Source organism: Colius striatus, chromosome 5, assembly GCF_028858725.1.
Source record: "Colius striatus isolate bColStr4 chromosome 5, bColStr4.1.hap1, whole genome shotgun sequence".
NCBI classification, from domain to species: Eukaryota; Metazoa; Chordata; class Aves; order Coliiformes; family Coliidae; genus Colius; species Colius striatus.
The window spans coordinates 38669526-38724735 of NC_084763.1; the positions used below are offsets into that span (position 1 = coordinate 38669526).

The window sequence follows — 55210 nt, forward strand, 5'->3', positions numbered from 1 at the left end:
CTAAATTACTTTAAGCATCAACAAAACAAATACCACTTTGGCTAGCTGAAGACTTGAAAACTTGGGAGTGGATATTAAAATATTCATCTTTGCTGTAATACTATGCACAGCTTCCAGACTGTTGGCTTGGTCTTGAAAAGCATAAAATAATGAGTATTCTTGCCTGAATGTCCTGTTTCTCCTCAAGGAATGTTGCTCTTTTTCTGCTGGAAGTAAGGGTTACTTTTCATATTTATAATTTTGTGTGCTTACTCAATGGGAGAGGCAGGTAGACTAAAAATGTCGTGATTTTACTGCAGCTGGTTTATCACTGGTCTCCAGCTGTTCTCACAGCAATAGTTTCCTACAGTTCAGTAATGTGAGGATAACTGAATTCACGTTGTATCCGTGGAGAAATGAAGTGGCTTTGCGTGTCAGGGGAAGATACAGGCAGTCAGCACACAAGTGGTAAAAATATTTTTTAGTAAAACAAAGGCTCTTTATTCAAACTATACTTTCCTGGGGTGTTGCATGTAGTGCCTGAAAAGGAAAAATGCAAGAGCAGGTCATCAGGCAGTTGTCCTGCAAGGACAGCTTCAACTTTTCAAGATTAAGTCTGGCTACTAGTATTGGAGTCAGAATTGAAGTGCTGGTGGCAGCTTCTGGCTCTGTGTTTCTAGCATGATCCTCTTCCATGCAGATTATGCAGTGATCCACCCTGGATAAACACCAGATGTGATCGTTTCACAGGCTGCAGGTGGGATTGCACAGGCTCAGAAGCTCAGTGGTTCTGTACTGGATCAACACTGTTTTCCAGAGGTCATAATCAAGGAAAATATTTTAGAAAATTCCCCTCATAGACCTTTTGAGTGAGTTTAGCACAACGATGCAAGTCTGAATTATTTTACTTTGTGGAAATTTCTCAGGTTTTCCACTGTCAGTATATGTGCCCTTCACTGGGCTTGCTTTGAAGCTCTTCATAGTGTCAAGGTAAAAGTTTGGATTTACTATACTGCCCAAGTGTGAACTCAGGTAGCATTTAGTTAAATGGATCCTGTCCAATACCTGACCAAAATTCTCCATCAAATAATGCAAGGGATTTTTGTTCTAGTGTAATCTCATTTTTGTTACTCTGAGAAGTGGGCATAAAATATAAACTTTGTGCTTACTATTTGTCAGATCAAGCACTTCTGATCATCATATCAGTCAGTACTGACGCAATGGGTCACACATTATTAAATCATCTGGTGTTTGGACACTGCTTGTTCCTGTGCTGACACCACCAGGATGGGTTATTCTTCCAAGTGTTTATATCTGCACCACTTAATGAAGTACTTGATCCCTCAGCTGCAGACACAGCTTACACGTATTTGATGTTGTTGCAATTTGATGTGTTTTACTGTTCTGTTTCCAAATGCTGGGTGAAACCAGAGCCTTAGTTATCTTCTGAAAAACAGCTCAAGAGTATTTAGAAAAACAAGTATCTTATAAGAGGTACGTTAAGTGCACACTGAAGTTTATAGAGTTCTGCCCACATGCTGTCAGATAAACAGAGTTAAAAAATATACTGAACAGGTATCTCACTTACTGTAAAGAATGTTGATAATATTTTTTTTTCTTTCTTTCTTTTTAGGAACTAGTGGCTCAGAAAGTTTGTTATTAGCCATGCATAGGAAAACAGTTGTTTATTTTTCATAACTTACCTCTTTTGTAGATACTTCCTTTCTGTTTGATTCTATTATTTGGACAGAATTAGCATCGGGAAGAAAAGAATGAAAAATGGCTGAGTTGTTACTGCCTGGTACCAACAACTTCCGTAAGTTCACCCATGAATCCTTGGCTTCTATTGAAAAGAGAATTGCTGCCAAGAGGAATTGTCGAAGAAATACTGTAGACCAGAAACCTGAGGAGAAACCACGACCTCAACTTGACCTAAAAGCTTTCCAGAAATTACCAGCTCTCTATGGGAATCCTCCTCCGGAGCTTATTGGGGAACCACTGGAGGATCTCGACCCATACTACGAAGATCATAAGGTTAGAGCTAACCAAGATGTTTGGATTTTGATTTGTTTTATTGTGTTGCGAAGAAGTATTTATGTGAATGATCTATCAAACAGTTTTGCTTACATCCCTTTGAAGAAGCAGTCATCCATTTCTAGGTTATAACAATGCAAGAAGTTGGCACAGCTGGATGATGTGCTGTAATCTTCAAAAAAGATGAGTTCTGAATTACAGCAGTTAAATAATATGAACTTGATTAACATTGGAATGAGAACAGAAACAGTAAGAAAATTGATAAAGGAAGAAAAGGGAGATTTGAGTAAGATCTACAAGAAATTATAATAATTTTATAAATTTTCTTAAATTCTGTAGTTTGAAACATGGTTCTCTTGATCTCCATACTTATGCTTCACTTAAATATACAATAAAACAGTTTAATATAAAAAATATTTTAAAATATTTGCTGGTAAATCCTTAAAATCTACTTGTTCAAGCTCCATGTTCTAGTCATGAAGTATTGAAAAATACGATTTACAACAAAGAACAGAGAAATGGGAACCCATCCATTGGAAATTATGCTTTTTATTTAAGGAATGGTTAATGCTTTGAACTAGTTTTTACTGTCTTAGACCAAGGGGGTCACTACCAGAAATGGCAAATAATGATAAAAGCTACAATTCTTCCTCGCAAATCTGTATATTATGGCTCAACGAGAGGTTCAGTTTATTTTAAGAGAATAGTCAGAACAAGATTAGTTCAGTGCACAACTCTTTGCAAGTCCTAAAGTTAAAAAAGAAGTTTATGCTAAGGATATTTTTGCAGCTTGTCAGTTAATAGGTATTAATTCTTTCCTCAGTTTATGATGAAATGACAGCAAAGGATTACAAAGAGTCTTCTCATTTAAGCAAAGAGACTAAAGTTAAAATCAAGTTCTTGCTCATCACTGGTACAACAGGGCAAAAATATGTTCTGTCCAGTTTCCTGAGAACTTTACTTCAAATTTCTTTTTTTATTATTTAAGATTTTCATTGTGCTAAACAAACAGAAAACAATCTTCAGATTTACCGCTACACGTGCCTTATGGATCCTCAGTCCTTTCCATCCAATCCGAAGAACAGCAATTAAAATTTTAGTACATTCATATCCTTTTGTTGGCTTCATTTGTTCTTTTTGGTTATGAAACCCTACCTAATCCTATGCTTTTCTATTTAAAGAGCAGTGAATGTATCCAGTCTTTTCCTCACTCCAGATTAATTCTAATTTTGAATTAATTTATAAATTCTTGTCTTTGTACTCTTGTGCTACTTAGAAATAAATGGTGAGTGCTGGGGCTAATGAAGCCTGATGTTCTACAGATTTGTGTTTTGAGAATGCTCTTTGATGTTGTTTTCCTGATGTCTCATAAACAAATATCTCATGCTGAAGCCTTTCTCAATGAGACTAATAACATCTGTCCTCTTTCTCATCTTCCATTTACTCAAACTGCAGGAATTAAATTCAACTCATGTGCCAAAACTGATCAATCATTGGCCAATTTTAAGAAAAAAAGGCTGAGATGGTCAGACACACACATAAAAGGAAAAATGTGAAAAAGTAGTTTCTTAGGAAATCAGATTAAAAAAATATGTATTTTGTATGTGAAAGTAAAAACTTCTAGGGCTGCTGTTGCAGGGAGTGCCTTTAGAATATAAAATTAATACAGGTTCCACCTAATGCATCAAATGTAGCAGACTTGAATCTCTGGTGTGTTGCTCCAGTTTGGCACTGGGGAATGAGACCAGAGCAATTATGCTGTAGCTTGGGGCTGAATGAAGCCTGATGTGCAGTATTTGGAAGCTATCCTGTCATTCAGCGAATGGCTTAAGTGTTGGGCATAGAGGAACCTCATGAGGTTCAACAAGGACAAGTGTAGAGTCCTGCAGCTGGGAAGGAACAACCCCATGCACCAGTACAGGCTGGAGATTGACCTGCTGCAGAGTAGCTCTGCAGAGAGATACTTGGAAGGCCTGGTTGGTAATAAACTAACCATGAGCCAACAATATGCCCTCGTGGCCAAGAAGGCCAATGGCATCCTGGGATGCATCAAGAAGAGTGTGGGCAGTAGGTCAAGGGAGGTTCTCCTCCTCCTCTACTCTGCCCTGGTGAGGCCTCATCTGGAGTCCTGTGTCCAGTTCTGGGCTCCTCAGTTCAAGAGGGACAGGGAACTTCTGGAGAGAGTCCAGCACAGGGCCACCAAGATGATCAGGGGACTGGAGCAACTTCCTTCTCACGAAGGGCTGTGGGAACTGGGGCTGTTTAGTCTGGAGAAAAGAAGACTGAGGGGCATCTCAATATTTACAAATATTTAAAAGGTGGATGTCAAGAGAATAGGGCAGCACATTTTCTGTAGTGTTCAGTGACAGAACAAGAGGTAATAGACAACAGCTGGGGCACAAAAAGTGCCACTTAAACATAAGGCTTCACCTGTGTGACCTTGGGTAAGTTTTAACCTTTTGTGCTATTTAAAACGAACAAAAAAAAATGCATCCTTCCTCCTATATTTTGAATGGTTGAGTATCCTTTTACCAAATTTGTCATGTTTAGAGCAGCAGATCTCTAACCCATACAGAAGTCCAGATGTCATGAGTAATAGTGGTAGAGTGATGTCCTCTAACACAACTCAGACGCAGCAAATACGTTGCATGCTGTTCAAACGTATGCTTTAATCTGAAAACCAGATACAATATATATGAGTGGTAGAATATCTATTTGCGTTTCTGAATCAATGTCTTAAGTATTTGCCTTCACTCCTGTGACTCACATTGTTCACTTTTGTCATCATGTGCACTATTATAACTAATTGTGTGTTCATGGCTCTGACTGAGTCATCCAAGGCTTCTCCATCTGCCTCGTGGAACAAGTATGTTGAGTAAGTATCTGTGGGTAAGTATGTTTTTTAATTCTTCAGTTATATTAACTTGCTGAGACTTACCTTTCTGCCTTCACTGAAGACACTTTTCATACAAGGAAAGGCTGTGGGAACTGGGACTGTTTAGTCTAGAAAAGAGGAGACTGAGAGGGGATCTTATTGACATTTACAAATATCTAAATGGTGGATGTCAGGAAGTTGGGACATCCCTTTATTTTTTTATAGTATCTAGCAACAGGACAAGGGGTAATGGGATGAAGCTGGAACACAAAAAGTTCCATTTAAATATAACAAAAAACTATTTTAGTGTGAGAGTGATGGAGCAGTGGCAACAGGCTGCCCAGAGGGGTTGTGGAGTCTCCTTCCTTGGAGGTCTTCAAGATATGCCTGGACATGTTCCTATGTGACCTGATCTAGGTGGACCTGCTTCTGCAGGAGGATTGGTCTAGATGATCTCTAAAGGTCTCTTCCAACCCCTACCGTTCTATAATTCTGTGATTCTATAATTTAGAAGGGAAGTTGCTTATGTTAGGACTTTATATATTTTTTTAAATGTGATTTGTAGGAGTATTTTTGGCTTTAAACTCAGTACCTACAATAACTGATGTTACAGGGTAGAATAAGTATAGATTAAGTTCAGCTGTTGAACTAGCTTCATATCTATCCTGCTGCTTCACTTTGTTATCCCATTTTCTAAAGTTATTATAATAGAAGTTGCTCAATATTTATTTGTTCTTTGTCCAGACACATTTCCCATTGTTGCTGATGCTGATAAAGCTCAGAAAGAACTGCTACCTTTTAAAATTCTTTTTTAATAATATTGAAATGCTGAGTTTACCCTAATAAAGTGTTCTGTCAGAAGCTCCTGGCCTGCACGACACTGTTAGAAAGTAAATCTCTTATCTCAAGGCTGCCAAAGCTTGGAATGTTAAATCACAATAGATCCATGCCTTTTTTGTCAAACAATGGACAATGTTTTTATCTCTTTTGAAAGAATATTTCAGCTCTCACTTTTTCAGTTTGGCATAAAAATATTAGAATACAAACCCTGATAATTCTAATTTTGGAAAAGATTCCAAAATACTTAGTTTTAAAAACAGGTCTAAACTTGCTCCTGACTAACTCTTGTTACATGACACTGAAACAGTTGGGAATGGCATATCTTCATGCAAGCAGGAACAAGACTCTGTATGGCATTAATATACAATATCTCCAGAAGATGCTGAAGTACTTCTCTGCCTATGAGAGCATTAAAGGTTAGATAAGAGTTGTATCTACTTTTGGCATCAAGACTACTGTTCAAATGCATTTCAACAATAATTTCAGAATACTTCTTTCCAAATGAAAAGGAAAGAAATACATCCATATAATTTCTTAGTGCATTTGCTCACTACCAGATGAATGCCTTTTGAATTCTGTAGGGAGATCACTGCCTTGTTGAAATAAGTGCACTCAGTAAGTCCAGAAGAGCTTTTACTAATAATTTTCCATTAATAATTGCTATCTTAAATTGAGGCTATTGTACTCTTTTGTTTCGCTAAGTGTTTTAAACATTCTACACAGAAATGGATGTTGTGTGCATATCACACGTTCACTTGGCCACGTGAAACTAGATCAAGATAGAACTTTTAGTCTTTAATTTAGCAAGTAGCTAGGAATTTTGTGTTTCTTAAGTTCTGAGGACTCACATGAAAGAGTTTGAAGAAAATTGTTGAATGCCAAAAAACCCTGTCACAGGTGTGAATGTTAATGACCATGTCCACATTGCAGTCAGCTACTGTCTCAAGCTCCATGTGAGATATCGATAGAATACACTGAAATCAGCAGCAGCCTTTCCATTACTTCTCTGCATTATCAGTTTGGTTTGCTGGCCTAGACAGTGGAAAGTCTGTGTCTCCCCTGTTAATTGCTAATATTACTGGTTTTCTTTGGCACTTTTCTCCCTTCCTTAGGTTTACTTTCACTGGCATTTACACTTTTGAATCATTGATAAAAATATTGGCAAGAGGATTCTGTCTAAATGAATTCACTTTCCTTCGAGATCCCTGGAACTGGTTGGATTTCAGTGTTATTGTTATGGCGTAAGTGGGAACACGTGAAACATGGATTACCTGTGTTTGTGCTCCGTATTTGAGCTTCTTGTTGCTATGGTATTGCCTGCAGTAAAAATCCCCAACACTGTTGGTCCTAATTGAATCTGAAACTATCTAGGACTTTGACTCTTCCTCTTGTTTTATCACTCACTATGTAACAGTAGTATATTAGTTTTTTAACAAGGGAATAGATCTGTGCATAGCAAGATATACTCTGCAGTGAGTGTATGTGAATGGATGCAATTCAATCAGAGAAAAGGTAGTAGCTGGGCTGTTAAGTACAGACATGTTGATCCTGTGAATGAGAGTGTAAAACACCAAGACAGAGGATTAAATTTAGGCTCATAATCTCAAAAAGAACCCACCCAAACAAAAAACAAACCCAAAACAAAACCCCACAGTTTGAGCTTCAGTTTGCAGTAATTAGCTTTTATATTGGTTAGGTGCAGCTACAGAAGGGAAACTAAATCAGTTGAAGAGTTGAAGACTGAAATGAGCAATTTTGAGTGTTTCTTTTGCTTATATATTAAATGTATGGTATTTTAAGATGCTAACATAAAAGCAGCTGTGCACATGCCAAGAGCTACCTCATAAGGAAACTAATAATGAAGAAATGGGTTTCTAATTCATAAGTCTTTAGACAAATCCTTGATCTCAAAAGGTCCCTTCCAACTCCTACCATTCTATGATTCTATGATAAGTAATTTATTAATACTTAAAATACACCTGGAAAGACTGAATGACTGCTGTAAAATAGTTGCCCTATTTGCTCCATTCAACTACTTGACATTTCACGTCCTGACTTTACAGGTATGTGGGAGCATTTAGTAACTTGGGGAGTGTGTCAGTCCTTCGGACTTTCAGGGTGCTGAGAGCTTTAAAAACCATTTCAGTAGTCCCAGGTAAGAAACCCTATTTGCTCAATACTTTCTACTACTTACAGCTGATTCGTTGCTTCAATCAAAATGTTGACTTTTACCTTTCCTTTTTCCATTTTCTTTTTTCTTTCATTGATTGCAGATACAGTTGAATTTGTGGATACAAACAGTGTTCACCTGTCCCAGCCAGAATGAATCAAGCAATAGAAACAATCTTGTATTTTGTTTATTTTCATTATGCTTGTAAAGTTTTTGTTAAGACTCATACAATGTGAGTTTCACAGAATGTTCTTCTATCTGGTCTATGGTGTTATGGTTCAATAGAAACACCTCTGATGATTGAATGGACTTTATTATTAATCATCTTACATCACCTGTGGGAAAACTGTTTCCTTTATTCTGTTAGTTATAAAGCCAGTGGACTCTTTCTTATGATGAAATAAAAATTAAGAACTGGTGGGTTATTCTGTTCTCTTCATATTCCTTACTGTCTCCAATTTCTTCACAGATTACCAGTGCTGGAAATTCCATTTGAATTATGCATATTACTCTTTCTGGATAAGAAAAGCTAGACTATCTTGGTTTCCTCATCTGTGCTTAAATAGGGATTAAAGGGACATCTGCAAATTGTAGGAGCAATAAAGCAAGGAAAAAAAATATTGTCATATTAATTACTCTCTCATCCAAATGTACTTGCCACATATTATTCAGTGATTTTGGTACTTCAGTTGTTATACGTTGTTTTAACTATAATCAAGTATGACATATGAATCAGATTTTCATGTTGTTTTTCCTTTGTTTATTATGTTCCTAGGACTGAAGATCATTGTAGGGGCACTTATCCAGTCTGTTAAGAAGCTTGCCAATGTGATGATCCTGACTGTTTTCTGCTTAAGTGTCTTTGCCCTCATAGGTCTTCAGCTTTTTAAGGGCAACTTGCGACAAAAGTGTATCAAGAACTCTACGGAGACCAGTAAAATGAATTATTTCCATAACAAAACTTGGGAATCCTATGAAATGTCTGCTAATGATACAAGTAATTTTTCTCCTTCATTATTTTTAGTTGGTAATATAGACACCTATGCACGTGTGTATAACCACTACTGTAAATGATATTGATGTTTTGATGATATTTTGATGCGTTAACTACTTGATAATGGTGTTCAGATTGCCAGAGCAGCTTGTGGGAATCCAGGAATGCCTCCCTTCCCTTAATTACAAGAAATAGCACTTCCAAATTTTACATTAACATCCTGCTTTGTTTCCCAGAATGACATGACAATAACTGAAATACTCATTAGCTCATTCTCTGCTGTAATTCCCCAAAGTTCACCTTTTACTACATGCCGAAGAGTCTATACACCTTCATTGTGGTGTCCAGTAAATTACTCTTCAGCTTGAAACAGAGGAATACGTTTAAAAGTCAAATTACTTTTTTCTTCACCTCATATGTATCTTGTGTCTTATACAAGATGTACACAGTATCCATCTTTCATGTGCAAATCTTAATTGAGACTGAAAACACACCAGAGCATTCCCAGAGGAGCAGGAAGATGCAATTTGGAAAAGAAAAGCCTTGTGCTAAAGGAAAAGCCTTAATAAACACAAAAAAAATACAGTGAAAGTAAACAATGTCTATGCCAGAAATATGAAGAAAGCTTCGTCACTGAAAATCTCTGCCAACAAGTTCAGACATAGCAACAGTTACATAGGGAGAAAAGCATTCTCCCAGGGGAAATGTTGAAATACATTAAAAATCCACATGAGACTGTCATTTGTATATACTCTGTGTGGAAGATTTTTTCAGACACATTTTTTTTAATACCTTCATAGTTCAGGGGGAGAAAGTCTTTCTATAAAAGGATTTTTGGGGAAAAAGCTCTTGTACTTACCAAAACCCCACACATATAAACAAAGTCATGTACAGACTGTTGCTAAAAAAAACCATAAATGAAAGCAAACTTCAAAATCAACCAGGTACTGACTAGAACACCACATGAGAGACCACTTATGTGACAAACTTTGACTAAAGTAACTTTGTACTGAAGAGACAGGAAACAAAACCAGATACATTTGTTTGTTTTTTTGTTGGGTTTGGGGCAGGGATGGATTTTGGCTGTTGTTTAATCCAGACCATTGCATAAAAGAATGGCATCTATATAAAAGAACATAGGGCTCGAGAAATTAAGAACCTGTGTTGTTTTGCAAGCTTTATCTTGTTCATTTCCTATATCATACATCTGTGTGCAGGGTGATTTGCAACGAAGGTAAAAACAATTGGAGGGTCCAGGCAGGTTTAATGAAAATTAGATGTCCTTCCTACAGGATTTAGGACTTACTCATTACTTACTCATTATAAGCCCTGTGTTTTTAAAGTGATATTTTTTTATGGGCTGATTTGGACCTGATTTTAGGGAAGTTCTCATCTGCAATAGAGAGAACTATGTGTTAGGATTCTCTGAAGCTCAATCACTGAATCTTCTTAAAGAAACCATTTTACCAGTTGTTAGAAGCAGAATTAAACAAAAATCAGGTGGAAAGTAGCCCAGATAGCTACTCTTTCCTTTATGCTGTATTTACATGTATGCTACAGCTGATACTAAAGATTCCTGCTGACTCTGAATCATGATGACTTACCTGACTAGCACAGCTGAAGTTTGAGAAGCAGAAGAAAGACATTACGTTTCCCTTGCAACTTGGACAATAAGCCCAAATCTTTGTGAAGCTAATTAGTCATTATCACTAAAGCTATTATTTTCATTCTGCTGCTAGCTGAAGAACCAGAGTAACTCGTGGTAAAACCAATAAGGGAAGAGGTCGAAAAGGGCCCAACTCCAGTTGGAGAATGGAGAAATCTGTATTTCTCAACCAAGTAACCTTGAGAAACCTGGGACCTGCTGTTTGGCTCAGCAGAGCAGTGATATATATCCACACAGCCAAATAATGTTTCTTCATCCTCAAAACAAGGCTTTGCTTTCTATTGGTCTTTGGATATCATCTCCTTCATGACAAAGGCTGAGGGATCTAGGACTTTTTAGCTTGGAGGAGACTGAAGGGTGACTCCATTAATGTTTACAAATATGTAAAGGGTGGGTGTCAGGAGGATGGAGTCAGACTCTTCTCAGTGATGTCCAATGATAAGACAAGAGGCAATGGGTACAAGCTGGAACATAAGAGGTTGCAAAGAAACACAAGGGAAAACTTGTTCACTATGAGGGTGAGGGAGCACTGGAATGAGCTACCCAGGGAGGGTTGTGGAGTCTCCTTCTCTAGAGGCGTTAAAAACCCACCTGGACGAGTTCCTGTGTGACCTACTCTAGGTGGTCCTGCTCTGGTAGGGGGGTTGAACTGGATGATCTTTCGAGGTTCCTTCCAACCCTTAAGATTCTATAATTCTGTGAAATAGAACTGCTTTATGCTACCCTAAATGATGTTTGTGTGCTATCCTGAATAGGATTAATTGCTACAGAACAAAGCTGTGCCAGTTTGTGCTAATGATTACCAAACCAGGGACTGCCTAAGTCTGTCCCTTCCAGTTTTTCAGTTCCTTAATGAAGATGTGGCCAAGTGATAATATTTTTTAAAAATTCAGTTTTAAGGATTGCCTTCAGTCTGAAGTTCATGCAGACATATATGCATGCTTATAAATGAGGATAGTACATCTTGCAGTCTTGTGCAGTTATTGTGAGTATGGGAAACCTATCTATGTGCGTGCACCTATGCGTACAGGTCACTAATTACTCATCACTACTTGTATTCAAGGATACAGAATTCAGGCTAGGAACTGCTTTGATATATTTTTTTCCCCCTTTTTTACAGCATACTTTGCTAAGAAAGAGGGCACCTCAGATATTTTGCTATGCGGTCCTGGTGCTGGGTAAGTACACTCAAGAATGTTTCTTTGGAAGTTTTCTCTGCATCAGTGCTTGTATATTTGCTCAGTTCTATGAGACAAAAGCAGAAATTCAAAGCTTTCCCTGAATATAGAAACAGGAATGCAGACAACAAAATACAGTTAACAGACAAGTAATTTAGTATATGTAGGGAATGAAGCATGAACCTGCAATTGACTTATTCGGGTCTATATTTCTTGGAGCCTTCCCAGAAATTCTGTCTATCTCCCATGATTGTATGAGAGAACTGAAAATATGAAAGAACTCAGATACAGCACATGAAAAAAGTGCTCCTCTCTATGTAGACTCCTTAGTGTTAAACTATAACAACAAAACATGGATTTTGGAGGGCAGTTTTGGGCAGGGAGGGAGACGTGACTGCTTTGCACTGAGGGTCGATGGATGAAGATTGGTGATGGAGGAGTTGTCCTGGGTTGATGATCTAATCCGGCCAGTCATCTTCCTTTGTGACTGGGTTGTGAGTGCCATTTTTTTCATCCCACTTTCCAGCCAATGCTACTTGGAGTAGAAAATTGGCAATTTAATGAAATACAGAGCTGCAAATAATCACAACTTTCACATAAGGTGATGTTTTCCTTGAAAGCAACATAGCTATAAAACCTCCACTTTTTATTATTGCTTCTAGGACCTGTCCTCCAGACTATGTATGCATGAGGATTGGACCCAATCCTGATTATGGTTTCACTAGTTTTGATACCTTTGGTTGGGCCTTTCTTTCCTTATTCCGCCTGATGACCCAAGACTACTGGGAGCGTCTGTACCAGCAGGTACCAGCTTTGTCCATAATTCAGAACTGATCTTACAGGAAGAGCAATAGCCAGAGCAAAAAATGTGTAGCAAGGAGAAGAAACCTCAAATAAAACAATAGCTGCAAGTTGCTGAGCCTATATCCTCCCTTCTCCTTTCTTACAGTCTGTGACTCCTAGAAAGGGGATGTTGAAGTGCTTCCCAGTAATAACCCTATCACCCTGCTGGTTTAAAGACATTAAAAAAAGTGCTAAAAGGATCCTATATTGTCTTTAAAAGTGCAACACATTGCCTCCTCAGTCATCCTCATGCGGTGTACTAATCAGTGATTCACAGACAGTGGTATAGGAAGAGGGAGGAAGAAAGGTTAAAGAAGGTATATTTCTATTTAAGCTTCCTGAAACATTATGTCTAGTGCTTCTAAAGAATTTCAGAAGCTTCTAAAGAGTGTTTCTGAAGAAATTCAGAGGCATATTGAAAGTCTTTTTGCTATTATTTATGGTAATTTTTATCTCTGGGGTGTGTTGCTTACAGACCCTCAGAGCTTCTGGGAAGGTATATATACTCTTCTTTATGCTGGTCATCTTTCTGGGCTCATTTTATCTAGTCAACTTGATTCTGGCTGTAGTAACCATGGCATACGAAGACCAGAACAAGGCTACCATTGCTGAAACAGAGGCAAAGGAAAGGAAATTTCGAGAAGCCATGGAATTATTACAAAAGGAACAGGAGGTATGTAAATTATTCCCTCGTAAGAATTAGTCTTAGTGCTCTGTTGTCAGTCTATTGTAGTGGAACAAATCTCTTGTTAACTTAAATAACTTAAAAGCTTCTGGAATAAAATCCTCCCGTGTTTGAAAACATTGTGCTAAATTCAATATGGGAAGGAAATTCAGCCACAGTGTGAATACAGTCCCAAGGATTCCCAATAAAAAGACAGAATTTTAATATTCTTTCAGCTTTTATTTGGGGGGGAAAAAAAAAATTGCCAGCATTATTTTTCAAACTGAGTATTTTTATTGTAGACAAATCCACCATATGGAGGAATAGGAGCTATAATGTGATCATTTTGCTCCTAGTAGGCCCAATACATGCGACCATGCAACATGCTGCAAATAGCAAATTTTTCAGTGCTCCATATGTTTGGGATATTCTCTCGTCTTTCTTTTAGTGTTATCACATATTGGAAGATTTTTAATGAGTTTTGTGAATGACAAATTACTGAGGAAATAATACAGAACACAGAAGTGTTTTCTCTCTGATTTTGTTCAAAGTACTCAGCAAAAATATTATCCATATTTTTGTCTTCATTTTAGTCATTGGCTATTAAAGGAATTGATCTCCTGTCAATTAGCTCGCTTGAAGCATCTTCTCTGTCTACCAAAGAAATAAAAGAAAGAAACAATAGGATAAAGAGAAAAAAGTCCTTGGGGATAGAAGATAATGAAGATGAACAGCAATTCTCCAAGTTGCAGTCCACAGACGGTCAACGAAAGTTGGTAATTTACTGTCTGAGCCTGACATCCTTACAGTTTTTCCAGTTTTAGTATTAAAATAGATTGCTTGAAAGCAGAAACCAAGTCCCATTACAAACTCCTAAGTCTTTAAAATAAACAACCTTTGGTGATAAGGAAGAATTATATTTTAAAATGATTTTGATAAGGAAATATTATAAATGAAGGATGGGAGGAAGTTTACAATAACAGCTACATTTTCTATGAGAAATAGAAAAAAAGAGAGTGACTATTAGAATTTAACTTTTGTGCCATCATTCTCAGTTCAAATATTATTTCTTAAAATATGAAGTTTATCACAAAACTAACTGCCATTGCTGACAGGATTTTATATATCTACCTTTTAAAATTTAAATATAATCCTTCCCAGTACATCTATATCAAATAAGAGTTTTTGGACTTGATAGGAAATTATATGAAACTCTAAACATTTATTGATCCCCCAAATTCTCTCTTTATTCCTTTTCCTGGCCTTTTAGTCTTTCCTTGGCCTGGTGTACAGTCCCAACACAATTCAGGCAAAACGCAGACTTAGCCACGGGAGTGTATTCAATTTCCAAATACCTGCTTTAGAAGTTGATTCCAGAACACACTGTGATGATGAGGAAACCTACAGTACTGGGGAACACGAAATCCAGTGTCGGTCACTTTCAGGCATGCAGATGGGAAGATGCTCCAGGGGGCAAAGTCAAACAAGCCACAGCTCTCATCCCACTACCCCAAACTGTGTGCAGAACAGCAAGTGGGCAAATGAGGATGACTGCCATGGCATGATTTCGGAGATGGGAGGAGGAAGTAGCAGGGTGCATAGCCTAGATCCGATGTCTTCTGAAAGAGTAATGCTTCCGCCAGAAACAGAAGACCCAGGAAAGGGGAATCTGGTAAGAAAAATATATTATTATTTTCAATATATTTCTACCATTATGGCTTCTCTATAAGTGGTAGGGCTTTTTTGTCTTAAGAGTTTCAGTATAATGGCAGAGACGTGAAACTATGGTACTCACATGAGGAGTTTATAGATTATCAGTAGAAAGTGGCTTTCAATACTCTGATGAGTTCCTGAAAACTAGATTGCAGCATTCCCATGATAAAAACTATTTTGCTGATATTCACAATTTGTACTAACAGAGTTTTGAAGGTTCCTAGTGCTGAAATTACAAGTCACTAAAGATTTTTTTTATCCCGTACTCTGTCCAGGAGGAGGGGCGCTGGGGGAGGTCACTTTGAGCTGTACCTGTAATTACTTTCTCCTTCATAGAACCTTTAGCATCAGGCAGAATTTTTCTTTGTAATTTCTTCAAGTGGGTAGAGATACTTTTCTACCAGTTTGTCCCTCATCTCCCCTTTTGCATTAGTTTGGAATATTTCTTAGAGCTATTTCTTCACATAGACTTGTTTGCAAGGTTTGTGCTTGCCATGTTGCTATTATGTGCTTGCAGGAGCCATTTACTGCAGCATTATTACCAAAGATCAGGGCCTTTGTTCTCAACACTTATTACATTTTGTAAAAAGGTACATTTATTTGGCTGCGTGTCACTGTTCCTGTTAACTTTCATAGTTACCCATCTTCACATTCTACTTCATTTTATTCCTGTGGTATCACCTTCATCATGTTTACTTCTTTAAGCAGCCAGCTGTAAATGATGAGAGCAGCATGATGCATTTGCCTCCTCGTCTGTCAGTGGAGTACTTTAATGAGGCACTTCAGAGACAAAGGGCAGCAAGTGCAGTCAGCATAATTACCAGTGTCTTGGAGGGTAAGTGATTCCTCATTATGCTTGTTTCAATCCTACGGTAATGTTAGCATGAAAGACCAAAATGTCAACACATTTCTTAAAGGTTAACAGACATTTGTAGATGTGTAGTTAGGAATTTCATTGTTAATTTGGCTCTTTTTTTTAAAAAAAAAAGAAAAAAGTATTATCACACAGTCTGTATGTACTGGAACATTCCTTTGCTTTTTGTAAGATCTTAGTTTGTAGGACAGACAGTGAATGGCACTGGGGTGAGAGTGGATGGAAGGAGTTTTCCTAAATGCAGGACTGGGATACTGTTTTCTCCATCTGACCCTGAAACCTGTGATGTGACACTGGCAGGGACATAAACCTGCAGTTGTATCTTTCCATGTGAGCTTGGGGTGGGGGGAAGGGAGCAGCATTACTCATGATTATTTTGGTGACAGTTTTTTCCACGTTACTGGAAAATTTCAGCCCAAGTTGTTCAGGATGAGGAAGTCCTGTTTTGTTTTGTCTCACCAGCTCTTGGACCACGAGTATGGGATTTAGTAGCACTGTTGTGACGAGACCCTTTTCTAAATTTTTTAAAGTTTTTCTTGGGAGAAGCAGAGTTGCAATGCATCCAGTAGACAGACTTGTTTTGCAGCATGATTTACCAAAGGTCTGGGTTCTGTTGCACTGGGATGGAACCGGGCTTGTAGCTCTAAATGACAATGAATTGATTTGAGAACAGACATCAGAATGGGGAGCAGAAAAGAACATTTCTGTGAGCTAAACACCAGTTCTGTATGATCTACACTGTATGCATAAAGAAGACATTTGATCTAGAAGAACAGAAGAGAAGAGCTGGACCTGGAGTGGGTTGAGTCAAGGTGATCACACTGGAATAAGCAATGTAGGGTGGAATCTGAGACTTGAGTCTGGAGGAGAGGAAATGAAAATGAAACAGTGGGAAGAAATGACAGATCCAACTAAGAAAAGGATATGAGTTGGATCCAGTACGTCTGATCTGTGAAAAGTTCGCAGGTCCCTGAAAAACAGATTACTAATAATTCTTACTGTGCTTGTATTTAGCTTTAAATAAGTTCCAGTTTGTCAACAAATTTGAATAGGACTTCAGCAGTCAAAAGCATTTTGGAGGACTCATTAATATTGAGGGTGAAGAAAGGCTATGAGGTTTATATTTGACCAAAAGAATGTAAATGACAAAGCCAATACATCTTCTATCCCATGTTTTACTGATAGAATATGAAGAGGTGTGGCAGCTTGCATCAGCTGGGAAATGCTAGGCACAACCTTTCCAGTAGAATTAGGCTAAGGCCAAAATTAAGGCACTGTAGTTTAGATTTGCCTTACCTACAACAAGAATTCCTTTGTTTACTGATGACTCTCTAGATTCCCTTGACAGACAAAGGAGACAAAAAGATGTTGCCGGTGATAAAGCCAGCTTTAGACTTCTAGATAAGGACAAGGTTAAAAGTACCATAGCTGCTATAGTAATCTACTACTCATTGATTTTGAGAAGCTGTGGTGTGGCCTCACACACATCTGTATTTAGTCATATGATTGCAGCAGAAGTCTGAATGAAAGACGAAAAAATCCTGATCCAAAGGCTTCTAGAGTAAGTTCACATGAATTTATTTGGAATCCATTTTTCTCTGAGTTTTATCTACATGTTTCATAGTTGATGTACAGAGTGCATGGGTAGTAGAAAGTGCAGGGAAGCTTTGGAACTCTGTGAGATGCCAGTTTTCCTTTATCTTCTCTGATCTTTTGAATATTTGAAGTTGTTATTTCACCATTTTGCTCAGTGAAAACTATTTAATTATAATGGGGTTTTCTTTTGCATTTAGAACTTGAAGAATCTCAGAGGAGATGCCCACCATGCCTGAATGATTTTGCTTTAAAGTATCTTATTTGGGACTGCTGTCCACTTTGGTTGAGAATCAAGAAAAAAGTATCTGCTTTCATAAAGGATCCTTTTATTGATCTCACCATCACTGTTTGTATTGTGATGAACACTTTGTTCATGGCATTGGAGCACAATAATATGTCGAATGATTTTAAATCAATGCTGAATGTAGGCAACCTGGTAAGCAAATTTTCACCTATGTAATGTTTTATACCAAGGATTGATTGATAGATGTTTTCTCTTGAGATATAAAGAGTAAATGTAAAAAAAGAAGATTGACAAACCCTCTGCTTATAAACTCCAAATTTCTAATATAGACAACTTCTAGATTTTATTGATACACTTCTAACACACTCCTTAGAAGGCAGGAAGAAATCCTTCCATTTCAATTGAAAGTGCATTAGAAGTTCATAAAAACAGGTTTTGCTATTTTGACCTATTTGTAGGAACATGATCTAAAGATAAGATAAATGCACTTTTAGGCTGATGCTACTGTTTCTTGGTTACAGGTTTTTACAGGAATCTTCACTGCAGAAATGATCTTAAAAATCATCGCTCTAGATCCCTATTATTATTTTCAGCAGCCCTGGAATATCTTTGACAGCATAATTGTCACATTGAGTTTAATTGAACTCAGTTTACCCAAACACAAAGGCAAGAAAGAAAGGAGAAAAGGAGGAACTCTGTCAGTTTTACGATCCTTCAGACTGGTAACGCCTCACACTTACTCAAGTAGTATAAAACTTTGTGTTGTGAATATAATAGAGAATACTTCTGTTGTCTGCAGTTGGGATGTGGGAAATTAGTATTTTTTTCCTCTTCTTGGCACTAGGAGTAAGAAACAAGTTCTTAAACTCCTTGTGATGCTAGAATCAGAGTTTAATGACAGAAGAATGTTTAATGACACAGAAGCACAAAATGTCAGGGTTTGGAAGGGACCTCTAGAGATCATCCAGTCCAACCCCCTGCTAAAGCAGGTTCCCCTTGATCAGAGGGTACAGGAACCTGTCCAGGTGGGTTTTGAAAATCTCCAGAGAAGGAGACTCCACAATCTCCCTGGGAAGCCTGTTCCAATGCTCCCTCACCCTTACAGCAGTTTTTTCTTCTGTTTAAGTGGAACAATTTTAAAAGTATGTTCAAAGATTAAAGTTAGCACAGGAATCTTTGGAAAGAAGTGGCAGAGTACAAATACAGAAAAAACAATACTTTAAAAGCAACATGAAATTGTGTTAATATATTAATATCATGTACCATGAACTGATTGAGGTTGCTTTACCTAAAGATAGACCAATTTTAATGGTAATACAGCAGCTGATCTTTGGTCTTTAGTGCTGCATTAAGTTAGACACCATAATGTACATCAAGTGTGTTGTATGGATGCCTGCCTGCATGGGCCAAACATTTACCAGGGACTCAGGTTAGGCTGCTCCCTCACAAGAAGGACAGTTTACATTGACAGTGTTATCAAGATTTAAAAAAAAAATGTTAAAGATCTATAAATACTTTAAAAAAGTGTTAGTCTCATGGTGCCATAAATATTACATTGATTTGAAAGGTTCAAAGTTGGATTATCTGTATCGGGCTAACACTACGTTTTATGTTTCTACACAGCTGAGAGTCTTCAAACTGGCAAAGTCCTGGCCAACTTTAAACACTCTAATTAAAATAATTGGTAACTCCCTGGGAGCACTGAGTAATCTGACTCTTGTCCTGGCAATCATCGTTTTCATTTTTGCTATAGTAGGAGTGCAGCTTTTTGGGAGAAGCTATGGGGAGAACAGCCATAAAATCGACAAAAATGGTCAGCCACGCTGGCACATGATGGACTTTTTCCACTCATTCCTTGTTGTTTTCCGAATCCTGTGTGGAGAATGGATTGAGACCATGTGGGACTGTATGGTGGTTGCTGAACAACCACTGTGCCTTCTTGTCTTTCTACTAGTCATGGTGATAGGAAATTTAGTGGTGAGTGTTCCAATATTTTCCTCTCTTCATCCAGTTTAGGGTAGAGTGTATTTAATTGCCATTTTGTCGACAAAAGGTAGTTTCCCTAAACACAGGTCAAAAAGTTACTCAGTTTAACTCCAGCCAGCACCTAAGCAACCACACAGCCACTAGCTTACTCCTCCTCACTCCCCAGCTGGATGAGGAGGAGAATCAAAAAACAAGACAAAACTTGTCAGTTGAGATAACAACAGTGTAATAACTAAAAGTAACAGCTAAGAGAAAATAATAATGATTGTAATGGAATATAACAAAAAGAGAAACAAAACCCAAGAAAAAGACCAGTGATGCCCAATGCCATTGCTCACCACCCACTGACCAATACCTAGGCAATCCCCCACTCCTGGTCAACTCCTCCTAGTTTCTGTACTACTAGGCATGATGTTCTATGGTATGAAATAGCCCTTTGGATAGCTTGAGTCAGCTGTCTTGGCCATGCTCCCTCACACCTTCTTGTGCCCCTCCTTGCTGGCAGAGCATAGGAAACTGAAAAGTCTTTCACTTAGGATAAGCACTACTTAGCAACAACTAAACCATCAGTGTGTTACCGACATTATTTTCATGCTAAAGTCAAAACACCGCCCTGTATCAGCTACTAAGGAGAAAATTAACTCAATCCTAGACAGAACCAGGATGGATTTGTACTCTACAAAAGCCTCTTTTGCTTTTCAGCTTTGAGCTTCTGTCTGTATCTGCTCATTTTATGTGCTTTGCACACAGTGTACCTTGACCTTTTCACGTGGCAGTGTGATGAGGAATAACTTTGCAGTAAATATAATACAGAAAACTATGTTTCTTCATATCTTGGGATTTGTATGTCAATAATCAGCAAGGCTTATGGCTTACCTGCTTGAATTACTGGATTTAAGTGCTTAAGTCCCTCATTAAACCCTTTTTTCCTTTTTTTTTTTTCCTTAAAGAGCTGTATTAAATTCTTTGTCATTAAATGGCAGAATCTACACTTTTATCACTGAAATCAATATTTTCTTTAAATGTCTTTAAGTACACCTGTGCTGGGTTGTAAGGGGCAGGCTGCCTTCTTAGTCCTATTCTGTCCTTTCTTAATGACCAAATCACAAAATCACGTTTTTTTTTAAAGTAGCTTTTCTTATGACATTCTCGTTATCATCAATGTACCAATTTTAATTTAAGACAAAACTGAAAAGCATTAAGTTTAGGCAGTACTTTACGGGAAATATCCGTTCTGTGGGTTTAAGGACCTACACTATAGTAATTGATTTCAGCGTCGAAATGCTGTGAGTGATATCCATGTTCCTTATTAACCGTCAAACAATTAAGTGCTTAGCCTATGTGCCATGTCTAGGTTTTCTTATTGTCACAGGAAACAGAGAGGTATCTGAAAGTGAGATTTATTCCAACAGAATTTAGTTTTTTTAGTTATCTGTCAGTAATTAAGACAGATGGGATTAATTGGTTTCTGAAGGGCTAATGTTCTCCATTGACTGTGGTTCCTGGATAATTCAGGCTGCTATTTGCCCAATTCTGACACGGTACAAAATTCAGATAGACAAATCTCATCTCAAACTGAAACATTAGCAAAAAAAAAAAAAAAAAAAAAAAAATTCTCCCATCCTCTTAAAAACAACTTGGAGCTTCTCTTGATTTTGCGAGTGTTGCAGATTTGATGGAATTGCTGTGCCTGAGTCTGATCTCACAGGATTTTGAAAGTAGGTCCACAGAGGCTTGATTTAGTTTTAGCTTGAAGAAGGAGAAGACATTATTAAACTGACAAGGCACGACCATAATCTTTGTTGCTATTATAATCTTTGAAAAGTTGTTTAGGACAAATTATGCATCTGGCATGCACAGATCTGTTTTGGCTACTACTTAAAACAGCTTTTTTTGGGGAAGAGGGTGATGAGAACACTAAACTTTCTGAGAGAGAAGTTTACTACATCAAGGACAATGTGATCAGTCACAGTTGTTTCATTGCTACCTTGTTTAGGTTTTCTCAGTAAGACTGATTTTTGAACGCTACTCTCCTGAGTATTAATTCTATTGTTATTTCAACAACTTTCAGCTTCTCAACCTTTTCATTGCACTGCTGCTGAATTCCTTCAGTACTGACTGTCTCCAGACAGCAGAGGATGATGGAGAGATGAACAACCTCCGTATTGCCTTTGCTCGGATTCACAAGGGATTTCACTTTGTGAAGAGCATTACGTGGGATACCTGTTGTGGAAAGCTCAGGCATATGAAGAAAGCACACAAAAAGAAAATCAAATTGACAGTGCAGGATCCACTTGGGCTTAAGTGTGAAGAAACAAAAAATCGTAAAGAGAATTACAATAATGAATGGGCTGAGAAAAATGGGGACATGTGCTCAGGTCTGGAAGATTTTATTACCAACCCCAATGTATTTGTTTGTGTTCCTATTGCTGAGGAAGAGAATACAAGTGAGAGTTTTGAAGATGATGATAAACTGAGCACATTTACAGACATAGAACATGGCAAACAGGTATGAATTTCTTTATTTGTGTTGGAACAGTAGAGTCCTTTATATATCAAGGGATGCACTAAATAGAAGACACCCTAGCAGAACAGGGTGCATATATTGATTTATTTCCAGAAAGTTACCATATTTTGAATTAGAACCAAAAGTAGAAATGTATAGAGCAAGTGTAAGTTATCACTTGGAGCCCTTAAAAATCAAGATTCTTTCATGGTCTTAAAAGAAAGACCATAAATTGTTTGGTTTGCTGCAGGAGTTTCTAGCTGACACATTGTGTTATACACAGATTGTCCATAGATTTTTGTAGGAATCCTTGATGAACTTTGATTTTTTTATGTAAAAAACTATATGAATAAAGTCAACTAGTTATTATTTATGTAACAGAGTAAAAAATGTATGTTCTACACAAAGAACATTATCATGGATTCATAATATGAATTTATGACTCTGGTCTGCTCTTTGCATTTGTCCTTGCTGAGTGCAGTACATGGTAACATTTAGGAGAAGTTAGAAAGATTAAGTGTGAGTGACTCTACTAAGGTCACGTTTCTTGTATGATGGAATATATTAACCTATTTCTTCGTGTTCTGTGAATTTTTCTGTTCTATTTTAATGATAGAAGATTGCCATTCAAGATTTCTGACCTTAAGTTTCTGTCTTAATTTCTATGCAAAAATTCTCACTTAACTTTTGACTAGTTCACTAAAATTGCTTAGTTGCTATATGCCTATTGGGAGAAATTTGCCTTCCTTTATCCTTAGGTAAAGCTAGAGACTCAAAATTATCTTATGACCCTTATTTGGAGAGTCCCACTTTAAATGAAATGTATACCTCATCTTTCTTTGCCTTCTAATTTGTCCACTCCCTGAAATGGGAAAAGAAACCCCCTCTAATCTGCAGATTATTTTCAGGATGAAAATCACTTGAGGCAAAGGGGAGAAAGAGGGAAAAATTCAGGCAGCTGGAGTAAAGGATCAGGATTTTCCTCTGAAGAATTCAGTGTGCTTTACTTAAGAAAGGACAGGAAAGTCGGATCATCATCACTAGAAGAAAAAGAGGTAACAATTTCTTGTGTATGTGTCCTGGTTTAGGCCCATCAAGGAACCAAAGGGCAGGGAGAGCTTAATTGCTGCTTAAGGTCCAGGACAAAACAGAGCAGGCTACTCGGCTTGGGGAAGAAAACAGAAAATAATTGAATGCAACATCAACTAAAACATACCCCCAAAACCCAAAACATAACCAAAATAAAACAACACAGAGTAATACAACGATGAAGAGTCCGACCAGCCCTTTAAGAACACCTTCTCCCCACTCCTCTCCTCTTCCCTGGCTCAGAGCCCTGATCCTCGTGTTTTCACCTCCTTCCCCAATGAACAGCCCAGGGGGGCAGGGAGTGAGGGTTTCAGTCAGTCTATTCCTGATAGCTTCTGCCCTTTGTCCCTCCGCAGGACAGGTGGACTCCGCATCCATCCTCCCTGCAAGTCCGTGGGGTAACTCACACACATGGCAGCCCTGCACGGGCTGCTCTGACGTGCATTTATCCCAAAGGCTGCAGCTCCTCTCTGCCTCTCGTGTGGGGCTGCTCTGTGGCACACAGGCTCTCCAACACGGCCTGCGCCATGGCCGTCTCCCCACACAGTCCCTCGCCCGTCCGGGCTCACTCACACAGAGCTGCTGGTGGCTCTCAGTCCTGCCGAGGCCCTGCATGGGTTGCAGGGGTACAGCTGCATTCTCGCTATGGCTTGCAGAGGGGTCTCTAGTCTAGTGGTCCTCCTTCCTTCCCCCTTCTCTGGCTGTAAGGTCTGCATGGTCGCCTCCATCTTGTATCAGTCTCACACCTCCTGCCAGCATTTCAAATTCCTGTCCCTAAATAGTGATGGCAGAGGCGCCAGATTGGGCCAGAGGTGGGTGTGAACCCAGGAGCTGGGGGAGAGTCCAAAAACTCTTTACCAGGTCTTTACTGCAACCCACTCCCCCTGTTACCAAGTAAAAGCTGCTCCTTGCTAAACCATGACAGTATGGCATTGTCTTCCCAGTACTGTTCAAGCACGGATATGTTTCTGTTTGAGTATTAGCTGGAGTGGACTTTAGTGGCAGCAGTAGCTCTGAGCTTGATGTAACCAATCTGTCTGATTCATGACAAAGCTGGAATTCTGTGAATGATGAAAGTCATGATGGCTTTCTAAGTATTGACTTTTAAGAAGGTATTCTTAAGATGTATGTGTATGAAAGAGAGTGTTTAGAAATGGAAAAACTGCTCTATACTTTGAGCCAAATAAATAATTTTTAAAATTCTCACTGCTACTTTACTTTTGTTGAGATCAGAATCCTCAAAAGGAAGACAGGAGGAGGAAAAAAAAGGCATTAAAAGAGAAGTATACTTCCAAGTGGGAAATTCTGCAAATCTGCCTAAGTGTCTCAGTTTCAAGAGATGTAATACTCTGTGAGTTTCTCACTGTGACATTAAAGATAGTGGTTACTAATGAAAACATTTTTAGAATAATTATGGGTAAAGAATAGAAAAAAGTAACAACAATATGCAAACATAAAAGAAAAAAAGCAGAAACTGCTGACTCGTCATACATAATATATGGTGGGTATAAAAAGGGATTGCAAAAGCTTTGCAACTGGAGAATATATGATATGATTCCAATTTCTACTTCAACTCAGCTGGTCACATTCCCATGTGACATGATTGAAGTGAACCTGGTTTAGCAGGGGATTGGACTGAATGATCTCTAGAGGCCCCAACTCCTACCATTCTATGATTCATAAATATAGTCATGAGTGTTCATTTCCTAATACCAGAGATATTTATCTGGTTGCCCTATTTAGTGCATCTTTCTATGAATTAATTATTTTAACTCAAGTAGTTTATCTCATCTTGAGGACTATATATGATTTAGTGGTGGGCTTGGCAGTGTGAGGTTCATGGTTGGACTTCATGATCTTAAAGTTCTTTTCCAACTGAAATGATTCTGAGATTCTATGTACTTATAAGTAATTTAAAATCTCTTCAATTTATGAGCTTATTAGGCAGTTATGACTGGTTTGTGTAGATAGATGTTGTAATTTTTTCCATTATTAATGCTACTTGAAATATTAGTACATAGACAAGTTTTAATTTTGAATTGTATTTTTTTTCATGGGTGAATGTATTAATTTTTGCTTGGTAGTTTGACAGTGTCAGCTCTTCTGAAGGCAGCACAGTGGATCTGACAAATCCTGAAGATCTTTTGAGGCAAATTCCAGAGCTTGCTGAAGACTTCAAGATTCCTGAAAAATGTTTTCCAGAAGGTAAGGCTCTCATAGTTTCGGTACTGGGAAGTAAGAAGAGACAAAACCCAACTTGTTTTCCTAATAATGCTGAGCCAATAGTTAATTTTAATTATCTGGAAATTGGATAAGTAGTTCAAATCCTTGTTCCTCTCTAGTCAACACAGAGACTGTAATACCTGAGAAATAAACTGCCTTCTCATTAAAGTGAACTTATTCCAACTGGGATCTGGGCAATGGCATAGACCCAGTCCAAAAAACCCAAATTCTTATTATGAATTGAACACTTTATTGGAGAGTATCGAAGTCATAGGTTTAACATGAGAAGTGTATGTGATCAGGTCTTGCCTGACAATGTCCACTGGAACAAGACGCTCAGCACTTTGGATTTATTAATATTTCGCAACAGGACAAATGTTATTCCCTGAAGAGCATTTAAAGAACAATCTCTGTAACAAAGGGGTGAAATGAGCACAGAAAAGTTGCTAGGATGAAGCTGAAATTCTATAGGGGGAATCTGTCCTTAAATCATCATGCAGCATCTAGCTTTACAAGATGATGCAAGGATGTGTCCAGCACTTTTCTCATTTTCTCCTACCCTATCCTGTGTAAGATGTGAATATATAGTTCTCGATTTTTTTCTCCCAAATAACCATCACTACTGAAGGCCAGAAGAGATCACTTCACTCTGCAAGAGTGTATCAGCTGCAAGAGAATAAACTATATCAAGTCAGTTTATAGGCTCATTTCTTCAAAGTATGTGTTTTTGAAATGAATTGTAACTGTAGTAAAATTCATTCTGGTGCTCCAACTTGCTCTTTGCTTATCCAGTCAGCCTGTCTGACCACCACTATTTCCACCCATATACCACTTTTATTTGATTCTGTGATTTTCTGTCTATTCAAGCTCACCTGTAACACAAAATGATCTGAAGGGACTTCATAGATCACAGAATCACAGAATGGTAGGGGTTGGAAATGACCTCTGGAGATCATCCAGTCCAGCTCCCTTGCTAAAGATCAGGTTGTACAGGAATGTGTCCAAGTGGGTTTTGAAAACCTCTAGAGAAGACTCCACATCCTCCCTGGGCAGCCTGTGCCAGGGCTTCCTCACCCTTACAGTAAAGAAATTTTTCTTTATATTTAAGCGGCATTTTTTGTATTCCAGCTTTTGTCCACTACTAATTATCCTGTCACTGGACACTACAGAAAAAATGTTACCTCATCCTCTTTACAAGCATTTTTTAAACATTTGTAAGTATTAATGAAGTCACACCGCAGTCTCTCTGCTGCAGCCTGTCCTCATAAAAAGGATGCTCCAGCCCCCCAGCATCTTGGTGGACCTGTGCTGGACTCTCTCTAGACATTCTTTGTCCCTCTTGAGCTGGAGAGCCCAGAACTGGACTCAAGACTCACCAGGGCAGAGTAGAGAAGAAGCAGAACCTCCCTTGACCTATTGGCCACACTCTTCTTGATGCATCCTAGGATGCCATTGGCCTTCTTGTCTATGAGTGCACATTGCTGGCTCATGTTCAATTTGTTATCAACCAGCACTCCCAGGTGTCTGTCTGCAGAGCTGCTCTCCAACAGGTCCATCTCCAGCCTGTACTGGTGCATGGGGTTGTTCCTCCCCTGGTGCAGGAGTCTGCACTTGCCCTTGTTGAATCTCATGAAATTTCTCTCCTCAAGCCAGTCAAGACCTTTCTGAGTGGCAGCACAGCCTTCTGGTGAATCAGCCACTTCTCCAGCCTTGCAGATATGGAGTCCAGTAGCAGATCCCACAGATCTCTCAGCTTACTTTCCTTCTGAAGTTTTTTCTCATCACCATCTTCCCATTTGAGCACTGCTTCCTGCATGCTTTTTCTGTTGAGAGAGCAGATAAGTTAAATCTGGCTGTGATTCTTCGTACCACCTCATTGTCCAGATCTGCAGAGCTGGCATTTTTCTTTCCTGTGCCCTCTTTGGGTCAATGATTATTCTAATACAATTTTAAGACTGAATCAATAACAGTGAAGCACATAAAAATTATTTTAAGCTAGTGAGGCATTGTACCTTGAATGCAAAATACTCTCTGTGTAGTAATAATATGTAAAGTTTTACTATTATGTTGTACGTCATAAATCCTGAGAAAGATCCACCATACCTACATCACAGTTTGCTTTCTCCAGAAAAAAAGAACACAGAAATATAGCATTAATAATACAGATGTCAGATTTCTGAGCTGCAGGACTCTTTTCAAAACTGCTTTATCGATGGCTGATGGAACAAAAGAAGTAAAGATCTGAATTTTTCTTTTTCTACTACAGAGTAGAAATGTGAAATATTCAGGTTAGTGCTCCGTAGGCTGGAGTGTGCCTGTTGTGCACAAACCATTAGAGAACTCAACAGAAGGTGCACCAAATCTGTACCTAACACAGATTTCTGTGAACAAAATAAAACTCCCTGTTTTGTGCAAGTGTCATTCCCTACCTCATCTCACATCCCAGATCCACATTACTGGGAAAATTTGGATTAATTATTTAAAGACAATTAGATTTTTTTTTTTTTACATCTGTGTTACATATGTGTTATGTATATAATACTATACATTTTGTGTTTAAGGTAGCATATATATATATATCTATATGACATATACATATATCATTTTTTCCATGCTTGGAAATCACAGAAGCATTTCGACTGACCTTTTTTTTGTCCATAATGAAAACATGAATTAACATAGAGAACACAGCAAGGAAAATGTTAGTCAAAGCAAGTTAATTCTTGACAAAAATTAATAAGCAAACAAACCCAGGATTTTGTAATGGAATGGTCAGGAAACATCAGGATGGTCAGGCCCTGGCATAATTTCTGTTACAAGAAGTAATCTGGTAAACTTGAAAGGGGGTATCTCCTATTTTGGAGACTATATTTCAGTGAGAACATGACATATTCTTGCAGATTTTATGATATAAAATCAGTCATTCCATATATTTGGAAGCAAATCAACAAATGAACAGACCCTGCAAGGTGGGCTATAATGCCACAGTAGTGAAGACAACTCCAAACCTTTTTGTTCTGGAGTATCTCCTCTATGCCCCCCAAGAGAAACCGAGAAAGGCTGTTGTAACATCAGAACTCTTCCCATGTCCCTGAAGAATTTTTCTCCACACAGCAGGTCAGTGAGAGTGTGTCTAGTGCCTCAAAAGTATCTTGAAACAAAGGAAATTGTTCAAAAGACCTCCACCTACTTTATATGTATAGAAATAGGAGTTACATGGCAAACAAAAGTAGGTGTTTCCTATCTGTTATTCTTGTGACAAAACATGAAAAACAACCAAAAATGATACAGGTTGTGCATTAAAAGGGGACAGAATGATTTGGCAGAAAATAAACCCCCTTGCCTTCTAACTCTCCTCAATGAGGTGGGAGGTTAGGTGTGGCTAGGTTTAAATTCTGAGTGATGTCCAATTTGCCACGACCAGTCCCGGTGCATTCGCCTCCTGTGAACTATCACAACTCTGGATTCTCCAATATTGGAGTGTACCTTCAGTCCAGTCGTGCTCATGAACTAGCATGGCCACACTCCAGGGTTTGGTTGCATTCAGTGAGAAACTGTGACAACTGGCTACTTAAACAGTGCAGTTTTATTCATGGAACAGATATACAGATTCTTATGGATTGCTGGTGATAGTGACTGTCTGCAGAGGAAAGCACATGCAAAAATAGATATATAAGCAATACAGCATGAAAAGTTACAAAACACAGCCTGGCTATAAAAGTTAAAGAGTAATTACTGTGTCTAAGTCTCACCCAAGGTGTATCAAGGAGAGGAGAAAGAGAGGCTCAGTCCATTGGCTGATTCCATGAGTCAGAGGCAGTCTGCGAGGGAGCTTCCTAAACTTGTTCATGATGGTGTCTTCCCTCAACACCCCTCTTTTCTTTGACTATTTTATACCTTTTTTCACCTTCAAGGTGAAGTTTGAGTGACTTTAGTCATAAATACTTTTATTATGATTGGTATAAAACTCTCTCACCTCGCATTTAAAAGTAGAGTTTATAAACAATTCAGGGCTCAGACTCAAGAAGGAGTGGTGGCACCTTGGAGGCAGGCAGCCTTTGGGATGGAGGTATGTTTTGGTATTATAATAACATTAAAGTAAGCAAAGTTCACATGAAAGACAACATTTTGTCAAGATTTGACAGACCATTGTCTCAGGGTTCCAAAAGTGCTGCTTATCAGTTCTAGAGGACCACCGTGTTCCCATGTATCATGACAGAGTCTAACCACAGAGCCTTCACTCTGCTCCACTCTCCATGGTATTTGCAGGGAATTGCTGTGTTGTGTATTCCTCACATATCAGCAGCAGCAGCTGTATCCACCCTATAAGCCTTCTTGATTTTATACCTTTCCTTAACTGGTGAACAATACTGATTTTCAGTATACGTTTTAATATAAGTTTTTATTTTCAGGCCACTTAGATAATTATGCCACAGCAGGTCATGTGACCACTGACTTTCCCCTGCCTTCAGAATTTTCTTGAGCAACTCTTCATATGTACATTCCTTCCATACATTCATTGCTTTCTCACTTCCAGGTTGTGCTCAATACTTTCGTTGTTATATGTGTAGTGCCATAAAGTTTGGAGGAGAAACATGGTGGAATTTGAGAAAAACCTGCTACCGGATTGTTGAACACTCCTGGTTTGAATCTTTTATCATATTCATGATTCTTCTGAGCAGTGGAGCCCTGGTTAGTGTAGCACAGTTTCATGTGTTTATTTAGAAGTGCTTTTAGCTTTAATTTACACTCAGAGAAGTTGTGTTTAGCAGAAAATACAGGAAATGTTTTTGAACTTATCAGGAGAAGAAAGAATAGGCTTTGCATAGCCTATTGTAATTATTTCAGATCTATTATTAATATCATTAAAAATCATGAGAGTGTGAGCAAAGTTGAAAATACATAACTCTCAGAAGCTGTTTCTATTCTGTCAGTGTATTAGATTTTCCTCAGGAAGCTCTTTCATAGTCGTGAAATATAAAGGAGTTTTTATATCATTAAAACTAATACATTATTCTTAACACCTGAAAAAAAAAATTAATACTTATTTCTCTTCAGTATATAACCTTCTTGAAATAAACTCCTGACAATGTATACTTTCCAACTAGGACTCCAGGGTGCATAGTGGGTGTGTCCACAGGGCTGTACTCTTATAGAGAACAAAAGGGACATGTGTCATCCAACACAGATTCAAGTAAAAGATGCCATTTAGATTTGTGTAAAACACATATTGAATGACAAAGGGGTGTTAATGGTGCTACACTTTCATTTTATTAAGTTCATTCAGATTTTTGCCTTTTCCTTATATATTATGTTTTCAGGCATTTGAAGACATCCATATAAATGAAAGAAAAAACATTAAAATGATGCTGGCGTTTCTTGACAAAATGTTCACTTTCATCTTTGTTCTGGAGATGCTCCTGAAATGGGTGGCTTATGGCTTCCACAAGTACTTCACCAATATCTGGTGCTGGCTGGACTTCCTTATCGTAGGCGTAAGTTCTGCCTTTGGCGTTTCTACATGGATCACTGTTTTCTGGATGCAAAGCTAAGACAATACTCTGACCTCTTTTAATGGTGATTACAGGATATTGCACTCTGAGTACTGCAAACATAGGGACATTTGTTTTGTTTTTTTCTTTAAATAGGAATAAGGGAAACAAATACCAGGACATAGCTAATACTTTCTTTTGTCTTCCCATTCAGGTCTCTCTAATAAACCTCATGGGGAGTTCATTTGGCCCAATGAAATCTCTTAGGACTCTCCGAGCTCTGAGACCCTTAAGAGCATTGTCACGATTTGAAGGGATGAGGGTAAGACTGAATACAAAGTAGAGTCTGTCAGTACTAATAAGCATGTAAAAGGTTTCTAACTCATCACTGTGTCTGTGTGAAGTTCGCATGTCTACCCCAAGTTCAGTTTAGGACCTATAAAATGTTTTTTTAGAAGATGTCTTTGCTGCACTCCTCTACTTGGCTGCTCCTTGTAGACCTTTCCCAAGTGATCTATCCTAGGTGCCACTAAACAAAGGCTAGGCAGAACTTTGTTCCATTGCTGCTCAGTTGTTGCAGTCGGATTGCAAGCAAATTCTGCAAGTTTTCACTAGATTGATTTCCAAAAATTGAAGATATTAAGAGGTATTTTGCTCAAATTATTGCTCCAAATAGACTTATTCTTTAAAAAAACAATAGTGTTTGTCTGTGGAGTATTTACTGACTTTTTCCATCAAAGGAGCACTTGGAGCAATTTGAAGCTGCTGTACATTAACTACATTTAATTCCAAATCTACCACTGTGTAAATGCAGAGAAGTATTCCTTTGGCCATATGAAAAACACATCTGTACCCTGCAGTGTGAAGAAGTATGATTTTAGTCTATGGAATCTACTCTGGCATGTGAAAATGGATGATAGAAATACATATGACATCACTATCTTGCACTTACATGGGAAGTAAATCGTTTTTGAGTATCTCCTGGAAGTGAGATTGAGAGCTCTCTGATTGCAGTCTTGTCACTGTGAAGACAGAGAGAAGGTGCATTGCATTAATTAACAGAATGTATCAAAATTCCCATGTCTGGAGTAAGTTTTGAAACAAGTACGATCATAATTTCTGTCTATCTATGCAGAACGTGAGTGACAATCTCCAAAACCTTCATAAAATTTTTAATTTTTCTCCTGGTTTATCAAGTTATTTGCTACCTGACTGTTGAGGTCATTGCTTTCACTGTGAAACAACCGTCACTCACTGTTTTTTTACACTGCATTTTACAAAGCAATCTGTTATATCTTAGCATGTACCTAATACCCCTGTGGACATTTTCTGTGATTATACAGCAACCAACACAGAAAAAGTACCCAGGCCATGGTTATAGACTCCAAACAGAATCATAATCCACTAAAAAACCAATAGATCTATTAAAATAATAGCGGAGAGTTAGTAGTACTGGTCCTATTAAAAACTACTTTCTACAGTCTTCATAATGTAGTCCTCTACATGAGGGCTTACAGATAGATACTTAAGACAATTTATGTTATAAAAGTTTAAACCAAACAAATCATCAACACTCCAAAAACACGGGAAAGTCATCAAAACTCACATTGTAGTATACTTATGTGGTAGTGACTTGCAGTAGCTCAAAAGATGTTAGCTATTCCTTTGAAAGCCTAGGAGATACTACAGACTTTTGAATCTTTATTCTAGGTACCCATGTCAGCTGTGAATAGCATTTACCTGTATATTGCACTGAGCAAATACTTGGGCCCATCTTTGTTTAAGTGTATTTTCCTCTCCCATTTCATCCAAGGTGGTTGTCAATGCCCTCCTCGGAGCAATCCCTTCAATCATGAATGTTCTGCTTGTCTGCCTCATCTTCTGGCTCATCTTTAGCATCATGGGAGTGAACCTTTTTGCTGGGAAGTTTGGAAAATGTGTCAATCTGACAGAAGAAGATTCAGAATTAAATAGCTCAATCAATGATAAAACAGACTGCACAATGTATAATAACACAGGAAAAATATTCTGGGTCAATGTTAAAGTCAACTTTGATAATGTTGGCTCTGGCTACCTGGCTCTTCTTCAGGTGGTAAGTGCTGCTTGCCTTCACTAGCCAGCACCATGTCAGACAGGCCTGACCTCCTTTTGACTAACTCATCTCTGTGTGTGATGGAAAACTGTGGTATCAGAGAATCACAGAACGGTAGGGATTGGAAGGGACCTCTGGAGATCATCCAGTCCAACCGCCTGGATGATCCAACCATCTGCTAAAGTTCAGGTTGCAAGGAATGTGTCCAGGTGGGTTTTGAAAACCTCCATAGGAGACTCCACACCCTCCCCGGGCAGCCTATGCCAGGGCTTCCTCACCCTTACAGCAAAGAAATTTTTTCTTATGTTTAAATGGAACTTACTGTGTTCCAGCTTTTGTCCATTACTCCTTATCCTGTCACTAGACACTACAGAAAAAAGTGTTGCCCCATTCTCTTGACATCCACCTTTTAAATACTTGTAAGTACTAATGAGGTCGTCTCGCAGTCTCCTCTTATCCAGGATGAACAGTCCCAGATGCCACAGCCTTTCCTCATGAGGAAGATGTTCCAGTCCCCTGATCATCTTAGTGGCTCGGCACTGTATTCTCTCCAGAAGGTCTCTGTCCCTCTTGAGCTGCAGAGCCCAGGACAGGACTCCAGATGAGGCCTCACCAGGGCAGAGTAGAGGAGGAAGCAGAACCTCCCTTGACCTGCTGGACACACTCTTCTTGATGCATCCCAGGATGCCATTGGCCTTCTTGGCCATGAGGGCACATTGCTGGCTCATGTTTAGTTTATTATCAACCAGGACTCCCAGGTCTCTCTCTGCAGAGCTGTTCTCCAGCAGGTCAATCCCCAGCCTGTACTGGTGCATGGGATTGTTCCTCCCCAGATGCAGAACTCTTCACTTGCCCTTGTTGAACCTCATGAGGTTCCTCTCTGCCCAAGTCTCAAGCTGGTCAAGACCTTGCTGAATGGCAGCACAGGCTTCTGGGGAATCAGCCAGTCCTCCCAGTTTGGTGTCATCAGGGAACTTGCTGAGGGTACACTCTGTGCCCTCATCCAGGTCATTAATGAAGATGTTGAATAAGACTGGCCCCAGAACTGATCCCTGTGGAACCCCACTGGCCACAGGCCTCCAACTTGACTCCATCCCATTGATCACCACCCTCTGGACTCTGTCATTCAGCCAGCTCTCGATTCACCTCACTATGCGCTCATGAGGCCTTCCTATGAGGATGTTGTGGGAATTGGTGTCAAAAGCCTTGCTGAAGTCAATGTAGATGACATTCATTGCCCGCTCTTCCTCTGCAGCTGGATGTTTAAACACCAGTGCTCTTCATGTACAAAAAATCAATAGTGGGACAAATTACTCTTTTTTGTGATTTTCCATGTGATAAAGGAAGCATCTGGTGGACCAGTGCTGTTTCAGCCTCCAGCAGGTTCATGAGACTGAGAGCTGGAGTCAGTCTCAGAAGGAAATCTGGTGCAAATGTTGAACAAACGTTCCATAATATGGATTTTTTTTTCAACCATGAAGATCGTAAGACCTTATGTAGACCATGCTAACAAGGGTTTGCCCTGTCAGCACCCTGATAACAAGTTCTGTTCCACCCTAGCAAGCCTTCACGTCCTGATAAGACCAAGGATGCCACACACAGAGCAGGGGCATGTTTCCCTGAAGTTAGTACTTGGTATTCTATGTGTGTGACTATACCAAAGGCATTGGTCAGTGTCATTCAAATATTGCAAATGATGTGAAGACTTTTACACTGAAAATTCAACACGTTTTCCATAATCTCCCATTCTAGGCAACATTTAAAGGTTGGATGGAGATCATGTATGCAGCAGTAGATTCACGAGAGGTCAGTCACTATATCCAAATTATTTTTTGTTTGTTTATGCTATTGTTTTCTAAAAACTGTTATCATTTTTCCACCTTTATATTTGCTATTTGTACTAAATATTTCAAGTAATTATTTTTATTAGTTGATGGAAACATTTTGTCTGTGAATAACTCATAGTTTCCTAATCTGTTGTAATGGGGAGTGCAATTCAACTCCAGTTCCACTTATCTAAATGCGGTTACCTATGCTGTAAGGTCTCCATGTCAGTTCACCTCCACGGGCCCTCTATGGTTAATGCAGACCTAGTCAACATGCTTAGAGGGATCTATCAGTTCATCTTAGATATCTATATTGTTCAGCTGAGAATCTCTTTATGCTACATTGATTATACTAATAACTGGATACCCATCGTCTGACAGAGTTGTTCAGAGTTCCCACTCTCATGGAGGCACCTAGACACCTTCTTTTATGAAACTCAAACTTGGGATAAACCTGAATGTTTTATAGTGATTTAGTTTGAAGTCCACTTCAAAACATAACCCCAAACTTATAAAAAAATCAAGCTCTTGTGTTGCTTGGATAAGCAACCATTTAAAATACATTCTCAGCCATGACTAGAACCATTCTACCTACTGCTTATATTGACAGTAGCATTTGCTGTCTTATCAGAGTTATCGTCCAATGTCATACAGAACAGTATGTGGTATGTCTTTGAAGGCAGAAAATTTCTAATTAAAAGACTCTCTTAATTTGATTGTGACTTAAAAAGGAATCAGATAATTTAAAAAGTAATCATAAATAAAAATTGGAGCGATTTCTATATGAAAACCTGTTGGTTTTTTTTTTTTTTTATACATAATTGTCATTAAAAAAAAGTGTTTTGCAAAGAAGAAAAAAAAGCTCCCAAACATGTCTAGGCCAAGACTTTTAATGGCAATAGCTTGGAATTAGACTTCTAAATCATTTGCTTGATTTTTCAAGTACTGAGCAATTTATAGCTTCTATTCTTATTGGAAGAAGCTGAACTGGTGCTTCTGGAATGCTTGAGAAAAACTTGTCAAGAATGTCCCGCTCAGTACCTGTTTCTGTTGTCTGTAGGAGGGCTTCAATCAATTGCAAATGGTAGTATTTTTAGTCATGTTTCAAAAGGAGAAAAAGTTACAAAAATCAGTTTCTCTGGAAAAGATATAAAAGCAAATCTCACTATCATTAGTTAAAGTTTTGCTCTAGGAGTTTGTTAGTGCAAATATATCAATACAAAATAAATTATCCTGTTCTGAACAATCTAGCCAGAAACTACATAAACAGGTTTCTTCACAAAAAAAATCAATTTTCTTTTATATTGCAAAGAAATCAAATTAGTGAGTTGTCATAGTATAAACACTTTGTACTACTAATATTTTCTGGTTATCTATCTCTCAGGTGTTGTGCTTGATGTATCATTTTCATATTTCATGTACAAAAAGAGTAACAGTCAGCATCTGAGCGATATTGTCCCTTCGAGGTCCTAGAATTTTGATGCATCTAGGAGTCACCATGGAATGTTACTCTTTTCCAATGTTTCATGCCCTTCCCAAAGTATCATATACATGTAATACTTTGAGTTGTGCACTACTGGTAGTTTTAAACTAAACCAGTGTTGTCAGAATTAGCAATGGGATTCTTAGTTCTTCTTAGTATCAATTTCTAGGAGGATTTGCAATATGAAGATTGCTTTGAACTGAGACAATGTTGTTACTGGTTATTTTTCATGTTGCTTCTCATTCTTGCAGAAAAATGAGCAGCCACAGATGGAGCATAGTCTGTTTATGTATCTCTACTTTGTAAACTTCATCATCTTTGGATCTTTCTTTACCTTGAATCTCTTTGTTGGCGTCATTATTGACAACTTCAACCAACAAAAGAGAAAGATAAGTATAATGTTTGTGCTCCCAGGCACCTACTGTGTCTTGAGCAATGCTATCTTTATATAGTGAGGTCCTTGCTGTACATAGAATGTAAATCTATTTACAAGATCATTAATGCTTAAGTCAGCAGAAGTAACCCACAGGGTGAGTTTCTTCTTCCTTTCTTCTTGTCTATATCCTGAACACTTAGCTCCTTCCCAACATTTCTAAGGCAATTCCTTAAAATTTTTATTCTTTTGGGGAACTGAGCTCTACAAGACAATTGTTATTTAGAAAGTGGTCTGCTACAGATGCTTTCATGATTATTTTGGATATTCAACAAGACCAGGAGGTGGAAAGCCAGGGAAAGGTTTTCCTGTCCAAGTTTTCAGTAGGTCCTCTATTTCCCTATGGGTTTCACCCCTGGACTTCTGCCCTGTAAATGCACGGTTTGTGACACTCTGCTTTTTTGGACACAGTTATACATTATGTAAAGTGCTAGTACCAGCAAGATATAACAAATGAAAGAATGTTAGTTTCCAGTATTTTAGACTTTGTAACTACAATGGTGCTGCTTTCTCACCAAATAAGAGTGAAATTTCTTTATATACTTAGGAGGGGAAGATATCTTTATGACAGAAGAACAGAAAAAATATTACAATGCAATGAAAAAATTGGGATCCAAGAAACCTCAAAAACCCATTCCAAGACCACTGGTAAGACTGTCTGATTTTTTTTAAAGGAAAATGTATTGCAAAAGCGCAATTTAATTCACTGGAAAGTACATATGTTTAGTTATTTTAAATAAATTATTTATATAATCTTTACATTGGTACTCAGACAGTGCTCTGAAGTCAATTCCATACCAAAATGTAGCACGGAAAGATTTTACAAGTTAAATATTTATTAAGTTATGTTTGCATAGTTGTCGGGTTTTTCATTCATTTGGAACTGGTTAATCTTCAAGACGAGAAGGGATTTTTAAAGTTATTTTTAATATTTTGCCTTTCTTAAATTTCTCAGAACTCTTTATAGTTGAGTGGCTTTGCAACATAAAAATTGGAGCTGTCAGGAATATATATGGATGAGTATTCCCTACTTTCACAACTGATGCAAGATGTTGTTTTTTGGGTTTTTTTTTTCCCTCTAGAACAGGTACCAAGGGTTCCTTTTTGACATTGTGACATGCCAAGCCTTTGATATTGGCATCATGATTCTCATCTGCCTTAACATGATCACCATGATGGTGGAAACCCATGGGCAAAGTGACGTGAAGACCAACGTCCTTAACAAAATCAACATATTGTTTGTTGCCGTCTTTACTGCAGAATGTGTACTGAAATTGGTGGCTCTGAGGCAGTACTATTTCTCAAATGCCTGGAACATCTTTGATTTAGTAGTTGTGATCATGTCACTTATTGGTAAGTAAAATTGGTTTGGCAAATTCTTCTCAGAAAAAAAATAGTTGAAATTTATCAACTGCAAATGTATGTTGAAATGGAAATCATAATACTGTAAAGTCTCAAGGAAAAAGAACTAACAAACTCCACCATGGCTATATCAAAACATTATGAAATAAGACTTTTTAAAATTCCTGCTATTTTCTTTTAATAAAAGCATTAAAAGAAAAAAAAGACAGCTGTATTATGTAAAATCTTTAATAATGGGTCTTTATGTTGTTTTTCCTTTGAAAGACAGAATTAATAACCCATCATACCAATATCACATTAGGTGATTATTTTCATTGTTGCAGACTTGGTAAAACCCAAGAAATCTTTGATCGGATAAAAATTACTAGGGTTTTATAACAGGGAAATGAAATATACTGATGACATGAAAACTAGAATTAAATTATAGACTATAAAATTCAGGTTTTGGAAACTCAGGCATAGCTGATTGAAAATAAGGGTCCACGTTGTGTAACAAGACAGGAAAATACAGCATAAAGCTTCTATTTGAAGGATTACAATAGAAGAATGGGGCAAAGACATTATAATTTCATCCTACTTACTAATTAAGCAGAAATGTGATATTCTAACTAGTTTTCATGCTTTCCATTTTAGCCTTACTGCTTTCTGGCATCGGTAAAGCCTTTGAACACTTCTTACCACCTACACTCTTCAGGGTCATTCGCTTGGCTAGGATTGGCCGAATACTGAGACTCATCCGGGCTGCCAAAGGAATTCGAACTCTCCTGTTTGCCTTAATGATGTCCCTACCTGCTCTGTTCAACATTGGCCTCTTGCTTTTTCTGGTCATGTTCATTTATGCCATTTTTGGCATGGCTAACTTTGCCTATGTGAAGATGGAAGATGGCATTGATGATATGTTCAATTTCCAAACCTTTGCTAACAGTATGCTGTGTCTTTTCCAAATCACCACATCAGCTGGCTGGGATGGTCTTCTCAGCCCTATTTTAAACACTGGCCCACCATACTGTGATCCAAACATAAATGGTACTATAGGTGAATGTGGTAAACCTGCCATCGGTATTATTTATTTTGTAAGTTACATTATTATATCATTTCTCATTGTTGTAAACATGTATATAGCTGTTATTCTGGAGAACTTCAATGCTGCTACTGAGGAGAGTACAGAGCCTTTAGGAGAAGATGACTTTGACATATTTTATGAAATCTGGGAGAAGTTTGATCCTGAGGCAACTCAATTTATAACTTTCTCTGCCCTTTCAGACTTTGCCGATTCTCTGGCTGAACCTTTACGTGTACCAAAACCAAACAAAGTTGAACTCATAGCAATGGACCTGCCTATGGTCAGTGGAGACAGGATCCACTGCTTGGATATCTTGTTTGCTTTTACCAAACGAGTGCTAGGAGATTCTGGAGAGATGGATACTCTAAAGGTACAAATGGAGGAGAAATTCATGGCTGCCAATCCATCAAAAATGTCCTATGAGCCAATCTCAACTACACTCAGACATAGACAAGAGGAAGCTTCTGCCACCGTCATTCAGCGTGCCTACAGGAGTCATTTGCTCCTTCGATCCGTAAAGCAGGCTTCTTACCTGTACCATCACAGAACTTGCAGTATTGACATTCTTGGAGATGCTGCTCCAGAAAAAGAAGGACTTATTGCATCTATGATGGATGAAAACTACGGTAGGAGTCCTGACAAGTCTGAGAGTTTGTCCTCTACATCCTTTCCTCCAACGTATGACAGTGTTACAAGAGACACTAGAGGCAATCTCATGGCTGAGAATGGAGAAATTACAGGAAATCAACAATCTCCAGACACTAAATAGTTTGTTATTGACAAGGCTGTTAATGTTTTAAAATGTTCACAGAAGCTGATATTGTAAATATATGTCAGTTGAGGCAGCCTCCCTGTTAAAGTTTGTTGATAATGATTAATTACCCATAGTTAGGCATGATCACTTAACTATGGTAGCTGCTAAATCATAGCCTTTGGCCCCTCTATGTTCAGTTTTGTTCAATATTTACATGTACAGAGTGAAAATTTTTTAGATCTGTTTAAGCAGGGGCGTCTCACTGCAAAGCAAGTCTCACAGTACCTGAGTGCTACCGTGTATTCACAGCAGTGACTGGTAATTCCTACTGACATTACCCCAAGTACAAGAAGCAGAGAAAAGGCTCAAGCTCCCAAGGATATACTGGAGAACTGAGAAAAAAATGTCAGTATTAAGACAAAGTGACAAAGGGAAAGGAGGTAAAATTTGCCCTTAGTCCATTCCTAATTGATACTCTCATTATAAACCTGTTAGGAAAATTAGCTGCTAATTTTTATCTTTTTTTTTTTTTTTTTTAATGTATGGGGACAGATGTACCACAAATACAGCCACTGCATGAACCAGAGTTATGCCACAGTGTAGTGGACTTCTAATATGATCGGTTTACAGAATGTCATGGCATGTATGCTACTGTTGTTTTGTTAATGCAGCTTAATGAAATAATAAATGCAACTCTTGGTATTACAGAAGTTTTACTCAGATGAGTAAAAACTTGCTTTACTCTTTGTCTATGAGGCATCTGTTTTAAGCTGTGTTCCTCTGGCATCAAGGTGAAGGCAGCCATGCTGTGTGTCTATCAATTACTCCATAACAAGTTGCATTTATTGCATACTTTCCTATAACTTTGAAGAATGATTAAGTTTCATGCTCAAGTTCATTCCTTGACCTCAGTCTGCTGGTAGAGAGCCACAAATAAGCATTTCCACTGGGGAGAAGTTGACAGTATCACTTCAACCACTCCCTTAGACATCAGAAACCCAGGTTGGGCAGGGCCATGTGAACCCCATCTGAAGTGCCTTTGGTCATTGTCACCTCCATTGCTGGACAGATGATGGAACAAATCCTGCATGTCATCACTAAACGTATGAAGGAAAAGGTGATTATCAGGTGGAGTCAACAAGGATACATCACGGGGAAATCCTGTTTGACCAACCTGATAGCCTTCTGTGAGTGCATAACCAGCTGGCTAGATGAGGGGAGAGCAGCGGATGTCATCTACCTTGACTTCAGCAAGGCTTTTGACACTGTCTCCCACAACATCCTCATCAGAAAGCTCAGACAGTGTGGCTTGGGTGAGTGGACAGTGAGGTGGATCGAGAGCTGGCTGAATGACAGAGCCCAGAGGGTAATGATCAATGGCACGGAATCAAGTTGGAGGCCTGTGGCCAGTGGGGTTCCACAGGGATCAGTTCTGGGGCCAGTCTTGTTCAACATCTTCATCAATGACCTTGATGAGGGGACAGAGTGTACCCTCAGCAAGTTCCCCAGTGACACCAAACTAGGAACACTGGCTGATTTCCCAGAGAGGACCGTTTTCCTCTCTCCTGCAAAGATTAGAAGAAACCAAAGTAGGAATAATGCGGACAATTAGGAAATCTGGGATGAAGCATTTGGGTCTGGGGTTGACACAAGATTAAGGATATAATCACAAATTCTATTTCTCATGAAACTACATGTGTAAGTGGTCTCTCATGAGCCTCAACACATTTTCCTTATAATTCCTTATAATGTTCCTTCTTTATTAATTTTCTTACCAGCCTGGGCTTCTCAGAAAAACACATGTCCAAACAGTTTTCTGTCCTTTGTGCATATACTTTCAGCTGATGTACTTTGCTGTCTAATGACTGTTGTGTTATCTTTTGTCATGAATTAGATGTAGTAATAAATTACCCTTGACGTTCTAATTTCTTATTTAAACTTCAAAGACATTACATACAAGCTAGTGTAAGATGCTTTTTCATTTTCTTAGTTGCAAGGTTGTAGCTGTGCAGTTAGTGCTGGGTTCGGCAGGTTCTGGCAAGGCTTGGGTGAGCGTTTCCCTTCATCACTGATTTCAGCTGAAAAGGAAACCTGCTTTTGCAGCTGAGACCTACTGTACACTTTGCTTTCAACTTGCAGCAACTTGCCTTCTTTATTCAACACCTGTTAGATGTTATGTAGTACTATCTTGTGTCGCTTTCTTTTCCTTCCGTCTTTTTCATCTCTTCAGATTATGAGCTTTTTGGACAGAAATTCTCTGTTACTATGAATGGTGAATAACACATCATAATCAGACTTGAACGTTGATTGCAAATAAATAATATTTCTAGTACCTTTTAATTTCTCTGTGATATTCCCTTGGGAAGCTATTCCTGGCATCATAGCATCTTTAAATAGTTTTTACTAATACTCCTTCAGAGTTCAAGATAAGTGCACTGTGACTCTGCATTATGCCAGAGAAGTCAGAAGCTACGTGTCTATGAAATCCAGAGAACTCTATACCTTCACAATAAAAAATTAAACTAACTACAAGATAATTAGTAAAATTAAATGGCTTTAGTTGGTTAAAATTATTTTTAAACCACTTACACAGTTTGTGACTCGCCACAGTTGAGGTATTGACTAGATGGCACATTTGGAATGTTGTTCCCCATCTTCAGCCTGTTCGATGTCTGCTCCTCATGATGTGTAGGATTCATCAAGAAGCAGTAATGAGCTACATGGACCATTCTCATCAGTTTGGATGTGCAGTGAACAATTCTGACATTGCATCCTCTCAGGAGATCACATGTTTAAAAACATACATACCCAAAGGTACTGCAACTCATCTTTACTAGTTTGTGTGCCAGGAAGGGATATTTTTGCTTTCAAGAACAGTTTATTGCCAGTCAGCTATAGACAAGCCTCACTGAAACCCATCTATCTCGGAAGGCTACCCTGAAGCCGAATCAGAACTCCACCAGTGTGGGAGATTGGATGCAGATCATTTGATACTCAAAGCGAATTGTTTATTGGTGCAAAAAACATCAAGTATCCCCTAGGACAAATTTTACCTTCTGCAGAAACCCCTCTGAGTGAAGGTCACATCATTTTGTTGAAGGCAAGTCCCTTGCTACATTCTTTAACTCATCTGGCTCTTTCATGAACCCTCTTAATGTTGAATCCTACTGATGTCCATACCCAAACCCTAGTTTCTTTTGATAGCTGTGTGGCATATAGTCTTGTTTCCAGCTGGCCTTAGTCATACTGAACAATGTTTTATGTGCTTGCTCCCTTTTAGCCACTATTGTGAGAGCAATGCATTAACTACCTGGTCTCTTCAACAGTTACTTCTTCCATAATCTATGTATCTCTTACATTTACCACAAATTATTGCATTTTTAAAAGAGGCTATTAATATAGACAACAAAACCACACAGCTATTCTCTTTGACAGTCCATGACAAACACCAGCTCAATATGATGCTATTTCTTTGATAGCGAAGTAGCACAATAAATACGCCAATGAAAGATATGAGAACTGTACCTCTCTGTAGAGCTTGATTTCACTACCTAAAGCCCACACATTTTTCACAGGAAATCAAAGTAATGGAAAGGCCTTGAATATTTGCACCCTAGAAGGAAAAAGAAATAAGGACTACGTGGAACTAACCACTAAAAAGCTATTTCCTTCAGCAAAACTTAGAACCTATAGCATAAGCCAGACTGACTTTACCATTGAAACTATCATCATTAATGGGACCATAAGGATAATTTAGGTCAGTTTCTCAGCCCTGTGGCCAACCAATGGAGCTTCATGGCACGACACTCCTACTCTTGAAATAAAAGCTTCCACTTGAAATAAAAGCTTTTCCTCCCATTTCCCAGATACCTTTGCAATTGAATAGTTGTGAATTAAAACTGGATCGAGTACAGAGTAGCAATACTAGAATGAACAACAATCTAAGTCGTTAAATCGAAAAGAGAATTCAAGTTTAGTTTGTTCAGCTTAGAAATAACAGCTGAGAGGATGTATTGTAACTCTCAGGAAATCAAGCGCATAGGAAAATGTGAGCAATGGAGAAAAACATTTAAAAAACAAATAGAATAGGCAGGGGAAATAATTACCCTGGAAATCAGAGGTGGCTTCTGTTCTTCAGAGGATGGACTCATAAAACTGCTTTGCAGCAGGAGCAGGGGAGCCAGGCTGACCAGAAAGTGAATAATTAAACATTCCTTCAGGGGATTATGTGCCACAGCACTTTCAAGAGAATTTGTGGCCCAGCAGGTCCCTTGGTTCCTGCTAAAAACTCTTTTGAGTTTAAATGAAGACTGGAATCTACATTAGGACAGTGAAACTTGTTGAATGCTTCCTCCTAGTGGCTTTAGATCACAATGACATAGTCAACGTGCAAAAAATCTCAACTATAGAGACTGAAACTTAGACAACTGCCTTAAAAGGGAATATTAGCAGTAATCAGAGAGATTAGAAGCAATGGGAGAAACAATTGTGCTAAAAGAAAGTTACAGTTTAAAGGCTGTAAAATTAAATGGGTGCTAATTTCCAGTGTAAAAAAGGATTAGATCACAAATAGGAAGTTGAAAGACTAATAAATAATATGCTATGCAAGAAAAAAGAAGAAGAAAATAAGAAAAATACATGGGATTGGTTTAAAAGGGGTCAGGGATGAGGTTTTGGACACCTTTAGGGTTAAAGGTAACTTATATATGATAAAAAAAGGAAAATATTGTTGCTCTCTCCTAATTTAGTGGAAGATGTCCCTGCCCGTGTCAGGGAGTTTGGATCTAAGTGGTCTTTAAATTCCCTTCCAACACAAATCACCCTATGATCCCTCAGTTAATCAAGACAATATTCAATATGGGATTATATTTTCCTTGGCTAGCAAGGAACATTTAAATGAAAATGTGAGAATATCCACTAATGAACACAGAAGAGGATTAAAGCAATGGAGTCACGTGCCCAAATAGATCTCTAAGAAATATTACTGAGAACTGTCACATGAAACTACAGATCTGTCAGTAAGGATTTAGTGAGAATCTGTCTGTAAAGATATCAGAAGGGAAAAAAATTCAACCCAAACATAGTACTTATATTTGAAAAGGAGGTAAAAAGCAATTCAGTCAACTCACTAATCTGAACTGAACATGCTACAGGTTTGGAGAACACATTTTGAAGGGAAAATAATGAGAGAATTGAAGGAAGTATTTAAAAACTGTGCAGCTGTGGGGCTGAGGGACATGGTTTAGTGGTGGCCATTGCAGTGAAATATATTTACTAAGAAAGAAAAATGTGGTAGATCTTATTCACTGGTATTCTGATAAACAAAATGTAACAGCACAGAGCATAAAGTCTTCTATTGGGGGCCAAATTGGTACTTTAGCTACCTGGTGATAGAAAGAGCAGAGCACTGTGTGAAGACTTGAATAAATTACTGAAAAAGAATAGTTGTGATGCATAATGTGATGCAATCATGAAACAGAGAACTGCAAGGGGAAACCTATCAACTGAGACACAGTCTGTGGAACACAGGGTGTGACAATACATGGGTGCATTGTCATGGTGCATTGCCGTGAAGGTGCATTGCATGGTGTCATGGGTGCATTGTCGTGAAGGCAGGGGTGTTAAATGATGTATGAGAAAGATTCATATGAATCAAATGAGATTTGACAGAGTGTACCCTCAGCAAGTTCGCTGATGACACCAAACTAGGAGGACTGGCTGATTCCCCAGAAGGCTGTGCTGCAGGATCTTGATCAATTTGAGAGTGGGCAGAGAGGAACCTCATGAGGTTCAACAAGGACAAGTGCAGAGTCCTGCATCTGGGAAGGAATAACCCCATGCACCAGTACAGGTTGGGGACTGACCTGCTGCAGAGCAGCTCTGCAGAGAGACCTGGGAGTCCTGGTTAATAATAAGCTAAGCATGAGCCAGCAATGTGCCCTCGTGGCCAAGAATGCCAATGGCATCCTGGGATGCATCAAGAAGAGTGTGACCAGCAGGTCAAGGGTGGTTATCCTCCCCTTCTACTCTGCCCTGGTGAGGCCTCATCTGGAGACCTGTGTCTAGTTCTGGGCTCCTCAGCTCAAGAGGGACAGGGAACTTCTGGGGAGAGTCCAGCGCAGGGCCACCAAGATGATCAGGGGACTGGAACATCTTCCTTATGAGGAAAGGCTGAGGGAACTGGGGCTGTTTAGTCTGGAGAAGAGGAGACTGAGGGGGGAATCTTATTAATATTTACAAATATCTAAAGGGTGGGTGTCAGGAGGTTGGGACATCCCTTTTTTCTGTAGTAGCTAGCAACAGGACAAGGGGTAATGGGATGAAGCTGGAACACAAAAAGTTCTATTTACATATAAGAAAAAACTATTTTACTGTGACTGCGATGGAGCAGTGGCACAGGCTGCCCAGAGGGGTTGTGGAGTCTCCTTCCTTGGAGGGCTTCAGGACTTGTCTAGACACGTTTTGTGTGACCTGATCTAGGTGCATCTGCTTGGGCAGGGGAGTTGGACTGGATGATCTCTAAAGGTCCCTTCCAACCCCTACCATTCTATGATACTATGAAATGAGAATTAAAGGCCTTCTACAATAGATAGAGGATTAGTGTGACTTTAGAGAGAAACCTGGAATCATGGCTTGTTTAATCTCACAAAATGAAAGTTGAGAGGGGAAATGTAACTGTTCCTGAGAGGGGAATAAATGTCACTGAGGGTTAAACTAGAGTATTGAGCAATGCGTATTTTGATTACAGTCTGCATCATCCTTACTCCATTGGTCTCAAAGCACAGGTTGCTCCAGATGCTCCAGTCATCTGAAATGTATTTGCTTATCTCACCGAGCCAACTGAGGTGGCCCCCAACTGAGACCTCACATGTTATTGGACAGCAACATCAGAAGGTGAAAAGAGACTTTCCCGCAATGAGTGGAAAGTAACTTTTGTAGAAGGATGTAGGGTGTTGTAGAGCAGGCTGATGTGCTCACAAGTCATATGTAGGACAAATGTTAACAGAATTACAGGCAAACAGATGTAGAAGATTGTCAGACAGTAACTGAACTAAGGTTTGTGAAAGCTGATATGAAAAGCAGATCCCAGAGGATCTGGTCTTGAATAGTATGAGCACAAACCAACTTCAGTGACCTTAGTGCTCATCACTATGTTATAACCGTATCATATCATTGCTGAAAGGAACTGGGAACATGGATATAAATGTTGCTAAATATCTTGCAGACGATCTAGCTGGGCTGTATTGAACTTAAAAAAAAAAAAAAAGCTGTCTGGTTGGGGTTACAGCTCTGGACCTGAAGACATCATGGAGAATGTCTGCTCTTTCATAATATGTTTCACAGATAATTAGACTTACATTTAAAATCACAAGCCTACCTTTTAATTTAAATTTGTTTGACTTCCACTTCAAGCCACTGGTGCTTGACATACCTTTAATACTACATTAAAGTAGTCTTCAGTACTCGCTGTTTCATTCAATAAAGGCACTTATTCACTATCACCTCTCTATTTTTTATTTTAATGTGACTGCAATGATCTCTTAAAGACGTTCACACAAGCATTTTTCTCATCAATCAAATAAACTTCTAGCTCTTTTCAGTGTCTTCTGATATATTCTGACTCACCAAGGCCATAGCTGCTGCCTATCATGATCATTATAGCTCTGATAGTATGCAGCCAATTTTCCCTCTCCTGGGAGCTGACAAGCAGGAATCAACTCTTAGGAGATTTATTGGATACAGCAAGGAATGAGTTAACCCATTCAAGTCATCAGGAGACAGCTGCAAGATATAAAAGATTAGTGGAAAGAAAGGAAAAAAAGAGGAAGAGTTGTTGAATACATGTGAGAAGAGCCTATCAGTTTTGTCAAGGTAAGATATGAGAGGGAGAGCTGGCTTTTGCTTTAGGGGAGAGAAAACATATTTTTTGAGGACTAGTAGCTGGATGAAGGCTTGAATGGACTAAGTGGCACTAGGTGATTTTGAGTAATGTGTGAGCTTCTGTGACTGAGGAGGACCTCAAGGAGATGACTCATCTACCCTGGTAAACCATGGAGAAGCTTGCTGTTTTATTCTGGTATCAGAATAATATCTGGGGAGGATATGACCCTGTGCAGGGGCCTGTCTGAGTCAGCTCAGAAAGTAAATATCTGGCAGTATATAGGGGAGTAGCAATTTTCACATGTTTAAAATGAGGGGAGAAAAAAAAAAAGAATAATCATATATCTTTGTAAAATCAGTAACATGGAAATGTTTGGCTATGCTCTTGAAAAATGTGTCTCACTCCTGAGCTAAGGATGCCTACACAGGTAAAATCAAATCCCATGAAAAAGCCCCACCCAGGAGAGGATTTGGCTATGCTACAGATTCAGAAGAATACTGAAACTACCATGACCACCAGCTATTTTAGGCCCTGCTGCCCTCACTGAGGGTGAGCAGTCAGCGAGGTTGGTGTGGGTGAGGAACATAGAATCATAGAATCATAGAATTGTTTTGGGGGAAAAGAACTTTAGGATCATCAAGTCCAACCTCTCACTTCACACTACAAACCTCATCACTAACCCATAGCCCTCAGCACCTCAGCCCCACAGCTTTGCAATATCTCCAGGGATGGGGATTCTACCACCTCCCTGGGCAGCCTGGGACAGTGTCTGACAACCCTCTCAGGGAAAAAGTTCTTCCTCAGCTCCAACCTAAACCTCCCCTGGGGCAACTTGAGGCCATTTCCTCTTGTCCTGTCACTTGTTCCTTAGCAGAAGAGATCAACCCTCACCTCACTGCAAGCTCCTGTCAGGGAGTTACAGGGAGTGGTCACATCTCCCCTCAGCATCCTCTTCTCCAGACTAAACACCCCCAGTTCCCTCAGCCACTCCCCATCAGACTTGTGCTCCAGCCCCTTCCCCAGCTCTGATGCACATCTCTGGACACACTCCAGCACCTTATTGTCTTTCTTGTAGCGAAGGGTCCGACACTGAACACAGCACTTGAGGTATGGGCTCATCAGCACTAAGTACAATGGAACGGTCACTGCCCTGGTCCTGCTGATCACACTATTTCTGATAAAAGCCAGGATGCCATTGGCCTTCTTGGCTACCTGGGCACACTGCTGACTGTTCATCAACCGTTCTGAGTCCTGTTTTGCTGGACAGCTTTCTAGCCTTCACATTGCACTTCCCGTCAGCTTTGACCACACTGAATCACATGTTTGAGTTTATATGCAGGCACATATTTGCAAGTGCATTTGTCAGAATCTCTAGGCAGGGAGAAAGATGCTTGATGTAAGCTATGTAGATCTAAACATGTAGGCTGCTCTGCTGAAGCTGGTGAGACAACAGGAACACTGCAAGTAGCCTTTCCTGGCTGTTCAACACCCATTCCCATGTACAGTATGTGCAGCAGGTGCAAAGTACAGCTTTAATTTCTCCTAGCTGGTTTATCTAAAGACAAAGATCTTACTAAAATTCTTCCTTTCCAGACTTTTTTCCCTTGTCATTCCCTGGCATTTTGAGAGACTTATTCCCGAGTGAGTTTTTTTTCAGAGAAAAAGCAGATGGTGAATATTCAGGTTCATATGACAATTAGTTCCCTCTTTGATTAAGAATACAACACAGTAGCAAGAAAAATTGTAGTGATACCCACCACCACCCAGAAGTCAGCTAATTTCGGCTGTTGATTCATTTTTAATTTGTCTGGAAAACTTCTACCCACTTTTCATTTCTTCAAGCAGTTTTTGAGTTAGGCCCTCAGCTGGTATGATTTGTTTGATGGTTTTGCACCCATTTATACCAGCTAAGGATCTTGACTTCTAAAATCATCACAAACTAAATCCAAGTGATGAGGGTCTGGGATTTTGAGGTTTATTGTTTTTCAGGGTTTTTTTTGTCAGTTAAGAGACAGGCAGATACGAAATTTATACACTAGTAACAATCCAGGGGTTTTTTTTCCCCATTTTGGTTAAACTGTGTTCTAAGCCAGTCTCATGTGCGTTACCAAGCCTTTTAGCAAACACTATTGTATCCTCTATTAAATTCTGCAAACTTCCTTAAAAATACATTTGTTATTTATTTGTGCAAGCCTGTTAGACAACATCTATCACACCATCTCCTTCAATCAACATCTCTGCAGACAAATAAAGTGATTAAGGAGTAGTTTCCTGGACACCATCCCTGCTTATGTGATCTCTTTCTAGAGTGCACCTTCAGGCACTGCTCTTTGTTCAGGAGGACACTCGTCTCCACTTTTCTGAAGTTGAGAAAAATGTGAAGTACAGTGGTTCTTATAGGCTGCAAAATGACAGAAAAATCTGTAGGAACTAGGCACTATTCAGGCAGTGACTACTTAAGAAGTGAGGTTTTCTGGTTATGCTTCTGGCAAGAACTAGTTCCAGGAGAACTGGTGTCCTCTTCACCTGTGTTGAAGAACTTGTTGGTGTTACACATTTGTTGAAGTGAAGAAAAAAATGCAACCACCAAAAAACAGCTCAAACAACACCCCAACTCCCCATCTCTGCTGTGCATATATATATATATATATATGTAGTAATAGAATTCAGTTAAAATAATGCTAAGATTTCTGTCCGACTTTCTCCAAGATATAGAAAGCAAGTAGGAGGACTGGGACTGAGTGCCTTAACTCTTACTGACTTACAAGTCAGTTCAGGCAGGAATAATCCCATAGAAGAGCTACAGATTTATGTATTGTGTTTAAGGAAAGGTAAACCTTGAAAAAAATTATCAATAACACAGTACACCCTCAGCTCTAGGCTGTTGACATAGTCAGTGCAGGAGAGACAGGAATCTCCAGAAGCTGATCGATCCTATCCATTTAGGAATGGGTAATCACATATATCTTAGCTCCTCTTTGGAGTAGAGACATGATATGACTTATTCAGACTTGAATTTAGGTATGACTTTCAGACACTGAAATGGGAGAACATGAATCCCACTGTAACTCATAAAAGTTCAGGAAAAGTGTACAAACCTTACAATTGTAAAGCACCAATCTCTAACAGGTTTACTGGACAGTTACAATTTGGGGAGAAGGTCTTGAACTCTGCAGTGAGCCCAAGCCTAGAGTAAGTAAGCCCGCTTAATCTATGGAGTATCATCCTTTGTTCCAGTCTCAAAGTTTCTTGTGCAATGCTGTAGCCCTGAAACCAGTCATGGCCTTTGTTATCTACAGAGTTAACAGGTCTGCAAAAGACAATTGTTTGTATTTCTCAGAGAAGCCTTTCATGGGGAAATTGTTGCAGCCAGGTTTTCAGAGCAGTTTGATTTGGAGAGTTCATCCTGCTTGATTGTTTAGTTGGAGTTTGGTTTTGTTTTTAAGAAATGGCTGCTTTTGTTCCCTTACCCATTGCTCAGGCTGGGTTTCATAGCTGAACTTATCCTTGTGTCAGGTACTAAACTTGGGGTATGAAGTGAGACTGTGTGGCGATGTGGTTTTCTTGGGGAGGGATTGACGCGAGTGAGTTACTGGTATCAGGGAGTTGTACGAAAATAGTAAAATGGTGGCCCCCGTTTGTAAGAAAAAATGAGTAAACCATCAGTTCAGAAGTGGGTACCTGCCTTGTCATATTTTTACACTTCAACTTTTCCTTTATTTAAACCATTCATTTATACCAGCTTTTTTTGTTGGTTTTCCCTTCTCTTTCTATATGAATATGAGTACAGAATGAGCCAGGAAGAGAAAACTCCTAAGACTAGATGAACTTTCAAGGTCCCCTGCAGCTCTTTGGATTTTGTGATTCTCTGAAAAGGCAAAATATGAAAAGTGGCAGTCAACTGGAAGCGCTTCTCCAGCATCTATCCTTTCTGTGAGGCTCTCATCTGCCCTCAAAGAGAAACCATTCTTAAACACATCCAACTCTTTCAGAGATTGAAGTTAATCATCAGGATTTTGTGTTATTGCCCATGGATGTCTGTGTTGAGGACAGCAATTCTTTTCAAAATACTTGCCAGAAGCCTCAGTCTTATCCCACTTAAAGTCACTCCCAAATCAATGCTTGAAAATAGATGAAAGAGTAAATAAGAAAAAGCCCTCTCTGAGAGAGCACTCAGAAGCTCTGCAGAGGGAAAAAAAAAAAAATGGACTTTGCTTGGTGCAGAGTAGAGCATTCAATATAGAGCAAGGGTCTCACCCTGCACTTAGAGGGGGCCACTTGGAAAGCAAGATGCAGTTGTTCAGTGTGCACATCAATGTCCTTTAATGCCAGATTTCCAGTCAAGAACAGTACTATTCTTAAAGGCTGTGTTGATCAGAGCTAGGATATTGCGTTAAGGATGAAGTATGAAAAGCCGAGAGCCTGTGTTTAAAGTCTTCTCCAAAGAAGCAAACCAGAAGGATTCGGAAGATTCCTTGATTTTTAACAGGGAAAATTTTCAGATGCTTGAAGGACCCAGTGACTTAGCTGTAGTTTTTCCCAGTAAGTATTTGAGCCTGTTGGATAAACAGCTAGGTCCTGGTTGAATGCTGTCTTCCTGCCCTTTTTTGTTACTGTGAGTGGCAGGCTGTTTTATTACATTAGCATTACAGGTGATTTATGCTGGAGGGTCTTCTTGTAGAGGCTCTAACTTTGTCTGTGATCTAGTTTGGTCTAAAACCTGTTTTCGGGGGAAGTGAAGCTGAGAGGGAAGTCTGTGGAGAGACAAGATGGAAATTTCAAGTTGGAAGTGGGAGTGATCAGGAGAGAAACGAGAAGTATGTAGACTGTGCTTGCAAACAGGCAGACAAAGGGGAGGAGAAAGCCCAAAGTGATGCTTAAGGGCTAGTGTTTGACTGTTCACTTGAGCAAAAGAGGCAGCTGGTGGATGTATTTGGTACTTAATTCTGGTGTCTCCTGCTCTTTGATCTAGTCACCAGAAAGAAGTCTAGTGGATTGGAGAATTTTACAAGGAAAATATCATGACCAGTCAAAGTCCTACAGACTGCAGCCCCTATATTTGCAACTGAGCAAATGCAAGGATGAAACTATCAGTGAAGAGCACCAAAGAAAGGGCAGTGAAGGGTGAACATGGTATAGAAACCTTACAGGAAACCCTATAAGAAAAAGGAACAGGAGGATAACTCAGTTTAATTTCCCTCAGATTTGTTGAACTTTATGAGAAATTCTGAGTCACTTAATCACTCGTAGCCACAATTTGCCTGAGATCTGGCCTAAGCAAGCATCGTTAGGCCTAGAGGGATTACTTCTGTGCTGACAGACATTGCGGTCTTTATTGCTTAACTGCACTGGGTATTTGTACCCCAAGCACTTCCCAGAAACTGAAATGGCAGTGTCTGAATACAAACTAATGGACATTACAATTAATTAGAAGATTCAAGTGTTTTTTTTTAAAAGGGAAATGGTTCATGATTCATGTAAAATATTAAGTAAATGAACTGGAAGGAAGTTTGACTTTAATTAGTGTTAAAATGGAGGATGGAGGCCATGCTGGACTACAATGGAAAAGAGAGAGGAAATCTTGTACTAAATGCAGAAAATTACTTTATCACTTTGAATTTCCCTCCAGTCCTTGTGGGAGTCTGCCCATCAGCTGTGCGTCCATGCTACACCCAAAGACATGTTTCTTACTGCAGCCTTGCAGGCAGTGTTAGACCAAAAACCAACCAACCAACTTTCTTTGACTCTGTTAATTTTTTTTTTATACGTTTAATACAAATGAAATGAAATGAAAAAGGCATGCCAGTGTTAGTTTTGGCCTGGAAAGCAGTAAGATACCTTGGAAATGCTCTGTATAATGCCCAGGGGTTGGCTCTAGAGACAGAGGTAAGGCAAGCATTTGCTCAAAGTACTTAGGAAAGGAAAGCTTACAGCAGAGATGATTTCCTGCAAATCAAACCTGATTTTACATCAGATATAGTCGATCTTGCAGCACCTATAAAGTACCAATGTTTCTAGATGCTTTAGATTCTGTGAGGATTTGTTTATACTAGAAATGTTTAACCTTTCTTTGGTCTGCTTTGAAACACTTGGCTAGGGAAATCACAGCCAAAACTCCTGTGGAGTGTGGCTCCACCCCTAAAACACCTCCCCGGAGCATCCAAAATTCAGCTGCAGCTAGATGCTCTCTTGGTTCCCTCCATGGGCTAAGCCTTGCCATTCCTCAAAGCTATTGAAGAGATGGCTAGAGAGGTCACAGGGGTAAAGCAGTTTTGGTGTTATGTGTTGGTGCTTTTGACACAAAAAGAAAGGAGTATAAATATATTTCTTAGTGACTTTGTAAAGGCTCAATGTGTGACAGCTCCCTTGTAGCAGGCTTTATCTAACCTGGGAAAATGTTTTGGGAGGAGAGTGGTTGTTGGATAACTTTTTAGAGGAAGGTAGCAAAAGAAAGTTCACATGAGGTGAAGTTTTTCTCCACCTTCTGGGTATCAGAAATGCCACCAGCCTGTGTTTCATTATGATGAAGAGGACATAGGAAGAAGAGAAATCTTTGCTAGAAACCCAAGCTCTGCCTTTCTGACATTGCTAATCACTAAACCTCATGTAAACACTTTCTCCACTTAGCAAAGCAGTATTTCTCTGCTCTCTGAACTGCCTAATCACCAAATATTTGTGCTGTCCACAGGCAACAAGAGCACAGTAATGGGGAATAATTCAGCCCCAGCACAGAATAACCTTCACTCCCTTTTAAATTAAAACACAGCTGTATTTTGGCATTGCCTCATCAGGGTGCATGTGAGCCATTTCAGAGAGAGGAAATAAATTTTACTTTAATGATGTGAGCTGTTATGTGTCTATCAGAGCACTGAACACTTTCTTCACACTTGGACACATTCGTTGACAGCAGCACTGCCTGCCTGTAGGTTGTTTTCTTTTTTTCCCCATTAAATTAGATTAGCTCACTTCAGGATTATATCTTTGAGTCTGATTGAACAAATGTAGCAATTCAGCCAGGCGTTACGGGATTTCCCCATGGATGCTTGATGAGAGATACTCCATAAGGAGGATACACTTAATTAAAAGACGGAAGCTGAAGACTGATACAGATGTATCCTGACACAGCAGCTGGGTTTATGTCAGGGTCTCTTTGCTTATTGAAATTGAACTGAGGCGATGAGAAGAAATCAGGGCTCTTATCACAGAGGAAGGAACAAGCCTAGATCCCAGGCAGTGTTATACAATGAAGCTTTAGCACCATCCCTGATGTGACCCAGTGGTGAGGTCAGTCCTGGTGTGAATAGTAGGCTGACCTTATGCTTGATGCTCTGTTCAGTGGGGCTGTGAAG

General features: G+C 39.0%; 1 protein-coding gene across 1 annotated transcript; it reads left to right on the forward strand.

Moving 5' to 3' along the window:
- The first annotated feature begins 1758 nt into the window (after window positions 1-1758).
- On the forward strand, window positions 1759-39994 carry LOC104558107 (sodium channel protein type 5 subunit alpha-like). Its single transcript, XM_061996365.1, has 27 exons — window positions 1759-2013; window positions 3002-3120; window positions 4781-4888; window positions 6841-6969; window positions 7792-7883; window positions 8674-8895; window positions 11679-11736; window positions 12399-12540; window positions 13055-13252; window positions 13837-14019; window positions 14514-14915; window positions 15662-15791; window positions 17624-17862; window positions 18192-18392; window positions 19294-19647; window positions 21728-22165; window positions 23071-23217; window positions 25336-25456; window positions 30012-30166; window positions 30796-30969; window positions 31181-31288; window positions 32780-33058; window positions 34811-34864; window positions 36619-36756; window positions 37344-37448; window positions 37883-38153; window positions 38796-39994. Exons 1-27 carry the CDS (start codon window positions 1759-1761, stop codon window positions 39992-39994), a joined length of 6021 nt encoding a protein of 2006 aa, XP_061852349.1.
- Window positions 39995-55210: the final 15216 nt, after the last annotated feature.

Coding starts and splice junctions, on each gene's coding strand:
- LOC104558107 (XM_061996365.1), top strand. CDS start 1,759: ATGGCTGAGTTGTTACTGCCTGGTACCAACAACTTCCGTAAGTTCACC. Junction 6,970..7,791: donor TTCAGTGTTATTGTTATGGC/GTAAGTGGGAAC, acceptor CTGACTTTACAG/GTATGTGGGAGCATTTAGTA. Junction 37,449..37,882: donor AACCCATTCCAAGACCACTG/GTAAGACTGTCT, acceptor TTTTCCCTCTAG/AACAGGTACCAAGGGTTCCT.